The sequence below is a fragment of the Chelon labrosus genome (genome assembly GCF_963514085.1).
Source record: "Chelon labrosus genome assembly, chromosome: 22".
NCBI lineage: Eukaryota > Metazoa > Chordata > Actinopteri > Mugiliformes > Mugilidae > Chelon > Chelon labrosus.
In genome coordinates, this window is record NC_140355.1 from 23,040,225 (window position 1) to 23,101,172 (window position 60,948).

The 60,948-nt window shown below is 43.7% G+C and overlaps 4 protein-coding genes across 6 annotated transcripts; 1 reads left to right on the top strand and 3 right to left on the bottom strand.

Moving 5' to 3' along the window:
* Positions 1 to 3,456: 3,456 nt before the first annotated feature.
* Positions 3,457 to 8,926, bottom strand: kctd9b (potassium channel tetramerization domain containing 9b). The gene is made up of 12 exons (XM_084571720.1): positions 8,762 to 8,926; positions 8,468 to 8,589; positions 8,028 to 8,071; positions 7,795 to 7,888; positions 6,650 to 6,708; positions 6,427 to 6,555; positions 6,271 to 6,338; positions 6,088 to 6,183; positions 5,864 to 6,013; positions 5,220 to 5,325; positions 4,981 to 5,114; positions 3,457 to 4,301 (listed from the first exon to the last, which is right to left on the bottom strand). Exons 1-12 carry the CDS (start codon positions 8,807 to 8,809, stop codon positions 4,185 to 4,187), a joined length of 1,167 nt encoding a protein of 388 aa, XP_084427846.1. The 5' UTR covers positions 8,810 to 8,926; the 3' UTR covers positions 3,457 to 4,184.
* Positions 8,927 to 9,589: 663 nt separating this feature from the next.
* Positions 9,590 to 14,918, bottom strand: marchf5l (membrane-associated ring finger (C3HC4) 5, like). 3 transcript variants are annotated; one of them, XR_014699746.1, is made up of 6 exons: positions 13,886 to 14,898; positions 13,505 to 13,707; positions 12,904 to 13,206; positions 12,449 to 12,615; positions 9,844 to 11,314; positions 9,590 to 9,749 (listed from the first exon to the last, which is right to left on the bottom strand). XR_014699746.1 is itself a non-coding variant. In XM_084572635.1 (6 exons), exons 2-6 carry the CDS (start codon positions 13,912 to 13,914, stop codon positions 11,150 to 11,152), a joined length of 867 nt encoding a protein of 288 aa, XP_084428761.1. In that variant the 5' UTR covers positions 13,915 to 13,974; positions 14,802 to 14,918; the 3' UTR covers positions 9,590 to 11,149. The 3 variants fall into 3 exon arrangements, 2 of the variants coding, with proteins under 2 accessions (XP_084428761.1, XP_084428762.1); XM_084572635.1 differs by having other exon boundaries at positions 9,590 to 11,314; positions 13,886 to 13,974; positions 14,802 to 14,918; XM_084572636.1 differs by having other exon boundaries at positions 9,590 to 11,314; positions 13,886 to 13,974; positions 14,444 to 14,458.
* A 730-nt stretch (positions 14,919 to 15,648) lies between these two features.
* actr1b (actin related protein 1B) lies at positions 15,649 to 21,802 on the top strand. The gene is made up of 11 exons (XM_084572851.1): positions 15,649 to 15,846; positions 17,155 to 17,219; positions 17,577 to 17,652; positions 17,783 to 17,908; positions 17,997 to 18,121; positions 18,396 to 18,612; positions 19,290 to 19,382; positions 19,499 to 19,673; positions 19,758 to 19,819; positions 19,907 to 19,947; positions 20,397 to 21,802. The coding sequence occupies exons 1-11, from the start codon at positions 15,799 to 15,801 to the stop codon at positions 20,497 to 20,499; spliced, it is 1,131 nt and encodes a 376-aa protein (XP_084428977.1). The 5' UTR covers positions 15,649 to 15,798; the 3' UTR covers positions 20,500 to 21,802.
* A 10,693-nt stretch (positions 21,803 to 32,495) lies between these two features.
* On the bottom strand, positions 32,496 to 42,406 carry npy8ar (neuropeptide Y receptor Y8a; the record flags this gene model as incomplete). Its single annotated transcript, XM_084571987.1, has 4 exons — positions 32,496 to 35,280; positions 35,450 to 35,596; positions 41,088 to 41,329; positions 42,098 to 42,406. 4 exons carry the CDS (start codon positions 42,404 to 42,406, stop codon positions 34,830 to 34,832), a joined length of 1,149 nt encoding a protein of 382 aa, XP_084428113.1. The 3' UTR covers positions 32,496 to 34,829.
* Positions 42,407 to 60,948: the final 18,542 nt, after the last annotated feature.

Sequence of the window (60,948 nt, forward strand, 5' to 3'; positions counted from 1 at the left end):
GTCTCAGGGTCTTAGAGTCTTAGAGTCTCAGAGTCTTAGAGTCTCAGAGTCTTAGAGTCTTAGAGTCTCAGGGTCTTAGAGTCTTAGAGTCTCAGAGTCTTAGAGTCTTAGGAGCTACATTCATGTTCTCTGTGTCAGAGCTGAAACATCCTGGAGATGAGAGAAGACACAGAGCTGCTGTAGATCTAACAACTGAGCTCCCTCTCCTCCTCCTCCTTCTCCTCCTTATCCTCTTTCACCTCTTCCTCCTTCTTCTCCTCTTCTCATTCTTCCCTTCTTTTCATCCTCCTCCTCCTTCCTCCACAAAGGAGAGAAAGGCGTCTGAGACAGACTAACCACAAAGTCCGAAAGTTTGTGGTGAGTGGAGTTTTCACAGCCAACTTTATTTGGCCTGAAGAAAATGTTTCCTCAGAGTTCAGAAAACCACACACTACAAGTGAAAGAGGAGGAGAAGGGGAGGAGGAGGGGAGGAGGAGAAAAGACCCTCTGCTCCTCGTCCTCCACCTCCTCCTCCTCCACTTCCACATAAACACTTCATTCATCAACGTGGAGCAGCTCAGTTCCTCCCCAATGAAAACACACCCACCACTTTCCAGGAACCAGCCGACATCGTTCATGTCAGTAATTATGAGTCAGGCTGCAGAACAACATGACTTCACCTTCACCACGACCAGCGTTCACTCCTGAAACCCATCACACCGACTGACATGAAGATTTCAGCTTCTTCTTTCTTAAACAACTTCTGTTCAGATAAATGATAAATTAAGAAAATAATCTGCAGATTAAAGTCAAACATCAAATAATTCCAATTCACGTTTAATACATGAAATTAAATAAATAAACATAAATAACTTCTGAAAGAATTAGAGATGAGACTAGATGAGAAATGATAAGATGTGACAAGATGAGACGAGATGAGATAAGACTAGATCACTGTTAGACAGGATGAGATGAGATAAGATGAGACGAGATAATTATTAGAAGGGACAAGATAAGATAAGATGAGAAAAGATGAGACATCATCAGACGATGAGACAAAATGAGACAAGACAATTATTAGAGAGGAGACCAGGTAAAATGAGATTAGATGAGACGAGGCAAGATGAGATGTGATAAAGAAAATGAAGCAAGACAAGATGACACAAGATGAGAAAAAATGAGACAAGTTGAGACAAAATGAGACAAGACAATTAACAGAGAGGAGATGAGATGAGATGAGACAAGATTTGACAAGAGGAGATAATCATTAGATGAGGTATAAAATGACATCAAGCAAGATATTTATGAGACGAAGCAAGATACAGTCTGGTGAGATGAGATGAGACAAGAACAGATCATTATTAGATGAGATATGAGATTAGAAATGAGATCAGATGAAATGAGACTAGATAATTATTAGAGAACTAGATGAGATGAGATGAGACGGTAAAATCTTCTCAGTTAACCTTTAAAACAGACCATCCTCATCATCCTCATCCTCATCATCCTCATCATCATCATCATCATCACGGTGCTACTCATCAACACCAGCAGTAACTGGATCTTTAAATGTTTGTTCTGCTGCCCCCTAGTGGCCATAAATGATTTACTGCAGCTTTAAGGAGCTGACCAGTGTTATGAAAATGTGTCTGTGGTTTACAGATGTAAACTGAACTCTGATTGGACGCGCTGCTGTCCTCTCTAAAAACCACAAACCACCAATCAAGCGGCTCCGCCCCCAGCCTCATTTCCTGGTGTAAACACATGGAGTCGCTGTGGTTGAATAAAGACAATAGACAGAGGTCAGAGGACAGGTCCGTGGCTCCATCATGTCCCCCTTCATGGACACGTCTGGGTCTTTTAGGCGTCCACCTGTTTACACTCAGGTAATGATTCCATGAAAAACCGCACATGCAAACAAACTACAATTATAATAATTACAGGATGTGGCTGTTGCTGCTCGTTGTGAACACACAGGACTCTATGATGGTTCATGAACTTTAAGACCAGACGAGATAGAAGACTACAGACAAGATAAAATGAGATAATACACAACATGAGATAAGAGATGATGAGATAAAATGAGACAAGATAATCATTAGATGAGACGAGACAAGATATGATATAAAGACGAGATAAGACAAGACAAATGAATAGACAAGATAAAATAAGATGAGGCGTGATGAGATCATGAGACGATACAAGAGGAGAGAGAAGACGAGATAAGACAAGACGAAATATAATAGACAAGATGAGACAAGATTTGATGAGATGACTTGAGACAAATTATTAGATGAGAAGAAATATAGGAATACAGGTATGATGACATAACAGAGAAGAAGAGATAAGATATGATGAGATGAGGCATGAAGACATAGAATGAGATGAGACAAGATGAGATATAACAATATCAGACGAAATAATTATTAGATGAGATAAAATGAGACAAAGACGTGACAAGGTGAGATGAGATTAATTAGATGAGACAAGATAAAATAAAACGAGATGAGATGAGATCACAAGACAATACAAGAGGAGACAGAAAACAAGATAAGACAAGACGAAATAATAGATGAGATAAGGTATGAGATAAAATGAGACAGGATAAAATAAAACGAGATGAGCCGAGAAGAGATGAGACAAGATAGGACAAGAAAGACATTATCTGAGACGAGATGTGATGAGATATGACAAGAGGAGACAAAACGAGGAAGGATGAGATAAAATGAGATTAACCAATTAAAAAGTAGTTGATTTCAGAAAGACAGAAACATTTAGTAACGTCAGCTCATAAAGATTTTTTTACTTTCCGCTTTTTATGAAACTGAATTCAGTGTTTTTAATTTACCAACATAAATAAACTGTCTCTAAAAGCTAAAGTTCAGGTTCTTCAAGAGGAAACATCTCTTTAAATCTCTCTTTTACTCATGAGGAGTGAACTCCTCACAGACACCACGACAACACTGCCCTCTGCTGGAATAAAGAACAGACTGCGCATAAAACACAATAATAATATAAATTTAAACTAATTTAATTGTCCTCTGATTTGTTCATAAACATCTGATCTCACCTCTTGATACAATATTAAAATAATATATTTCTATAAAAACATTCCCATCGTTTGTTTAATGAACTTAAGGAAATAATCCTTTGACCTTCACAATAAAAGCTTGGGACCTCTTTCCTTTAAATAAATCAATATTTTGGTCTCACAGGTTTTAGTCAGATTGATTTCCTGTCGTCTGTGATGTAACATAGTTTTATTTAGTCTTGTTCTTATTCATCTCCACTGACTTTATTTTTTTATTTTCTGAAATCAACCGTTTATTTCTTGTAACTGATGTTTGGCATCAGTTTCATGTCGTTGCTTTACGTTCAAACAGAAAACACTTGACCTCTAAAGTGACTCAGATACTAAATGAATGTCCACGTATTCGTATGGATTTTCTAACGTGCACAAGAAGAAGAAGAAAGACGTTAAGAAAAACATTTATTAAACACAAACACAGGGTTTTAGCACCTCCAGTTTACAAGTAACATTCAGAGATTTAAAGACAAACTGTGTAAACATTAATCGATCTGTTTTCAGCAGGATGAGACTAAAACAAACACGTATGTAACACGTAGAAATGCAGCAGCTAAAAGCGTTACAGACGTTTAGAAAAAGATTAGTTCTCATGGAAATAACGTTAATTTATTTCCATCCTTTAACTTTCTTGTAACACTGGATATATTTTATAGGATGGTTTCAAAATAATAAAATAAAAAACACATGAATACAAAGATGTCCTGATTGATCTGATCATCCTGTGAAAGAACTAAACCTTTAGTTTAATGTTTACACATGGACGTCTAGTTTCCTCCTTTACACTTTTAAAATGATTTTTCTGGCTCATTTTGTTTTTAACATCTTTTCCATTCAGTGTTTCAGACGTTAGACTTTCTGATGATAGACAGTAGTTCATGTTTTCTTAGATTACATTTGATCAAAAAGGTTTCTGAATATCACAAACCTGCATTAAACACATTTTAAACACTACATTCAAGAGTCCAGAGACATTCTGGTGGAATGTCACCGCTGACGGACGCGTTTTAAAACGAAGCATGCTGTAATCTCTGAGCTCAGAGTCAAATAAAAGGAAGGACTAAAATCGTTTGGCTTGGTCTGCTGTGGTTTAAAGCTTTACGAGGAGGTCGGTGTGGTTTCAGCGAACGCTCTGGGACATGTGCAGAGGAGTCAGCATCTCCTCAAAGATGGCCCCCTTCACGTTGGAGCCTCTGAGGTTCGCCTCCTGAAGGTCGCATCCAGACAAGTCACAGTTCTGGAAAGATTAGACCCACTTGAATTAATTGGAAAGGAAACGCACCGTTATCAGCCACACCAAGATTAAAACCAAATTAAAAACCTGTTCAGGCTCCACATGTGTCCCAGACCACCTCCACATGTGGACACTAGAGACCAGATCAGTGTTCACACCTGGACCTGTTTAACCTGGACTCTAGAGACCAGATCAGTGTTCACACCTGGACCTGTTTAACCTGGACACTAGAGACCAGATCAGTGTTCACACCTGGACCTGTTTAACCTGGACTCCAGAGACCAGATCGGTGTTCACACCTGGACCGGTTTAACCTGGACTCTAGAGACCAGATCAGTGTTCACACCTGGACCTGTTTAACCTGGACTCTAGAGACCAGATCAGTGTTCACACCTGGACCTGTTTAACCTGGACTCTAGAGACCAGATCAGTGTTCACACCTGGACCTGTTTAACCTGGACTCTAGAGACCAGATCAGTGTTCACACCTGGACCTGTTTAACCTGGACTCCAGAGACCAGATCTGTGTTCACACCTGGCCCGGTTTAACCTGGACTCTAGAGACCAGATCAGTGTTCACACCTGGACCTGTTTAACCTGGACACTAGAGACCAGATCAGTGTTCACACCTGGACCTGTTTAACACCTGGTCTTATCTGAGATGGTTGGGTTCATGTTCTCACCTCCAGGTCGGTCCCGGCCAGCGTGGCTCCTCTCAGGTTACAGTTCTTCAGCTTGGCGTTCTTCAGGGTGGCGACTCTCAGGTTGATCCCCGTCATCTGACTTCCCTCCATGTCCACGCCCTTCAGGTTGGCTCCTGACAACACAAACAAACAAACAAACAAACAAACATGAATATGAGTTGAGGATAAAACAGGAGTCCATGCAGGTTCATCTGGAGACGTCTGATCAGCTGCTTCACCTTCCAGGTTGGCCTTGATTCCTGCAGGATCCTCAAAGTTGCAGCTTCTCAGCGACGCTCCCTCAGCGTTGGTGCACAACATCTTCACACCTTGAAGATTGGCCGCCTGCAGGACATGGACACAGTTACCATCACTTCTTTACTTGTCCTTCTTTCCTTAATTTCCTCCTTCTTTCCTTTTCTTCCCTCCTCTCCTTCCATTTCTTTAGTCCTTATTCCTTCCTTCTTTTACTCCTTCCTCCCTTCTTCTTTCTTTCCTTCCCTTCATTTTTCCCTTCCTCTCCTCACTCCTTCCCTTCCTCTTTATTCCTTCCCTCCTTCCTTCATTCCTTCCTTCCTTCCTTCCTTCCTCAGACAGATCTGAAGTGCTGTGGACAAATGTGGAGACACATTTTAATACCAGGTGTGAACACAGGCACTTAGAGGTGGACAGGTGAGGTCAGATTGTCCATGTTGGATGTTACTGGTCTTAAAGTGACCTGATATTAGAGTGATCAGATCGCGGGCAGACTTGACTGGGACGTCCCAAGTTAGTAGCTTGAGACTTGTCTGTCTAACCAGAACGATCAGAGGTTGTTAAAATCTAAAGAAAGCTTTTTGTCGCTAGCTAAATGTAAATCAACTTGTCTCCGACCACAACTCACGTCGAGACACGCCATGGACAGGTCGGCCCTCTCCAGGTTGGCCCCGCTCAGGTTGGCGTGGGTCAGGTTGGCTCCTCTCAGGTTGGCCATCTTAAAGTTGATGTAGCGCAGGTCCAGACGGGACAGGTCGGCGCCGGTGAAGTTCAGACCCTGAAGGACCAGGGACCGGTTTGTTTTATGGACGTTTACTTTCTTTAAAGCACAGATCTGCGGCTGTTGTTTACCTGACAGCGGAGCTCTGACTTCGTGGTCGTGGCCAACAGGAATCTGATGAACTCCTTGCGGGTCAGAGGTGAGTGGTCGTCTGGCGGCTGAGTCGACTGAGCAACAGAAACAAACCTTTAACCCAACAACTCATTCTGGTACATGTGTGTTATGTGAGGTAGGGCTGGTAGATTATCTGACACCTTTATGAGCGTCTCCAGCTGCTCAGCGAGCTCCTCGATACCAAAGAATCGAGCTTCTTCCAGCACACCTGCAGAGGAAAGGATTAACTGCTCAGGTTAAACTGCTAATATCAGATGAAATGGTTTTATTTCCATGTTTCTACGAGTGTCTTATACCCAGAGGGTTGATGCCTTCGTTGATGATGAGCTGTCCATGTCTCAGGTAATTCAGGATGGGCTCAAAGTAGTCCGGACTGCGGTCGATCAGGTACGCCCCCTGGGAGTCCTGCTTGTTCCCCCAAACATCTGGAATAAAACACGACGACGGTGGAAGTGATTCAACACAACGAAGCACAACAGAGACGAGAATGACTCGTGTTCAACAGTTAAAGCTGTTCACCTTTCTCTCTGAACATGTGGGCCAGCATGCTCTCAGGCTCTTTACTGACCAGAGTGCTCCTGAGCAAACACACAAACAACGTTTTATTAGGAGCCACACAGAAAGTTAGAAAGATTATTTCACTTGATGCCACAGCTGGAAACGTTTAACTGACTTCATATCTGTCAGAATCATTTATTTTATGTTTCTACTTTCAAATTCCTGGTCTGGTTCAGCACGATCTCGTTGCTGGATCCCAGCTAACAGCTTCCTAGCCTCCCAGCTAACATTAGCTCCTCTTAGCTTCCTAGCCTCCTAGCTAACAGTAGCTCCTCTTAGCTTCCTAGCCTCCTAGCTAACAGTAGCTCTTCTTAGCTTCCTAGCCTCCTAGCTAACAGTAGCTCTTCTTAGCTTCCTAGCCTCCCAGCTAACATTAGCTCCTCTTAGCTTCCTAGCCTCCCAGCTAACAGTAGCGCTTCTTAGCTTCCTAGCCTCCTAGCTAACAGTAGCTCTTCTTAGCTTCCTAGCCTCCTAGCTAACATTAGCTCCTCTTAGCTTCCTAGCCTCCCAGCTAACAGTAGCTCTTCCCTAGCCTCCCAGCTAATAGTAGCTCTTCCCTAGCCTCCCAGCTAACAGTAGCTCTTCCTAGCCTCCCAGCTAATAGTAGCTCTTCCTAGCCTCCTAGCTAACAGTAGCTCTTCCCTAGCCTCCCAGCTAATAGTAGCTTCCTAGCCTCCCAGCTAATAGTAGCTCTTCCTAGCCTCCCAGCTAATAGTAGCTCTTCCTAGCCTCCTAGCTAACAGTAGCTCTTCCCTAGCCTCCCAGCTAATAGTAGCTTCCTAGCCTCCCAGCTAATAGTAGCTCTTCCTAGCCTCCCAGCTAATAGTAGCTTCCTAGCCTCCTAGCTAACAGTAGCTCTTCCTAGCCTCCCAGCTAATAGTAGCTCTTCCTAGCCTCCTAGCTAACAGTAGCTCTTCCCTAGCCTCCCAGCTAATAGTAGCTTCCTAGCCTCCCAGCTAATAGTAGCTCTTCCTAGCCTCCCAGCTAATAGTAGCTTCCTAGCCTCCCAGCTAACAGTAGCTCTTCCTAGCCTCCCAGTAGACTGTTTGGAGAACCTCTACACCAACAATTAACATCATAGACTGAAATGGAGGCGTCATATTCACCTGGTGGTGGTGAAGCAGCGTCCACCGACGTTGAGCGTCAACCAGTCGGTGTGAGTCTGACCTGCTTCAGGACCACTGAAGTCTCCCTGAGGATCTACAAACAAAGATGAATAAAGACTCTTTTTGTTAAAGGTCATTTCATTTGGTTTTTGAGACGTCTCAGGACCTGCAGACCTCCTCCTCCTCCTCCTCCTCCTCCTCCTTCTAGCTGTCTAACAGGTCATCAAACCCACCTTCAAATGAGTCTCCGTCTGAGATGTAGAGCACATCATCATCTCTGCAGACACAGATACACACAGTCTTTACCAAACACTCTATAACTGATTTTATAATGTCTCTAAAATGTGTTAATTTAAAGTTTTCTCTTGTTTTAACATGATGTTTGTTTTAGAACATAAATACCAGACATGTTTGATTTTTAACTGCAGATGTTATTCTAGTTTAACTTTGACCTGTGACCGGAAGTGAAGACACGTCGGCCATTTTTTTTCTCTCTACAGTCTATGACCACAAGATGGCGCTGTTTACACTGAGTTTAATATAATTCAGTCCTTCTAGGTCCTCCATAGGAACATACATGACTACTGTCCCTTCTCCAGACTGCAGACACATTTAATATATTTTTAAAGGTATGTGTTCTGACCTTTTAGAGCCAGTTTCGGTTCGGACTCACCTGATGAGCGCTATGTCGTCTATGAGGCCGCCGTTCCCGTTATAAACACTAGAGGCTCTGATTCCCAGCTTGACACCGGCCACGCTCAGTAAATCCTCCAGGGAACCGTACACGGCCACCACCTGCACGACAGCCCCGGTAACACAACACCCGGTAACCGTTACAGAGCCCCGCGTCAAACACAGCGTCCCACATTAGCTCCTGACGTTAGCTAGCATGTAGCATGACTCTATGGACGCCAACCAACCGACACACCTATTTCCCTTTTTATTTATATATATATATATCTGTTACCTTTCCATTCGTGGACGTCCCGTTGACAAACAGCGTGACTCTTCTCATGGTCAGAAACAGGATCAAACCGAGCGTCGCGTGCTCGGATTATCTCCCATTAAAGTTGTTTTTCTTTTATTCTTCAGGAAACAAAACAATCTCTTTTCCGGGTTCCAGTCCGGAGTCAAACAACTCGAGCGGCGGAATAAGCCAATCAGCGTTTAGATCAAAACGCGACAGCCAATCGGAGAAGAGAGTGGGCGGAGCCTTACGGTGCACAGAGGATGGTTGGAAACGTGTTTAATTCTTGTTTTGTAGGTTTTATGATTATTATTTGTATCTTTCATACAGTAGTAATGAGTTTTTATTCATTAATGACATCACTGTTTATTGTAGATTATTAATGCAACCATATGACGTAATTAAAACTAAAACTAATTACATTATTCAGAAAAATTAAAACATTTTATTTTTATATTATGCTATGCTGCATGGTCTCTCTTAGCTAATGTTAGGTAAATATCATTATTATTAATTATTTAATATTATTATTTTACATTATTTTCTTGCAGACACATATTAACATAACATCAGTCCTAAAACAAACCATAGTACAGATTAAAACTGAACAACACTCTTAATTTGGCAGATAATTATTACAACTAGCTAAAACTAATACACTTTTAAATATTCACATAATCCCAGATAATTCACTTTATTAGATTTTGTAGCATTAAACCTAAAGATGAGATTGGAACCTGACTATAAAGATTTATAGCAGCAACACAAACCTGCGTTAGCGTTCACCTTTAACTTGTGCGTATGAGAGGTAATAAAACACAACGCATGTGATTTACAAAGAGGTTTATTAAATAAATCCTTCACCCAGATATGAATCACATCAACACGTCATGTTCGTTTAACAGAAGTAAGAACTGATCTACAGAGCAGCGTTTCCTCCACCCTCACTTTAATCTTTATTTGTTCATTTTCAACATCATCTCCAGCACTGAATAAAAAAAAAAAAAAAAAGATTTACATAAATCAGTTTGTTGATGTCACATGACCACAAGAGGAAGTGCAAACTGGCATGTTAACCTCACCCTGGTTCACCCTGTGCAATGAAATGATGAAACGCTGCCACTGGTTTGTTGTTCTGTTACCGTGGCTCTAAAACAACAACAACACAACGTTCAGTCTGCAAACAAACAGGAATTTACAGGAAGAAAGAAAACGACACAAAGGGATTCACCTGAGTTTTCTGAGCTGATATGAACAGGAAAAACATTTAGAGGCCAATTAAAAGGTTTTTAGGAAACAATCAGGAGACGATGGTCAGTAGAGTATTGAAGCAGCTGATGGATCAGAACCATCAACAGCTGGTTAAGTTCTTATTCACATCAAAATAAATCTCTGGACTCTTTAGAGGCGACGGTCGACTGGAGGAGTGAAGCCAAAATATCTTTATCGCCCCCCGGTGGTCAGCTGTGGTAAATATTATAAGCCCCGCCCACTTAATGCTGGCAAACAGGAAATACATTTAAAACAAATCTGTTTTCTGACATTTTTTCTGACACACTAATGTTTGTTAATGATTTTTCAGGAGGATTGCTGCTTCCTTTATTTCTAACGTCTGAATGAGCTGTGAGGTTTATCTACAGAGACACCGAGGTGACAGTTTGGGACTAATTTCTACAAACCAACCACTCAAGAACATCAGATTAAAGAAAGAACCAGGAGCCACGTCCATTAACAAACAGACAAACAGAACAGAAGCAGCATGACGTCTCGTTTCCAGTTCCTGCACCAACAATAAAAGATGTAGGAGCTGAAAGACGATCCAGGTTAGCAGCTGTCTCAAAGGTTATGTTTAAGTGCATGCAAACACAATGAACCTCTCATTTAACCCACATTCTTATTACTCCACATTATTATGATTGTCTGAATAATTAGATTTATTGCACAATAAATACGATGGAGAGAGTTTGACAGATCCTCCGTCCACTCAGCGTTTACTTCCTTTAACAGCTGATTAATAACGTCACTAATTAAGAGAAAAATGGCCGCCGTTATTAATCTTACCCAAAGGTGTCTGATCAGAGTTTACCACCACAGAAACATGTTCTCACTGAACAGCTGCCACCAGAGTTTTATTTGGCGTTTAGCTGTAAAATGATTTAGATGAATAATTAATCACGTCAGCTGGAGAACGACGCTTGTTTCTGGCGGCGTCTGAGGAGACGATTAAACTCTGCTGACGTTATTTAGGCCGTGGATCATAAGGCAACAAAATCCAGTTTAATAAATATCTTCAAGTATCAGTGAATTTAAGGCAAAGAGGAGCCCGTCCTAATTAAAGCAGGTGTTAAACGAACCCTTCTTCGTTCTGCGTCGTGTTCGAGGTCAAAGTCACTCGTTGCCGCTGTCCTCGGTGTCGTCCCCTCCGCCCTCGGCCTGTCCGTCCCCGTTCCTCTCTGGGTAGTTCAGGATCTGTCTGTTGGCCTGAATGATGTACTGCTGCCGTTTGAAATACACCTTCAATATGCCTTTAATCACCACAAACGCAATGCCGCCCTGCAAGAGAACAGGAGACGGGAACGTCAGGGACAAATACGACGAGCTACGTTTGAATTCTAAATGTGGAGAAACAAGATTTCAAGAAATGTTGTAAAGATGCAGCAATGGTTGTTTGTAACGTGATAAACCTCAGAGACGGTGGAAGCACGAGTCATTAGTGTCTAGGAAGGAAAGAAAGAAGGACATAAGGCAAACTCCTCTTCCTCAGATCAGCCCTGGTGAGTAGGTGGTCTTTAATGTGACCCAGGACTCATTGTGTGTTCACACTACCAAAGGAAGGAGGTCACATGTGTCCCAGACCACCTCCACATGTGGACTGACACCAGATCAGTGTTCACACCTGGACCTGTTTAACCTGGACACTAGAGACCAGATCAGTGTTCACACCTGGACCTGTTTAACCTGGACTCTAGAGACCAGATCAGTGTTCACACCTGGACCTGTTTAACCTGGACTCTAGAGACCAGGTCAGTGTTCACACCTGGACCTGTTTAACCTGGACTCTAGAGACCAGATCAGTGTTCACACCTGGACACTAGAGACCAGATCAGTGTTCACACCTGGACCTGTTTAACCTGGACACTAGAGACCAGATCAGTGTTCACACCTGGACCTGTTTAACCTGGACTCTAGAGACCAGATCAGTGTTCACACCTGGACCTGTTTAACCTGGACTCTAGAGACCAGATCAGTGTTCACACCTGGACCTGTTTAACCTGGACTCTAGAGACCAGGTCAGTGTTCACACCTGGACCTGTTTAACCTGGACTCTAGAGACCAGATCAGTGTTCACACCTGGACACTAGAGACCAGATCAGTGTTCACACCTGGACTTGTTTAACCTGGACTCTAGAGACCAGATCAGTGTTCACACCTGGACACTAGAGACCAGATCAGTGTTCATACCTGGACCTGTTTAACCTGGACTCTAGAGACCAGATCAGCGTTCATACCTGGACCTGTTTAACCTGGACACTAGAGACCAGATCAGTGTTCACACCTGGACACTAGAGACCAGATCAGTGTTCATACCTGGACCTGTTTAACCTGGACTCTAGAGACCAGATCAGGATGATACCCCTGTTCTCTCTAATTCAGTTATACATTGTTCTACATTTGTCTGGTTCTCACCAGGACGGTTCGCTGCAGATTGGAGGCGACCCGACTGAACAGCAGCCGTCCCACCAGACTGGCGATGGAGGGAAAGATGAGAGCTCCACACAGAGTCCTGGACACTGAGAGGTGATCTCCAGCGTTGGGCCCGTCCACTGGGACACGAGGGATGTATCGACCGGTGCCTGAAGGGACAGAGACAGGGAGAGAGACAGAGAGAGAGACAGAGAGAGAGACAGAGAGACAGAGAGAGAGACAGAGAGACAGAGAGAGAGAGAGAGACAGAGAGAGACTGTTATTTATTGACAGTTAAACCAAAACCAGACTTTTATCTGAGACTCTCTGTGAGGACATGAAATTCTTTTTTATGTCTTTTTTTTTAACGGCCATTTTCCCATCAGCACTTGAACATAACATGTCAGTGTGTGTGTGTGTGTGTGTGTGTGTGTGTGTGTGTGTGTGTGTTCACATACCGGGCTGGAGTGTGCGTTTGCAGGAGTATCTCTGCCACAGCCTGACGAGGTAATCCTCCCAGCGGATCATCTTCCCCAGGACCAGCACCACGGGGATGGTGGGCAGGCCCATGAGCAGGAACAGGGGGTCGGCCCGCTCCATCACGTACAGGCCCTTCTTATGTCCGACCACCTGCATGACCGTCACCGCTCCATACGTGACCGCCGACCAGTACGCCGTCCCGACCACGACGCCCACCGCAGCGAAGGGACTGGCCCGGGACAGAGCTCTGTCCACCTGCTGCAGGAAGTACACCAACGGGCCTGAGGAACCACAGACCACAAGAGTCTGATGAGGATCGACCACAAACCTACAGACGCTGCTATTACGACTCTAAAAGGTCTTAAGCGTCTCTGTGAAGGTTCTCAGTCATCCAGGTCAAAGTATAATGAAAAAAGACATCTGGACTTGTTGTGTTCCTAGAAGACATGTCCTCCAAGCCTTCAGCTCTAAATAAGCTCTGATAAAAACCGTAACTCCCCACCAGTCATTCAGAGAGGAAGACCTGGAGGTAACGTCTTCTACAAACACAGAGTCCAGAGACTGGTCGCCGTGGCTCACCCATCTTGGGGAAGGTGATGTGGTATTCTGTCCCGCACTGAGGACAGTTGACGGCTCCGCCACTGTTTCCTTTCTGCTTCTCGTCCAGCCAGCGCTGCAGACACGACTGGTGGATCCATTTGGTGCAGCCTTTACACCTGCAGGGACTCACCCACTCAGCGCTGCGGTCGTCCCTCTCCGTGGCAAAACACACCCAGCAGTGTCTGGACAGGACAGACACACTCACCTTAACAATCAAAGGTCTAAGCCTAACTAATGTTAATGACCTGCAGCTGCAATTAAATGACACTACTATGTACTAATAAAGGGTCCATAAATGATAAATATCTGTGTGGTGTGATTGAAGTGGGACATGAGACGCTCTCAGAGACGTGGTCTTACTTCTCAGGCTGCTCGTCAGCGAGGGCCATGACGCTACTGACCGGACTCTGATCTCTGAGATGTTGAACCCATCAGACTCCAGGAACCAACTAGGGAACGAGCAAAAACACACCGACACACACCGAGACACACACCAAAAACACACCGACACACACACAGCAGCTGAAAACGTGAACTATAAACCTGCAGTAACTGAGTCTGAGCTAAAGCTGCTTCCTGTGAGTACATCTATGTGTCTACGTAGTAGTAGAGTAGTAGTATTTAGATTTAGATTTATACTATTTACTCAGCTCAACCTGTAATAAAGCTTAATTTGTTTAATAAAACTGTAAAGCGGTTATAAAATATAATAAAAGTTAAATTATTAAACTCCTGACATGTAGCTCTGCAGAATAATTCAGTCTTTTAATATGTTTAGTGTTTACATACAGTATCTTTGTGTAGTGAAACCATTCAGCCTAAATTTATCCACAAACACGTTCCCAGACAAAACTCAGCTGTTATACAAAATATTAACACGACAGCTTCACATTTAGTTTATTAACAGGACATGTTCACCTCAGACTCCGTCACCTGCTCTGTCCTCCTCTGATGCTAATGCTAAAGCTAAAGGCAGGTTTGATAACAATAGTTAAACTCTGCTTTTGTCAAACAGTTAAACTAATGTATTCTCGTCTAAATGATCAGACGAGTATATGAGGACTCAATACGCGTATTTACGCAACGTTTTATCAAGAATTATTCATTTAGTTTAACAAAACAAACAAAACAATAATTAGCTCCAGAGCTAGCATAACTTCAGCTAGTAGCTTGTAGCTAGTCCACTTGAACTATGCTAGGTTATTTCATACTACAGCTGACAAAACAAAATGTCTCTTTACACAACATTAGTATAAAGAAACCCGTCAACACCTACCTGAAAAGTATATTAACGTATGTTTCTCTAAAAGCCGGTTTAATAATGTCTTTTAATCCGTTCCTCCGGTGTTTTGTTGACTTTCTGAGCTACTGGAGAAAACCCGCCCCGTTTGCCTTTTAGCTGCATTCTGATTGGCCGGACGCACTGACAGTTCGTGCTACATTCACGGGGTGTAAGAAACGTCGGAAGGTTAAGTTAAGAAAACAATAGCGTTTACCTTCAATCACGTGTTGTGATTTATTCCTCATATCATATGGTATTAGATACTTCTTATTTTATGTACATTTAACTCATTACTTATATTATTGACAATTATAACTGCATACTTGGTCATTAAAATGATTTTCTGTTGAATGTTAATACCTGAAGATTTTATCAGTGAGCCTCTTTATAAACGAATAGTTGATATTTTTTAATTTTTGACTGCTTCTTATTAGTTATAATAATTTGACTTACCACTGTAACACAGAACCCATTGATGTTCCACATACTGTATATTGATAAATATATGAATTTTACACATGTGTTAACTGTAAGAAGAATTTTTATATTTGCATATAACAGATACCTGTATTTTAAAAAAAAAAATAAAAATAGTGTTGTAGTTGTACGCTACTGTTTTTAATTCAAAGTTCACCGTTCTGTTGTTTTTTTGACCGTTATTTGCCGAATCCACCCAGAAACTCTGCCGTCGCCCGTTGACAGCAAACGCAACGCACGGCCGACCAGTTAGACGCCGTGATTGGTTAGACACGTCCGTCCGTCCGGGTATCCCTCAACGCGATTGGCTGATTGGCCCGTCAGTCAAAGCGGACACGGTTGTTGTGATGCGGAGGCGGGCCCGACTCTCAGCGGCAGCAGCACAGAGGAGCGGCGGCGTCGACTCGGCGTAGAGCAAAGTGACAGGGCGTTATCTTTTACATGGTTAAAACACTAGACAGGGAGGAAGACACCCGCGGATCGTCAGAAACATATCTGAAATACTCAGTCCGTTATGGAGTCCTATGACATTTTAGCTAACCAGCCCGTTGTGATCGATAATGTAAGTATGATGATGTCATTCATCCACACCCAAACCGAGGCCGCTAAGCTAACGGCTAGCTAGTCAACTATTGTGTTGTGGCAAAACAAACACCCGGTCGACCTCGACCAGCCGCTGTGAATGTGCAGCTTTTAGCATCGTCGCTTCACAGAACAACACCAGAGTCAGTGTCAGTGTCGAGGTCCGGGTTTCTTTCTGTTTTTTTTTGCAGACACTGAGCGGACGCTAGCTAAAGCTGCAGCTAGCTCACTGCAACAACCGGCTAGCTTCGGTTTTACCGGATCCTGAACGTTAGCTGCCGTGGTGCTGTAGCTTCAGCAATGCTACCTAGCTAGCATGGTCATCCGTTAGCCGTTAGCTCAACAGGATCCAGGGAAAATGAATCACAGCTTGATCCAGACGGGTTTTAGAAAAGGATCGACCCGGATCCTGTCAGGAGGATCAGTCACAGCCACAGATATTAAACAGAGAGGAGCCTCCGTTAGAGCTGCAGCTAGCTGACTGATCAGAGCTACTAATGAACGAGGCAGCTCAGGTAGTTATTCTGGAAAAAATGCAAATGTTTTATTTTTGTATTTTGGACAGCTGATCACAGGAAACTGCAAAACAACTACAAACAGCTATAAACAGCTCTATACCTCTATGTGTCAAGCTCCAGTGACTGGCCAGTTCATTAGGTACACAAATAATGTTGATTTGGTTTAGAGGCGGAGTCAGAAAGGTGGTGATTCACCTGGATGGAGGCTGTGGTTCTGTTAGACTGGGTGGATCTGAGGAGATGTAGTTCAATGAAAACACAGTTTTCACCTTTTTATAAAGAGACGGTTCAGAGCAGGATTGTTGTATTAAAATGCGTTCTAGTGTTCCTAATGAAGTGGCGAGGGAGTGTATGTTCTGGCAGCAGCTCTGCAGCTAAAAGCCTCAGTGTTTAGTTTAACTCCAGGTGTCTGTCAGAGTCCAGCTCCTCTTCCTGTCGTCTCCAGACACAGTTTCATCCTCCATAAACTCCTTTCTGTCCTGGACTCAGCTCCCTGTGGATTAGTTTGGGCTTGGTTCACGTTTGGGTGGATCCTTGGAGCGTCAGCGGGAACGAGTCGTGACGGCGGACGAGGACAGACCGTCTCTTGAAGCCTGAAAGGATGTGGGACACAGTGTTTCTGGCGGCTGACAGTGTGACTGCCGGACGCCTCGGGCTGCGTCTCATGACCTCCGTCCTGCTCAGGCTCAGAGGTTTCTGCTCAGCGCTCTTTAACCGGTAGCTCAGTTACATCTCTGAAAAGTTTGTGTGTGTGTGTTTTGTCTCTGCAGGGTTCGGGGGTTATCAAGGCTGGGTTTGCAGGCGACCAGATCCCCAAATACTGCTTCCCGAACTAGTAAGCCCTCGTCTTCCTACACCGCTCTTTGTTTTAATCACAACCAGCTGTTAAAGAACAGAGAGAAGGGACCGGAGTCAGAATCTGGTTCAGACTCTGGGACATGTTTGTCTCAGACGTTACTGACTCTTCAGAACGATCCCACTCTGGAGCTTTAACAAGGAGGAGGAAGAGGAGATCTGAGGCCTTCCTCCTCTTCCTCCTGTAGTGATGATGATAATGATCCATGTCTGGACCACAGAGACCTGGACCAGTGTCCCACATGTAGACTACTTCCTGCTTCATTCAGGGACAAAACCACGAGTTTAAACCGTATTATTTGTGTATAATTGTGCGACTGTCTTTTTTCCTGTGAAGTGTGGGACGTCCCAAACATGTGCGCGTGATGGCGGGGGCCCTGGAGGGAGACCTCTTCATTGGACCCAAGGCCGAGGTACGTCCCAGGGCTACAGCTGTGTCATTATTGTGTACAGTTACCGTGGTAACGTGGATCTTCTTCTGCTCTACTGTGATGATGATGATGATGATGATAATGATGGTGATGTCCCGTGTGTCTGGACCAGGAGCACAGGGGCCTGCTGTCGGTGCGGTACCCGATGGAGCACGGCATCGTCACCGACTGGAACGACATGGAGAGGATCTGGCAGTACGTTTACTCCAAGGAGCAGCTGCAGACGTTCTCTGAGGAGGTGAGCTCCTCTCCGGGTCCCGCAGGTTCTACCAGAGGTCCTGGGACGAGGAGTTTTAATCTCATTTCATTGTGCGTTCGTCCTCCAGCATCCTGTGCTGCTCACCGAGGCGCCTCTCAACCCCAGCGTGAACAGGGAGAAGGCTGCAGAGGTTTTCTTTGAGACCTTCAACGTTCCGGCGCTCTTCATCTCCATGCAGGCCGTGCTCAGCTTGTAAGAACCGCTCGTGTCGACTGTCGGACGCTTTCTGCTGACTAACAGACTCTGAGGCTGCTTGTGGTGAAACTGTGTCTGAGCTGTCAGTCACACGTTCCCATGTTCTGTTGATGTCTGTCAGAAAAACATGTTAAAGTCACAGAGAAGAGAGAAGCTGGGAATCCTTTTAAACACAAACACACTGACCCTTCCCTCGTGTAGCAGGAGGAGCAGCTTCTGCTCCAGCTGATGAACAGGACCGTTGACCTTTGACCCCCTCTGTCTCCTGCAGGTACGCCACGGGTCGTACCACCGGCGTTGTGCTGGACTCGGGCGACGGCGTGACCCACGTGGTGCCCATCTACGAGGGCTTCGCCATCCCACACTCCATCATGCGGGTGGACATCGCCGGGCGGGACGTGTCCCGATACCTCCGCCTGCTGCTGCGCAAGGAAGGCTACAACTTCAACACGTCGGCAGAGTTCGAGGTCGTCCGCACCGTCAAAGAGGTGAGGAGGAGCACGGGGCAGCTTCTGTGACTCCTTCATGTTCAGACGGGGTCTAACCCACGGTGTCTGACCCACGGAGTCTGACCCACGGAGTCTGACCCACGGAGTCTGACCCACGGTGTCTAACCCACGGTGTCTGACCCACGGGGTCTGACCCACGGTATCTGACCCACGGTGTCTGACCCACGGGGTCTGACCCACGGTATCTGACCCACGGAGTCTGACCCACGGGGTCTGACCCACGGGGTCTGACCCACGGGGTCTGACCCACGGTGTCTGACCCACGGTGTCTAACCCACGGGGTCTGACCCACGGGGTCTGACCCACGGTGTCTGACCCACGGGGTCTGACCCACGGTATCTAACCCACGGAGTCTGACCCACGGGGTCTGACCCACGGTGTCTGACCCACGGGGTCTGACCCACGGAGTCTGACCCACGGAGTCTGACCCACGGTGTCTGACCCACGGTGTCTGACCCACGGGGTCTGACCCACGGGGTCTGACCCACGGTGTCTGACCCACGGGGTCTGACCCACGGTGTCTGACCCACGGGGTCTGACCCACCGTGACCCACGGTGTCAGACACCGTGGGTCAGACCCCGTGGGTCAGACCCGACGTGTTGACCCACGGTGTCTAACCCACGGTATCTAACCCACGGTGTCCCGCTGCTTTCAGAGAGCCTGCTACCTGTCCCTCAACCCTCAGAAGGACGAGACTCTAGAAACAGAGAAGGCTCAGTACGTCCTCCCTGATGGAAGCACTTTAAATGTGAGTCTACTGAGGACGTACGTTTTATTGAGGAGAGACGTGAATGTTTCCGTCCCAGACATTAACCCCTGTCCTCCCCGTCCCCCCCGTCCCCCCCGTCCCCCCGTTGTGTCCAGATCGGTCCAGCCAGGTTCAGAGCTCCAGAGCTGCTCTTCAGACCCGACCTGATCGGAGATGAGAGCTCGGGGATCCACGAGGTCCTGGCCTACGCCATCCAGAAGTCTGACATGGACCTGAGACGCACACTCTTCTCCACCATCGTGTTGTGTGGCGGGTCGACGCTGATCAAAGGTCAGTGAAGGGGGAGGAGCCAACCACCTGAGATCAGCTGTGACGGGTTCAGGTGGATTTAATCTCGTGTTTGTTTCCTCTCAGGTTTTGGGGAGAGACTATTAACTGAAGTCAAGAAGCTGGCGCCCAAAGACGTGAAGATCAAGGTCTGTGTCTGTGGAGACGTTCAGATGTTTGTTCAGACTCAGATGATCTGATTTAGTTTCTTCATGGATGTTTGTCTCTGTTTGTAGATTTCTGCTCCTCAGGAGAGACTCTACTCCACGTGGATCGGGTGAGTCGTCTTTTTATTAGTGGCTCATTAAACACGACGAGAACCTTTAATGATCAGCTGCTCCGTGACGGGAACAACAGCCTCCTCCTCTTCCTCTTGTTCTCTTCCTTTTTATTCCTAAAGTTCTTCTTTTCCTCTTCCTCTTCTTTTACTCCTTCCTCCTCCTCTTCCTTAAAAGTCTTGTTCTTCTTCTTCTGTTCTATTTCCAGTAAATGATGAAGATGTTTTGACACATGTATCTGATCACATCATCATCATCATCATTTTGTTTGGTCACCGTGGAAACAGTTAATCTCTGATCACAGTCATTGATCATATTATAATCAGCTCTCCTCCTCCTCCTCCTCCTCCTCCTCCTCCTCCTCCTCCTCCTCCTCCTCCTCCTCTTCCTCCTCCTCCTCCTCCTCCTCCTCTTCCTCCTCCTCCTCCTCCTCCTCTTCCTCCTCCAGTGGCTCCATCTTGGCGTCGTTGGACACCTTTAAGAAGATGTGGGTGTCGAAGCGAGAATATGAAGAAGACAGAGCACGTGCCATCCACAGGAAGACCTTCTAGTCCGTCAAACGCCCCCCCTCCCCTCCCCTCCCAGCTCCGTCAGAACCTCCTCCCCCCCTCCTCCCCAGACATCCATCAACCTTCTGATGGCCTCTTCCTCCCTCTTCCTCCTCCTCCTCCAGCGTCTCCTCCTCCTCTCAGAGGGCAGATGACGGTTATCACTGTGGACTCGTACTACAGACCACGCTCCACTCTTTAAGTCCACGTTGAAGTATTTGCTGTTGCTCTGTGGCTCTGGCGCCGTGTACGGTGGAAGGAAGGTGTAGAATATCATGAATAAACATGAATGTTTGTTTTTTTTTTTTTTTTTTGCTACTGTTAAAATGATTTCCATTCCAGACCGAAGATTTATTCTTTTATTTTATTTGGGTCTTTAGGTTTCTGCCATAAATAAATAGTTAAACATCATCACCTCTGTACTCTGTCTGACAGACGACTGGCCTCCTTAAACACACGGGATTAAAACAGTCTGAGAAAGAAACGCCTTCAATATTATTATGATTGTTTAATTATTATTTTATTATTTTCTCAGCAGTCGATGGTTAAAGGAGAGATGATGGTTTTGTTCTCGGTTCTGACTCGACATATGTCTGCAGAGAAAAACAGGAACTAACATTTAATTCTTCCTCCTCATCCTCCTCCTCCTCCTCCTCCTCCTCCTCCTCCTCCTCCTCCTCCTCCTCCTCCTCTTTAACTCCTCTCTAAGTCTGTCCACATTGTCCCAGCAGAATATTCTTCCTCTTATTTGTCATAAAACTGAACTGGTCTCAGAGTCAGAACCGAGTGAATCTGATCAGCGCTAGTGTCTCTGCTTCATCATAAACATCCTCCTCCTCCTCCTCTTCCTCCTCCTCCTCCTCCTCCTCCTCCTCTTCCTCCTCTGTGTTAATACCAGTAGACGCCCCAGTCTTCAGATTTCCCAGCATCTCTCCCAGCAGTGAAGGGGTCGTCATCGTGTCCACATTTGTCCGCCTTAACTCCTCCTCTTCTTCCTCTTCCTCCTCCTCCTCCTCTTCCTCCTCCTCCTCCTCCTCCTCCTCCTCCTCCTCCTCGTCTGCTTTGGGTGTTTTTAAAAAATAAAAAATTTTAAAAAACAGAAAAAAGACCAAACTACAAAAAATCCAAACGAGACGAAGGCTGTAGATCGTCCTCGTCCTCGTTGGACGGAGGAATGCTTTTCAGTCAGAACCAACAGGATAACAGACTAAACATATGTACAGTACTGTTGATTCAAACTGTTGACTCAAGTGTTTGCTTTTACTTTTCGTAAAATTCAGTATAATAAATAAGTTGATGGCTGCTGCTCACGTGTCTGTCCTCCATCTGTCTATAGGGCCGAAGAGAAATTAAATCAAGGTTGGAGATTTAATCAGTAAACATCTGATCCTCTGAAACTGTGTCTAGAAATAAATAAACATTACAAATATATATATGTGTGTATATATTAAATGTGTTGGTAAAACATCAGTGTATCAGATAATAATTAGTCAAATAAATAGAAATAAAAAGTCTGGAACTACTGTATATTATTTATAAGACGACAGTTTAATACATTTATTATTTCAATACTTATTTAATAATTTAATTCTTAATAAAATAACATTTTACTAATAAAATATTACAAATAAAAGAATTAATAATTTTGAAAAATATTGACCTTAAATTTCGAACAGAAATTTAAATAAAATACATTTGTTAAAAATAATATAGAAAATATAAATAAAATATTTAATTAACATATCACACAATTATTTAAAATCATAAAAATAAATTACATTATTTATTAATGACATGTATTAATGTAACACATATATTATTATTATTATTAATAATAATAATAATAATATTTATGCTGTTGAATCAACTGTTGTGTCCTGATGCAGTCTCTCTGGTGACCAGCAGGTGTCAGTCTAAGATCTAATAAACATAAATACACTGAGCTTCATCATCATCATCATCACTCTGATCTGTCTCCACTGAGCTCCTCACTCCTGTTCTCTGTCTGACACTAACCCAGGATCAGTCTGACAGGAAGAAGAAGAAGAAGAAGATGGTGATGATGATGATGATGATGAAGAAGAAGAAAAAAGATGGTGATGATGATGATGAAGAAGAAGAAGAAGTTTTGACAAATATGTTAAAAAACCTTTATAATAAAATGTCCAGAAAATTAGTTTTTAATTTAAAATTCAGTTGAATAATAATAATAATAATAATAATAATAATAGTATAGAAAATATTAAATATTTGTTTACTGTTTTTTAATAAAAAAGATTTAATAATAAAAGTGTATATAATATATAATACAATTATATAAATAACCACAAATATTAATAAACCAAATGTAAAACATGAGAAAAATATTCAAAGAAATTCTGTGTAAAAAAACATAAAGATAATTAATATTTGAATTAGTGATTAGAAGACTGATCCAGACACCAGAGGAGTCCATCACCATCCAGGACCTGGAGGTGGAAGTAGTGGACACTGTAAGGACCTGGAAGTCCAACATGGACAAGAGACTGGACTGGAGGGACACCAGTGATGCTGTGAGTTACTGGAGACGTCCTACCAGACTGAACGTTGCTGTGGTTTGATGGAGGAGCAGCAGGAAGGACATCAGACAAAAGGATGGACATGTGATCAGCAGTGAGTTGGAGACGTTTGTCTCAGTGAGGGACAGGAGGACACTGGACAAACGTGTCTCCATCATGGACAGTCCATCTGATCCACTCCACCAGACTATAGAGGGACAGTGGAGCTCATTCTCCAACCGACTGATCCAGATCCACTCAGGACGTCCTTCCTCCTCTAACAACAGAACATGTTATTACTGTTAATGGACATTAGTATCACTACTGTGGATATAATATAGATTCTTCTGTCTCTGTTTCTTGTTCATATGCTAATTCTGCACATTTATGCTGATACTATTTATATTTTATTTTATTTTATTTTATCTTTCATGTCCTCCTTAAGACTGTTTTTTTTTTCTGTGACCAAGCAACTTCCCTTGTGGATCAATAAAGTCTAAGTCCACTGATCATTAGATTTCCCTTTTTAATGAAAAGTTAAAGATCTGAACATGATGAAGAAACTATTTACCATAACAGGTTTATCTGGTGTAGACTCAGAGCCCCGTGAATAATAGAGCAGATAAATATCTACGTCTGTGACTGATGAAGCTCAGCAGGAGGTGGAGGAAGCAGCTTCATCAGCTGCTCTGTGTGAGGAAGAGGAACAAATAAAAGATGTTCAATTACAAACTCTGAGAGGATGATCCTCAACACCCACCAACAGTCTGGACCAGAACCAGAACCAGAACCAGAACCAACTGAGATCAGGGTCAAATCATTCTGGAAAGAAGCTTTAGTTTCTAACAACTGTTGAGATGTTGACTCAACTTTTTACTGTGCAGACGATTTAGAACAAGATGTAGAGTCTCTTTCACTGGACAAAGAAATATCTCTGTTACTGAGGAAATACCATTTAAATTTACACTCACTGGCCAGTTTATTAGGTACACTAGTGAAACCAGTTCATGAAACACAGATCACTGGGAGGTAAAGACCCAAACGTAAGACAAGAATGTAAGAAAAACAGACGGAGGTTAATCCAAACGCATAGATCCAAAAGAAAAACAGTAAAGATTAAAAAAAATCAAGATGAGAACACGCGGAACTGAACAGAGAACCAACCAGAGGAACATCATAGAGAACCTGACAGAGGACAAAGAGAAAGACAGGACTATATATAGACACACCTGGGTAGAGGATCTAACGAGACACAGGTGAGACTAATGAGGGGGCGGAGCCACAAGGAGAAACCAATCAACCAATCAGAGTCTCTCTAATGTAAAGCCTTCTTCTTCTCCTCCTAACGTCCACAGTCCTTCCTGTCGTCTTCTTCACGTTAAAGCCTGTCGTACCACCTCAGGTCTTTACCTTCAGCGCTGATGACGTGGTGGAAACTCAGAGGTGAAACCAGGACAGGTGAGATTTATCTGCTCCACCTGGATCCTGGAGCAGCTTCCTTTCTCTCGTCTGTTTACGAGCTGAGAGGAAAATACGTTTGAAGAAGTTTGAGTCAAAGTTTGACCTGAGGTGACTCGATAAGAGACGAACCCCGTCCCAGAGCGACCCGCCACCTCATCCTCACGTCTCGTTTTAAGCTGCAGTCTGTCGGTTAGAGACGCTGCAGAAATCCCTCAGATTTAACGGGACAAATAAGATTTATTTATTTTATTTATCTTATTTATTTTACCCCCCTTCCACTTTCAGCTTCGCCTGGAAAACACTGCAGCCCCTGAACTGTGCAGGGATCTGCGGGGCTGACTCACTTTGCATACATTAGCATTAGCTGGGTTTATTTTAAAATAAATGAGTCAAACAGGGAGAAGCTGCTGCTGCTGCTGCTGCTGCTGCTGCTGCTGCTGAGAGGAGACGCACATATTTTCCTCCTCTTTCTGGCCCGAGCGGTAAAATTGGAAACTCTGCCGTCTCCCCACGTCCCCGGTTTCCTTGGTTACCTGTGATGGCACACACATAGTTTCATAGTGTGAAACTAACACACACTCACACACACACCGAGTGAAGCAGCCTGGCAGAAAATGTGTTGGACGAAATGTTGTGAGATGTAGGAGTTAGATTAGCGCTCACTTTACAGGACGACACATTTACCACAGATCTAAACTAAACTAACCAGAGCAATCTGGTCTCTAGAGTCCAGGTTAAACAGGTCCAGGTGTGAACACTGATCTGGTCTCTAGATTCCAGGTTAAACAGGTCCAGGTGTGAACACTGATCTGGTCTCTAGTGTCCAGGTTAAACAGGTCCAGGTGTAAACACTGATCTGGTCTCTAGATTCCAGGTTAAACAGGTCCAGGTGTGAACACTGATCTGGTCTCTAGATTCCAGGTTAAACAGGTCCAGGTGTAAACACTGATCTGGTCTCTAGAGTCCAGGTTAAACAGGTCCAGGTGTGAACACTGATCTGGTCTCTAGAGTCCAGGTCAAACAGGTCCAGGTGTGAACACTGATCTGGTCTCTAGTGTCCAGGTTAAACAGATCCAGGTGTGAGCGCTGATCTGGTCTCTAGAGTCCAGGTTAAACAGGTCCAGGTGTGAACACTGGTTTCACTGTGGTTGATGTATTACATAAGTAGTTTTAACAACAAACACAGATGTTTGCCACCAGGAACGGCCATTTTAGCATTGTAGAGCTCCATCTGAGGATACTGATCTGCATATTAATCTACTCACATTGCACAATAGACACCAACCTTTGAAAACAAGACAGAATTTTAATTTAGTTCTGTTTACATGAACTGTTGACAATTAAATAGATGCTTTTAAAATCAGGCAGAATTAGGCCTAAAACATCTAGTTTGAATGTTAATAACCCCACACTGTCAGTGGAAACAATGAATGGCATTTTTATACGTGGAAATGAAAATAACTCAAATGAAAGTGTATTGAATAAAATAAATCAAAATAATGTATTAAGTAAACACTAATTACAGTTAAATAGCTGTCTGGCCCTATTTGTGGGCAAGGGATGTGAGGTGTGGGCGGAGCCTATGCCGCATGGGCGTGGCCTGTGCCATGGGGCGTGGTCTATGGCGTATGGGCGGGTCATGAGATCTGTGGGCGGGGCCTGTGAGCCATCATTCCAACTTCAAAGGAAACTTCAAAGCCAACAGAACCTTTGATGTCAGACCTGTGACCTCAAACCTTTATATAGAGTAAGAGTTATCACCACTTACTCAAATCTACTTGACACTTGCACTATTAGTCGCTCGTATCTAGATATTCGTATTGATTCTACACAGTTATCGACAGTGAAGGAAGACCTACAAATCCACATTCTACACAGACAACTACAAACACCAGTTCAAGACATCAACATATATTTACTGCTACATTTCCATCAGTTTGTGTCTTTGCTAGTCCAATGGCCCATACCAACAACAGAGCACCCAGGGCATTCGTACCCAATGGTCATGCACCTCAAGGGGCATTCGTGGCCAATGGTCATGGTCCCCGAAGGGCATTCGTGCCCAATGTTCATGGACCCAGAGGGGCATTCGTGCCCAATGTTCATGGACCCAGAGGGGCATTAATCCCCAATGTTCATGGACCCAGAGGGGCATTAATCCCCAATGTTCATGGACCTAGAGGGGCATTAATCCCCAGTGTTCATGGACCCAGAGGGGCATTAATCCCCAATGTTCATGGACCCAGAGGGGCATTAATCCCCAATGTTCATGGACCCAGAGGGAATAACCCTCACTCGGATGTCATGAATGATGTTGGTCGGCTGCAAAGAGCCTTGGATGCATGTAAGATTGACAATCAGCAATTAAGCAATCGTGCACAAATGCAGCAAGAGCACTTTGGGCAGCTGCTGAAACAAAAGTCAATTGCTGAAAACCAGCTGCATTTAGCTAAAAGAAAAATCGACATGCAAGAGAAACTTCTGGAGGAGTACAAGCAGGAGCTTGAAAACCTGAAAAAAACCCTCCCAGAAGACTCAGACAACAAGCTGAAGCGTGAAGTCGGTTCACAGACAGAGAGTAACTCCAATGAACACCAGGAGGAGTTAAACCAGCTACTGTGCCACAAAGATCATGAAATCCTTGAACTCCACAAGGTGAAGAAGGCACTGGAGGAGGAGAAAGCGACATCTGAGAAGGTGAAAAAGGAAATGGAAGACAAGAATAGGAAACTTGAGGAGATCAAAGAAAAAATGGAGCAGAAGAGTGGCAAACTGGAGGAGGAGATAAAAGTTCTGAAAGAAGCTAAGAAAGAACTGGAAGAAGAGAAGAAGGTGCTGTTGGAGGAAAAGACAGAACTGGAGGAGGACAGAAAAGAATTTGAGGAGGACAAGAAAGTTCTGTTAGACGCCATGAGACAACTTGAGGAGGAGAGGACAGCTCTGACAGAAGCCAAGAAACAGCTGGCAGATGAGAAAAAAGACCTCTTGAATGCAAAGGAAGAACTGGAGGAGGAGAAGATAGAAATGGAGAAGAATAAAACGTTGGAGGCTGAACAGGCAGAGCTGGAGAGAGACACCAAAGAAGGAAAGAAAGAGAAGAAAAAGAAAGCAAAAGAGGAGAAAAAGGAGCTGAAAAAGAAAGCCAAAGAAGAGCAAGACGAGCTGGAAAAGAACGCAAAAGAGGAGAAGAAGGAGGAAGAAAAGCAGAAGGGCGATAAGAAGGGATGTATGTGGACATTTTGGCGCAAGAAGTAGTGTCACGATGACAGGGCGATGTTTGGCGTAAAAACTCAACTGGACTTGTAGAGGTTTTTGAGAGGACGTTTCACCACTCATCCGAGTAGCTTCTTCGGTTCTCGGGGACTGGTGGGAAGTTTGAGATTTAAATAGGAACTCCTCCTGAAAACTTGCTTGTTGTGTTAACAACCAGAAACCGGTGCAACTAATTTCCATTAACGGTTGGGTACTTACCTGTCGTTGAGGGGGGGAGGGGGGACTGTTTCTGTCCCTGTCCTCTTCCCTATGAATGGTGCTCTAACGACCTTGTCCGTCCGAGGCTCTAATGTCAAGGTGTGAATGAGGTTGAAACTTCTTGGGGACAGAAGTTAAAACTGTATTGTAAATAGATGGCAGATTAATCTCAGTCCACCTTCTCTGTTCAGAGGTTTTTCCAGTCTGACATAGATGGCTTCCTTTATTCCTCTTTCGAATCATCGGTCTTCTCTGGCTAAGGTTTGGACGTTGTTATCTTTCATCTTTCATTGGAGAAACCAAACGACCCATCCATAAACGCATGTACCAGCACAGGAGAACCATCTCATCAGACTTGATTCAGCGGTCCACCTACACCTGAAGGACAAAGGACACTCCTTGAAGATGACAACGTCCGAATCTTTGCCAGAGAAGAGCGATGGTTTGAAAGAGGAGTAAAGGAAGCCATCTATGTCAGATTGGAAAAACCTCTGAACCGAAGAGGTGGACTGAGATTTAATCTGCCATTTGTTTACAATGCAGTTTTTAACTTCTGTCCCCAAGAAGTTTCAATTTCGTTCACACTTTGACACTAGAGCCTCTGACTGACAAGTGTCGTTAGACCACCATTCATAGGGAAAGACGACAGGGACAGAAACAGCCCCCCTCTCCCCCTCAACGACAGGTAAGTACCCAACCGTTAATGGAAATTAGCTGCACCGGTTTCTGGTTGTTAACACAACAAGCAAGTTTCAGTTAAAAAAAACTCAAAAACTCTACAAGTCCAGTTGCCTTTTTTGAGCCTTTCTGGATGGCGTAGGCTGGACAACAGAAGCTCCATCTTCCTCCTGTCTCCATCTTCTCTCCACCCTTTCTCCGCCTTCTTCAAACTCAGCTTTCTACATCCTCTCAATGACCCCCCAGCCTTTCCTCTATGCCTCTCCACCACCTCCCTCCTCTACATTTTTCCTCAGATCCTCCTCCTCCATCTTCACATCTCCATCTTCCCCCACCTCCTCATCTACATCCCCCTTCTCCCCACTTCTGCCTTTCCCTGTCTCTTCCTTTCACGGGAGCTCCGTGGCTCAGTGATTAGCACTGCAGCCTCACAGAAACACCTCCACCACCACCTCCTCCACCTGTGTTTCTGTACGGAGCTCCGTGTTTTTGGTGCTTGTGGGTTTTCTCCGGGATGCTCCGGTTCTCCCGCAACACCAATACACAAACTATAGGCTAATTGGAAACTCTAAATTGTCCCAAAACAACAATAAACAACAAAATAACATTATTTCTGTATGTGTCTGTGTCTCTGATTTATTATTCTTTTTTTTTGTATAGATTAATATTATGTATATTACATTATGTGATGACTGTACTGAAGGGGAGACATCTTGGTGGGTAGCGTAATTTATATGAAGCTACTCGAAGCCACAAGCTTAATATAATATACTTAAAAACTAAAACATTTATGCACATTTATGTGACATAATGCACGTAACATTTTTCATACTTACTTTTGGTACTCATGGTTTTGCTTTAGATTTCCACCTACCGTCTCTCAATAACCCAAAGCAACAATGTGAAATCTTCTTTCAATGGAATAAAATCACCTCAGAAAATGTTATAAAACCTTACAATGGATCTGGTATATATATATTTTTTTTAACAAACTGGATTGCATCAACTAGACATAAGTTCAGTAACGTCTGGGACACATGTGACCTCCTTCCTTTGGTAGTGTGAACACACATGAGTCCTGGGTCACATTAAAGACCACCTACTCAACAGGGCTGATCATTTCAACCACTAGTAGAAATGTGTGAGAGTCTTTCCATCTTGTTCCAACATCTGGATCATGTCTCCAAGTCAACAAGCAGCTGTTGATGGTTCTGATCCAGCGGTAGGTAGAGATCCATTAGAGACAGCAGCTGCTACAATATTCTACTGACCACATGATGGCGCTGCTGATTTACAGACACACAAACTGAGATCAGATCTCATGTGCTGGCTGGGGACGCATGTGGAGACACATTTAGATTAAGACCAGAGTTCAGATACCAACCTCTAAACACGTCTTCATGAATAAAACTCATTAATGTCTAAAACTTGTCAGAATCACTCAGACTGATGAGATGAAACCATATTAGCATTAAGCGTTAATTAGCATCAGTACGGCTCATCTCTACTCAGTGATCATTATATGGATTAATGGATCATTTGTTTTTCACCCACTCCTCTGAAAACACACACACACTAATGCTTCTGTCTTTGTGAGGACTTTCCATTCACATGAAGCATCCCCCAGACTCACACCATAACCCAGCTACCCTTAAACCAGGATTCTGCAAATGTTAATAAATATAACAAGACAACACGCAAACTAATCTGGACTTGTTGTTTTTGTAGAAGACGTTTCCTCCAAGTGTTCAGCAAATGTCTGGTGGAGAGTTTAGGTTTCTATCAGGAACATCTGTGGGTGGAGTCCACCTGAAGGTCAAATGACTAGATCTAGTAATGACCTGATACTCACCTGGACCTGGAGGAAGTTCACATTGTTTCAGAAAGACAGTTGGACTAGTTGGGTTTTGACCCATTAGTGTCCAGAGACTCATGTTGTCGGATCCAAACAGATTCCTCCAGTTCCAGCTGAGTTACAGATCATTATGTAGCCTCCTAGCCTCCCAGCTAACCGTAGCTCCTCCTAGCCTCCCAGCTCTCCGTAGCTCCTCCTAGCCTCTCAGCTAATAACAGCCCTTCACAGTTTCAGATTAGTGTTGGTTTGTTGTGTTTAGGTCTTAAATGGTCTCTCAGATCTGTCTTCACAAATATTTCTGACCAACCAAATGTAACACGATCATAGTCTCTCATTTAGTGCCAAGAAAAACAAAAAGTTGACGGTCAGCCATTGACCGTTGACGCTAATCGGATCCTTGTTCGTTGCTTTTAGGCCCATTGAGGATGTTGAGTGATGAATACAGAGACTCCAATTTTACATAGATGTCTCAAACCATCTGTCTTCTCTGGCTAAGATATGGACGTTGTTGTCCTCAAAGAGTGTCTCCTGTCCTTCAGGTGTATTTGAACCACTGAGTCTAGACCTGTAGAGCTGCTTCATGTGTGAATGTGTTGATGTTCAAGTCTGAAGTGAACTGCATAAACGACATTTTTCAGTTTTTTTTTTCTCCACTCCATTAATTATCAATGAAGCTCCATGAAGTGAAGCTGGTGGAGAGCTCTCCACGTGAAGTCTCTTACTTCTCTCATCTCTCTTAGAAAACTGTTTGGAGACGGATGAGTTCTCCCTCCAGTCATCCTCGCCGAGCGGCTCGGCGGGCGGCCGCTCTCATTTCCACCGTCTGAACAGTTTCATCAGAACAAACTGACGAGTCAGACGGAGCTGAGCGCCGCTGTGGTTCACTCCTGCAGGAAAATATGGACTTTAAATGATATCTGCATCGTGTCTGAACTCAAACCCTCTGAGGCGTCAACAAAAGAAAAATAACACATTTAACAGGAAACTTGAATGTTTGTCACTTTAAAGACAAACGAGTTCACACGATGCTACTGAATAAATAATGTACACACAAGTTTTAAATCAGTTTTCTCCCCTCTGTGGTTTTACATCAACTGTGTCTGGTTCCTATGCAACCCCTTGACTAGAACTGGACCAAGAGTTTAGAGAAATACCACAAAGGTTCTAGTAACAATAGAACCAGGCCCACTCTCCATCTGGACATCTGGAGAACCAAAGAACCCAAAGTGTTCCACATTGGGTTTTTACCTCTTGAAAGTAAATCTGGCTACAAAATCCTACTGATTCCACTACAGGAGGCAACGTACACACAATTCAACCTTTGGACATTTTATTTAGCCTTTGTATAATCATTGTGCACATTATAGAATCCATAAGAATATTGCTGTTGTGCACGCATGTAAGTCACCACATAGGTTAGGGGTGATTATCCTGGTTTTTAGTAAGTTTCCTGAATCCAACTTTTGTTTCTACTCTTAGCAGAAGATAGTATTCTGTCTTGCACAGCCCTACCACACTCCTTCTGTTCAACCTGTCAACCATCTGCTGTGGTTGACCTGTGTCATCATCTCACAGCTGGACATATGACTTCTTCCACATGCTCCTGGCAGCTGGCCTCCCCCAGGAGCTCAAAAGATCAGAGTCTGGATCGGTGGCGTCGTGCTGGGAGGAAGCAGCAGCAGCAGCAGCCATGCAGAGGTTCAATGATGTGTGGATCGCTGATGTTTGTTCATGACGAACCACAGCAGTGAGGTGTAAACTCACAGATATGTGTACACCGACTCCAGACCTGCAGAATCACATGCTGTCAATACATACCTCCGCATCGAGTGGATCGTCCTCCAACCAGTCAGAGACATTTAGTTTCTCAGATGCTTTGCCGACTTTAAGCCCGTTAGGAACTCTTGACTCCATCCAGATGTGGAGGACTCATTTAGTTTAGTGCTAATTACACCTGGTTGTCTATAGTTGGAGTGTCCTGAATGCCTGGATATGAGGAAATTGTAGAGTTTTCATGTGGATGGAGAACTTTCTAGGGCTCTAACGTTGAGTTCAGACTACAGAATTAAACAGTGCCTGCTTAGATCCAATCAGAGAATCTTATAAATACTTGGTGTGATTTGTCCAACAGATGTGATGGACCTCACTCTCTGACTCCGACTGAAAACGACTATGGGAAGCTCTTCATGCAGCCTGTGGTGTTTATTTTCATTTCACGGTCTGAGTTACTCATAAAGCCACACACACGCTACATGTTCACACTTTAATGAGACGGTCACAAAGAACTCAGCAGAGAAAACGCTCAAAGCTCGTTGCCTGCAGCTACATCAGTTACAGATGGGCTCCCTGATATTAGCGCCCGTCCCTCACAGCTTTACAGAGGTTAGAAGATAAATTAGAAAATAGAATTATTCCACTCCACTATGAAACAATCAGGCACTGAAAAATGTGAAAGAAAGTCAAATGAAAAGGCTACGGAAGCAGAACAAACGGAATGACACAGACTTGTTATTTATTCTAAAAGGTAGGAACAGGTATTAGAATAAGAAACCCAGGGGGTAATACTTTATGTTGAATGTTTAATAGCCTGGTGATGGAGCAGTATCCCAAACATTCCTACAACGTTTCATGTCATTCAGGAAACAGTAAGGCTAAATGGCATCATGAACACCTACCATCACTGTATTGTATCTAAATGTTCCTTCAGCACAAACATCAGTTGTTCAGTGGATTATAATAAATACGTCTTATTACAGAACACATTCAGCCTCATTCTCTTCTGTCGTATTCGAGTCAAATACTCACTAAGGCGTGCACTACAGTAACGATACCACTTATACTCTGTAAGTTACATATGAGACGGCTTCATATCAGAGAGGTGGTTCCACATCAGCGTGATCTGACTTCTCCTCTTCTTCCCTGTCTGTCAGTCAGTCGGCTACGTTTAGAATCTGCTTTGCCCTCTTTTCATTCGTTGCTATTTTGGAACGTCACAGTTCTCTAGAACATAATCAAAATGTTCTTGTTCTGGAATGTCACTGGACTGTTGACGGTTGCAATTCTAGAATGTGACGTTCCAGGACGACACGAGAACACCGCGAGAACGGAGAATGTCAGAACGCTCCGGGACGTTGCGACGTTGCAGTGCAGCCCTAGCACAAAGTTAAAATGCTGGTCTGGAACGTCACTGGAACGCTGCTATTCTAGAACGTCATAGAATACGATTAGAATGTCGTCGTACGAGAACGGCGCAGCATACGGTGCGCTCGCTCTGGGATGTCGTAACACGGTTGTTGTCGCTGCTCCAGGATGTTACGACGTTCTAGAATGTTGCGACATTTTTTATTTTTATTTTGTTTGAGAACATCAAATGAGCAATTCTAGAACAACATGAGATGAGAACGCGGCCGTTCCAGAAAGTAAAATGAAGCTGTTCATGAATATCACTAGAAGGACACAATGTTGCAATGTCCTGGATGTCACCGGATTGTGGCCGTTCTAGAATATTCCAACATTCTAGAACGCTGTTGTTCTAAGACGTCACACCGTAGAGGGTGTCGATGGTAATTTTAGGGCCTCGCTGGAACGCTGCCATTCCAGAATATCGTAAACGCAGAACACTCTGGTTCTGGAAGGCTGCTGCTGTTCCAGGACGTTATGACGTTCTAGAGTGTTGCGACACCGCAACGTTTTTATTAACAAAGCGTGACTGTCGCTGCCGTTCGAGAATGTCAGAGCAATTCTAGAATGTGGCGCTCCAGGCGCTCGCAGCAACTTTGGAGCAGTGCGACATTGTTATCCCTGTTATTCCAGAACATTCCACTGTTCTCTAGGATATAATTAAAATTTAGCTGGTCTGGTACGTCACTAGAAGGTTGCCGTTCTAGAACGTCCTGACGTTGTGGGACATAATCAATGTCCTGGATGTCACTGGAATGTGGCCCCTGTGGAACGTTCCAGCATTCCAGAATGTCACGGCGTTCTGGAATTCTGTTCCTCCAAACGTCACAGCGTCGAGGGTGTCGTTGGTTGTTTTAGGATCTCAGTGGAACGTTGTCGTTCTGGGATGTGATTAGAGTTCACGGGCGTTTTCCAAGCGTCTCCTTCTCCTCATGTTCTGGACTCGATGCTCCAACCTCTTCATCGTCCACTGTCTCTGAACACTCAGCTGTACTCCGGCAGGAAAGTTATGAAATGACGTTGAAGTTGTTCGGAGGTTTGCAGACGGTAGTTTGTGATGTGTCCGTTACTTCCTGTTTCCAGCTCTCAGCCACTGATGAGCTGTTTACCTGCTGCTCTCCAGTCAGGAGACAGTGTGGTAGAACTCGTTCTTAGGTGTTAACAGGTAACGTTTTGGCCGGTAATGCCGAGCTGATCTCGGGTTTGGGCGAGGGAACGCACACCGACCCCATCCTGTTGAGGGACGTGGCCTTGGTCATGCCCTCGCTGCCCACGGTGGACAGAGGGAAGCTCTCGTAGCTCTCGGCCGCCCGGTTGCCGCACTGGCAGCGCTGCAGCGTCATCTTCAGCTCCCTCTGGAAGTTGCTGTTGAGGAATCCGTACACCACCGGGTTGATGCAGGTGGAGGCCATCGCCGTGAGGTGGCAGGCGGAGAAGACGGCGTCGTGCTGGCAGTCGGGCAGGGCCTGATGGTGCCAGTCAAACAGAGTGTTGAAGACGTTCAGCGGCAGCCAGCACAGAGCGAAGGCGATGACAATAGCTAGCAGCATGACGTTAATCCTCTGGGCTCCTCGAGTCCTCCTGCTGCGCTCCAGCATGTCCCTGCACAACACAGCACCACGGCTATTGTCAGAAATCCACACCCGACCTGAGGCAGACTTATGTAACGACAGTGTTTTATAAATAGAGCGTGCAAAGGACTGAATCTAGATACAACAACACAAACACGCCGTCACAGCAACGGCCGAGGAGTAAAGCAGAGCGGAGAGACCTGCGTCGTCTGAGGCGGAGGAAGATCCGGAGGTAGCAGAGCAGCACCAGCAGCAGAGGAAGGCAGTACTGGAAGATGAGCAGCGAGGTGGTGTAGGCCAGGCGGTGTTTGTCCGACGGCCACAGCTCCATGCAGATCAGATGGTCCCTGAGACAGGACAGACACACAGACACATCTAAAGGACAAATAGAAGACAGAGCGCGTCCCCTCGCTTTGGCATTTGTCCTGGACAGCAGTGACGGGACCTCTGCTCCGCCGGCTGCTATGACTCAAATATCACATTACTTAGTATTATTTGATGTTCCTGCTAAAAAAAGGCTGATATTAATCTAATGCACTGATCTGTTTTAAAACCTGAACCTCTCCATCTCTTGCACACAGAGCTCAGTTCAGTGGATCCAATAAAAGAAAAGCGAACAAAGAAAGAAAAATGGCTTTACTTTCAGAGGAGATTGGTTCAAGGTCATAAAACCAGACTGTGAACAACAAAAAGAAATAAAAAACCCACAACCAGATCACTGCCAAGGTCCCAGAAACAATCAGAGAACAAAGAACGCTGGAGAGCAACGACGTGAGCACAAAGACAATCTGAGGAAGCTGAGGTGGTGCGTTCATGGTTCAAATACTACAGCAGAGGATGATGAGGAAAGAAGAGTCTTGGAACGACTGAAGAAGAGAAGCTTGGTGCACGATCTCAGGACATTTTTAGATGTCATTAGAGTGTTGGTGTCATTAAAATGTGTCAAGTGTCTGGTTGGGGAGGAGCCAAATGCAGGACACGAAGATAAAATGACTTTAATAAAAACTCAAAGTCCAGGTTTCTAAAAACGCAACGACAAAACCAAGACGAGAACATGAGGAGGACCAGGGAATACGTGGAAGGACAGACAGAGGGAACAACAAACCATAAGGCAGGACTATATATACACACCTGGGCAGAGCAGTTAATGAGACACAGGTGAGACCAATGAGGGAGGAGCATACAAGGAGAAACCAATCAACCAATAAAAGGAGGGGAAAACACAGGAAGTAACACAAGACAAGAAACACGGAGGAAGAACTTTACAAAATAAAAGCAGGAAACACATCCAAGATTCAGAACCAGGACTAAATGTTCTAGGACATCACAACGAGATCAGATCTCAAGTCCTGGCTGGGGACTCATGTAGAGACACCAGGTGTGAACTCAGGGACTTAGAGATGGGACAGGTGGTCAGATTGATTAGACCGGACTTAAATGTGAGGTCTGAACGAGGCCTTAAACAGTGACCGCTAGCAGCTAACATCCTTCCTTTGTTAATTTGTTCGTTCCTTCCTTCCTTCCTTCTTTCCTTCCCTCTGTCCTTTCCTTCCTCCCTTCCTCCCTTTCTTCTGTCCTTGCTTCCTTCCTTTCTTTCCTTCCTTCTTTAATTCCTTCCTTCCTTCCTTCCTTCCTCCCTTCCTTCCTTCCTTGCTTCCTTCCTTACATTCTTCCTTCCTTTATTACTTCCTTCCTTCCTCTCCTTCATTCTTTCCTTCCTTTCTCTCTTTCTTTCCTCATTTAAATCCAGACGTTACCAGACTCTAACCTTTTTCCTGATTCTTGTCTCTCTCTCTCCGTGTCAGTGTTCAATGTCATTGTCACAGATTCTCTATTAAGTGACTGATGACTTTATATTAGTGGAGTTTAAATGATGATCAATCAAAGCCTGTTAAAGTCAGCGGTGCAGCCAGTGAGCTCCGTCCTGTTAATAGATCATCATCATCAGAAATTTTATTTAATAGGATAAACCCCTTGAGAGGAATCCTCTCGTTTTCGAGGGGGTCCTAAAATACATTACAACCAAAAAATAAAGAGACAAAACACAATCAACAATCTACAGACATATAACGACAAAGACAACGGACATCAACACAAACATAAAAAAATAAGTAAAAGAATAAGAATAAGCACAACCTCTCGATGGCCACAAATGGCCATAGCAATAGCCTAGTAAAATAAAAAGTATAATAATAACATAATGTTGCGAATTAAAGTTACAGTGTGTTACAAATAATATTGATATAACATCATCGGAAACATGTGCAATTTAACTCAAAATAAGAAGACAAGGAAAATTTGAACCTATGAAAAGAAGTCAATGAGCGTATGTTTAACGGAAGATTATTCCAGTCTGATGGCGCTTTAAACATAAATGCTCTTTTACCAATTGTTTTGTTCACTGTAGGAATAAGGAAAAAGTACTGGGATGAGTGCCGTAATTGATATGTTGTGGAATATGGAATCAAAAATTGTTTTAAATAAGCAGGATAATTGCAATGTATACATTTAAAAATAAAGTGTAACCAGTGATTATGTCTTCTTATACTGAGTGAGGGCCATTTGAGTGTATTATACATGGTACAGTGATGAGTGTAAAAAGAACAACCAAGAGCAAATCTACAAAGACTGTTATATGCTGTGTTGAGGGGTAGAAGATTGGTTTTGGATGCATTTAGATATATTACGTCAGCATAATCAAAAAAAGGTAAAATAAGTTGTGAGGCAAGTTTCTTTCGAACATTAAGCGTAAAACAGTTCTTGGATCGAAATAAAACACTGATACCAAAGTTGATTTTACGAAGAATATAGTCTATATGAGGTTTGAAAGTAAGTTCTGAGTCAAGCCATAATCCTAGATATTTGAATTGTTCAACTCTATGCAGATTCATACCATCATTACATGTTATGATTAAGTTATTAGGTTTCATTTTTAGGTTATGTTTTGTACCAAAGACCATGGAGTAAGTTTTAGTTTTATTAAGCAGCAATCTGTTAGATGACAGCCAGTTTTGCACAGCATCAAAGTCTGATTGAAGGGCATTCTGTATCTGTAAAATATTAGATTTAGAGATATAGATGACAGTATCATCTGCATATAGCTGAGCTGAAGTATTAGAACAAATTAAAGGAAGATCATTGATGAAAACAGAGAAAAGAAGAGGACCAAGTGTCGAACCTTGGGGTACACCTCTCTTTTGAACAAATAAATCAGACTTAGATCCTTGAAGAACAACACATTGCTTTCTATTATGCAAATAGGAATTAAACCAAAGAAGTACACTTTGTGAAAAACCAATTGCATGAAGCTTGTCTAAGAGTAAATAATGGTCAACCAAATCGAAGGCCTTCTTCAAGTCAATAAAAATAGCTCCTGTGAGATTACCAAAGTCAGATGCTGAAAATATATCATTAGTCAATTTTACCAGTGCAGTGGTTGTTGAGTGGTTAGGTCTGAACCCAGACTGAAAAGGTGACAGGATATTATTTGTTTTGAGATAGTGGGATATTTGATTAAAAATTAATTTTTCAAATACTTTTGCGACAGTACAAATTATTGATATTGGTCTATAATTGTTTGGATCAAGGATATCACCACCTTTATGTATTGGCGTGATTCGTGAATGTTTCCACATAGTTGGTATCTCACAGGTAGCAAAAGACAGATTGAACAAATCGGCAAGAGGAAACATAAGGATATGGGAAGCCAATTTAATATACCTTGATTCCATCCCATCAAGGCCAGCACCACTACTCAGACTAAGTTGTTTAATAGCATTCTGAACTTCTTGAGGTGTGATTTTAGTAAATGAGAAGGTGCTATGACAGACAGAGATATTATTAGAACAATAATTGTAAGAAAAATCAGATATTAAGTCAGAACAGACTGTGGAAAAATGCTGACTGAACACTTTAGCAATTAAAAAGGGATCATGAATTATCGTATTACCATCACGTATTTTATTAATGGGGCTTTTATCAGAAGTATTTATTATGGTTTTTATACTGTTCCAAAATTGCTTGGGATTTTTAAAATTATTGGAAAGACATTCCTTATAATAATCAGATTTTGCGTTGCGGGTCATTGTCTTGGAGATATTTCTTAGTTTCCTGTATGTTTCCCAGTCAGCATTTTCCCTTGTCCGCCGGAATTTAGCCCAAGCCTTGTCCCTCTGTCTGAAAAGGCTTAAAAGATCAGCATTTATCCAGGGAAGATGTCGTCCCTTGACCTTAGAGGTTTTCCATGGTGCATGTTTGTCTACTACTTGTGTGAACTCAGAGTATAGAAAGTCCCAAGCATCCTGAGCAGTTGGTATTAGCTGATACCTGTCCCAATTAATTGCGATTAAATCATTAATAAATAAGTCAATATTAATTTTCTTATGTTGTCTAATTTTGATTAATTTTGGTGGTGTTTTTGGAATTTTAATTTTCCATACACAATAGATAAATGAGTGATCACTAAAACAGTCTGACAAAATACCAGCTTCAATAAATCTTTCAGGATGAGTGACAAGTATCCAATCAAGCAGGGACTGGGAGTGAGGAGTAATTCGAGTGGGTTCCTTAATGAGTTGTGTTAAATTAAGATTTTCAAAGTTATTTTTGTCTTTAACAGAAGACTTGTCTAGCCAGTTTTTGTTAAAATCACCTAGAATAATCATTTCATTTTTAGAAGAGATAGAATCAAAGGTAGACTAGATGCATTGATTCCCTCAGAGAATCAGACACATGAAACCTAAACAGCATCAAACAGTGAGAACCAACTCTGAATAATAGAACCTCAGCTTCTAAGAGGTCACGTTTCAAATCAGCCGTAAAATAACCTGAAGAGTTAATTAGTGAACTCAGCTCTGCTCCTATCAACCAGGGATCTCTCTTCATTAACGGTTACCGTGGCGTTAATTGTTCTCTATTAGTGTTTTTATTATGACCTGATCTCAGTCTGCCTCCAAACATCTTCACAGCTAAACGCTTTAAATGCAAAGTTTGGATTTAAACTGATAAAGTATTAAAAATGAAAAAACATATAATACTTCTTTTTTATTTATTTCATTCCTTTTTTCCATTTTCCTTCCTTCCTTTCTTTTTCCCTTCCATTTTTCTTCCTTTCTTCCTTGCTTGCTTCCTTCCTTCCCTCCATCGTTTCCTTCCCTCCTTCCTTCCTTCCTTCCCTCCGTCATTTCCTTCCTTCCTTCCTTCCCTCCTTCCTTCTTAAGGTCTTTATTTAACTGAACCTCCATCATACCGTCCTGCAGCTCCAACCAGACTCAGTGCTGAGGTCACTCTAGGTGAGCATCCCTTCAGGCTTTCATTTCTGAGAGATGAATTTATTCACGTCACTGGTCCGTTTCAGATTGAATCCCACATTGTGTATCCGTGGTGTCACCTCTGGGCATCGCTGTCAAACTAAAGTGGAGGTAACTGCCCCGTTTGAAATAAGAGCAGGAGGGAAACACAATTTCATGCCAACGTGAGCCTCACAACGTGGTCTCTGATCAGAATAAACGCCGCCTCGGCCGGACGGTTCCTCTGTCCTCGAGGAAAACACGTTTAAAAGGAACCAGGAAAGTATTCAACTCAGATAGTTTGACTTCTATTAAAGGAAAACTCTGGAAACCTGCACTGAACACCAGCCTGGGGTCAAAGAGATTAAGAAAATAGTGCTGCTACGATTAACAGCCGTCCTGATCTGGTCTCTGGAGTCCAGGTTAAACAGGTCCAGGTGTGAACACTGATCTGGTCTCTGGTGTCCAGGTGTGAACACTGATCTGGTCTCTAGGGGACGCATCTGGAGACACATTTTAATTAAGACCAGGTGTGAACACTGCATCTCACCTGAAGGGGTTGGCGGGCAGGCTGATGTTCTGGAAGGGGTCATTGGTGAGGATGTTGAAGGAGAGGAAGGGCAGCGAGATGAAGCAGGCGACCAGCCAGGTCAGGCCCACGGCCAGGTAGGAGTGGGCGGCAGCGGGGGACCAGCCGGTGGGATGGAGGATCAGCTGGTGGCGCTCCAGAGCGATCAGCACCAGAGAGAAGATGGAAACCGTCACTGACATGCACTGGACAAAGGGAGTCACCTGGACAGGTACAGAACACAGAGACAACATCTGTAAGGACTCATGAGCTGATGAAGTAACTAAAGTAACTAAAGTAACTAAAGTAACTAAAGTAACTGGAGCTGATCAGTTTCAGGTCAGGATTCAGCCCAGACTGATGTTTAGGTCACAACGACTTCCTGGAAACTTCTTCTTCTGGTTTAATGGTGGTTGGCGTCAAAGCTGCCAGAAGTCTTCCTTCCATCCCTCCTTCCCTCCATCACTGCCTGCCTTCCTCCCTCCTCTTCTTCCTTCCATCCTTCCTCCCTCCTTCCTTCCATCCTTCCCTCCTTCCCTGCCTCAACTTCCTTCCTTCCATCCCTCCTTCTGATTTTCCCTCATCCCATTCCTCCCTTCCATCCCTCTGTCCTTCCCTACCTCCTTTCCTTTCTTCCTTCCTTCCTGCTTCCTTCCTTCCCTCCTTCTCGTCTTCCCTCGTCCCATTCCTCCCTTCCTTCCTTCCTTCCTTCCATCCATCCATCCCTCCCTCCTTCTCTCCTCCCTTCCTTCCTTCCCTCCCTCCTTTCCTTCCTTCCTTCCTTCCTCCCTACTTCCTTCCTTCCCTCCCTCCTTCCCTACCTCCCTACCTTCCTCCCTACTTCCTCCCTCCCTTCCTTCCTTCCTTCCTTCCTTCCTTCCTCCTTCTCTCCTCCCATACCTACCTCCATCCTCCCTCCCTCCTTCCCTCCTTCCCTACCTCCCTACCTTCCCTCCCTTCCTCCCCCCCATTCCTCCCTCCCCCCCACTGACCTTACACAGAGCCTCCCCCAGCACCCATCGGTCCATCAGGGTGTAGATGACGGTGACCGGCAGACAGACGACACACATGAGGATGTCGGAGCAGGACAGGTTGGCGATCAGGATGTTGGTGACGTTGCGCAACTCCTGTTGCCGGGCGATGATGAATACCAGGCCTGCGTTGCCGAGCAACCCGATCGCTATGACAGCGCTGTACGCCACGATCAGGAAAGTTGCCCCACCGACGGAGGGCGGGCACTGAGACGTGTCTGCCCAATCAGAGGCCTCCCAGACGCCGAGGAGGCTGCTGTCGTTGGACATGGCAGGGGGAGGAGGGGGAGGAGGGGGGAGAGGAGGGGAGGAGGGGAGGGAAGAGGGTGAGGTGTGTCAGGAGTCGAGGGTTCAACAGGAGCAGAGGCCTGAGGCTTCCACTGAACTTCTGTTCTCCACAACAAAAAGAGATCAGAGCTGTGACGACAGAACGAGGGAGGAGACAGAGAAGTGGAGCACAGGTGATGAAGAGGAGTTTGGTGAGGAAGCTGCAGGAGGAGGACGAGGAGGAGGAGGAGGAGGAGGAGGAGGAGGACGAGGAGAGGAGGAAGGGGGAGGAGTGATTCAAATATAGACCCTGTCCTCTTTTTCCCTCGACATCCTGGCGGATCTGCTCAGCGTCAGAGTTTCTCTGCAAAGACAGAAAACACAACAACGCTGAAGATAATGAGGGAGAGACCCAGCAGGAAAGTGAGGGGAGGGAGGGAGGGAGGGAGGGAGGAAGGGAGGGGAGTGATGAAGAGAGGAAGGGAGGGAGGTGGAGAGGTGGAGAGAGGGGAAGAGAGGGGAAGAGAGGGGAAGCTTTGGAGGGGAACCAGTAAATATCAATCCTCCGCCTGCTGCTGATATTCAGACGGTTTTCTATGCAGATACAAAAACATTAATGTCCACTGGTGTTGGTTTAATGGGACAGGAGGAAGGAAGGAAGGAAGGAAGAAAGGAAGCAAAGAGAAAGAAAGGAAGGAAGGAATGAAGGAAAGAAGGAAGGATGGAAGATGAAGGAAGGAACAAGGAAAGGAAGGGAGGAAGGAAGGAAGGTTCCAATGTCCACCTTCTCTTTAGACAGTTACAGTGATCAACCAATCATGATCCAGAGCTAGCTCCATGCTAACTACCATGCTAACTGGATGTTTTGTCTCATGTAGAGTTGGTCCTCGTCTCTTAGTCTAGTGACTCAGAGCTCTGCTGCTGCTGATGCTTTTCTTTCTGTTCTAAAGTCTTTGTAGTTTAGTTTCAGGCGACGTGACTGATGCGTAGACAGTCTATGAACTGATCCTGGTTCTCTGAGGAACATGTTGAGATGTTCTGTTAACAGACATGTCACAATAAAGAGTCTGTCTCTGATCAACTAGAGAAGAATAAACCAACAGATGAACAACTGGAGCTTTGAGATTCGCTGCTTCACCTCTCCTCACCTCGAACCTTCCTTCCTTCCTTCCTTCCTCCTCTCCTCTCTCGTTCTCTCCGTCTGTCCCAGTCTTTATAACAGTCAGCGTTCTCTCTCTTTTCATCTGTGACACATTTTGTCCCTGAGGCAAAGTGACTTTAGTTTCTGAATGAACTGTTTAATTAAGACCAGCTTATTAACAGTCGGCCTCTCTAACACATCTGACTTCTTCTTCTTCTTCTGTTGACACACGGTACGTCGTCTGGTAGCAGCGTTAATCAGAGCCTGACTCTCACTAACATTTACATCCACACGCATAGAATCAGCTTCTTTATGATGCTCCAGGAATCAAACCAACTCCTTCCTTCCTTCCTTCCTTCCTTCCTTCCTTTCCTCTCCAGTAGGCTACATCACACATCCACATTAACATCCATGTACATTGATAGAATCTCTTTCTTTATGTTCCTCCAGGGTTATTGCTCATCGACTCACTCTGAACCATCTCCACTCGTCTGTGATGACACTCATCAGAAAACCTCGCTGTCTGCTGCTCTGTCGCTTCTGCAAACACATTCATGCCTTTTTCTTTTTTTCCAAGTGGCCTGTTTGTTTACCTGAATGAGAGGACGACAGGCTCACGGGCCTTTTCACAAAGCACAGATGAAAACTCAATGGGACAGAGTGCAATAAAACCATGAACGCCTCTTACATAACGCCAACGCAGATGTCACACTTTCACTGGGGTTTGATCGTTTTCATCATCTTGTTTCATCTCATTCTTCTGCAGTGGGAGCATATTCTGCCTCCTGCATGTTAATGAATGTGAAATGAAAAGTTTTTCAGGGGCTCAGACTTGTTGGATCAAAGGAAGCTGTGGACTAGTGGTTAGAGAAGCAGCTTTGGAACGGAAAGGTCAGTGGTTTGAATCCCCTTTCATGGCTGAAGAAGATTTCTATTAGATTAAGGTAAGGACTTTGACTTCCCAAACATTCATTTTGATTGTCTTTAACCATTCACAGAACGACTTGTGAGCCAATATTACATATCAGAGAGGAGCTCCTCTAGGACTCAATCAGAGTCCATGTGTTCAGAAGTGTTTCCATCAATGTAATGAGACTCAGGTGTGGTTCAGTTCCTGGTTTAGTTTCAATAAATCAGGGATTTGTCTCAGTCTGATCTTCACAACACATGTTTGTGGACAAAGGAGCTTTCTGAGGAGCTCAGAGAAAGAGTTGTTGTTGCTCATCAGGCTGGAAAAGGTTCCAGAACCATCTCTAAAGAGTTTGGAAGCCACAAATAATCCACAGTCAGACAGATTGAAGACGACTGTTCCCCTCCACAGGAGTGGTCCACCAACAAAGATCACTCCATAATAGTCTGAGAGGTCCCAGAGGAACCCAGGGGAACTTCTAAGCAGCTAAAGGCCTCTCTCTCATTGGCTGATGTTAATGTTGATGAATCCACTGAACAACCATGGTGTGATGGACAAAGACACTGCTCTCCAAGAAGAACATTTCTAAACATCATGTGGACAAGACAGAAGACTATTGGGACAATGTTTAGTGGACAGATGAGACCAAAGTAGAATAGTTTGGTTTAAATGAGAGGCGTCATGTTTGGTCCACAGAGACCAGGGTCCACAGAGACCAGGGTCATGGAGACCAGGGTCAGAGAGACCAGGGAGATAGTCTTGGTTTATTTTGGTCTTTGCAGGTGAACTTTACCTCTCTGGAGGATTTAAGAGATAAATTCAAGGCTTCACTCAGTGACGTAAAATACTGGAATGTATTTATTTCCTGTACTTCAGGGTTATTTAGTGAAATGCAATGATACAGAACACGACATGACTCTGTATACTGATGTGGAGGAAGGCGGTGGAGGGAGTGGTGGTGGTGGTGGCGGTGGAGGTGGTGGGGGTGGGGGTGGGGGTGGAGGGGTGCCCGTGGCTCTGCTACTTTACCCCTTGATGACGACGGCGCCCTTTGATATTTCACTTTGTCATTTTTTGACAACACAGCTCCACAAAACCTCAACCGACCTTCACTGAATTCATCAGCTGCTCTTCTAAAGCATTTAGTGCCGTTTTTTTTAAAATATGTAAATTTAAATCAGAATAAATCACAGTCGAGCTCTGTCAGGTTGTTTTTAAACGTTCCTAAAAGAAAAAAATAGCAGCTAAAATAAATAAATAGATAAATAAATAGAACTTCTACTAGTTGATTATCTGTCAGTCATTAGAAATTCATCGCTCATAGCTGAGAGAATTAAATCATAAAGCTGGTCTCGGGGCAGATGGAGCCGATCGCCGCCTCAGTACCAGCACACATTAGTCAACTCCTCTTCAGCCTGAATCTTTAATTCACTTCTGATTTATTCAGTTTTTCCTCTTTTTTTTTTTTTTTTGAGTTGAGATACAACTCCTACGATTTTCTCTTCAGCTTTCAGTCATGATCTGTAAATCAGAGCTGTCTGACTTCATGATGGGTTGATTAAGGCGACGAGGGAGGGTGAAAAATATATCGCTGCCACAGCTGTCCATCTTCCTCTACCTCAACGTGTGCCGCGAATATTAAACAACAACTGATAAAACCAGGCAACAACACAGAAAGTAGATTCTCTCTCTCTATATAGTTTTTTTAGCCAGTGACTAAAGTTGACCATGACATCCTTTTAAAGCGCTTAGAGGTCGCTAAAGTGGTTTACATCCTGTCTCTGTAAAAATAGGCTGCAGCCCTTCACCCCCTTCTCCCATCAAATGTGGTGTCCCTCAAGGCTCAATTTTAGGGCCTCTTCTTTTTTCCTTATATATGCTTTGCCTTAGCTCTATCTTTAACAAATACAACATCCAATATTACTGCTACACAGACGACACACAATTTAACTCACAGTTTACACCAGACTACACCAGCTCACTTCAAAATCTCTTTGATTGTCTTAATGACATCAAATAAACATCTCACTGGGGCCCCTGTCTGCGAACCTGCACTCAGAAGTTAAACATCTTGGTGTTTTATCTGTGAAGGACCTGGAAACAGTTAACCATGCTCTTATAACCTCCCGGCTCGACTACTGCGGCTCCTTATATACAGGACTGACCCATCCCACCCTTTCTCGGCTGCAACCAGTGCAGAATGCAGCTGTTAACTGGCACAAAGACACATAACCATATCATTCCTGTTCTGGTCCGAGTGCAAAAATCCTACTATTTGTTTTTAAAGTCCTACATGGTTTAAGCTCCACAATACATCTCTGACATGCTAATTCTGCCCCCAGGTCACAAAGGTCCTCCTCACATCCTCTCGGTCCCTAACTCTCATCTTAAATCTAGAGGTGACCAGACTTTTTCAGTTGCCGTTCCAATAGTCTTCCGTCGTGCTCCACTGTCGACTGTTTTAAATCTCATTTAAAGTGCTACCTCTTTTCTCTTGCCCTATGGCTAACTCTGTCTGGTCCATTTTAAACAGGTTTTTATTGTTCTCTCTTATTGTATTTTACCCACTCTCTGTACTTTTATTTTATTATTCTGCTGCTTCATTGTTATTGTATTACACGGTGCATTACTGTTCCTCTGTATTATTGGCTTTTACTGGAGGCAGATGTTTTTATCTGCCCTGACTGGAAGCACTTTGAGTCATCTTCTGTTATTCTTAAATGTTCTATATAAATAAAGTGACTTGACTTGAAGCTGAGCTCAGGCTGCACAACAATCCACCTGATTCCAAAATCCTCATATTCTTCTCTGAAATCTCAAACCTGTTCACACTACAGGATTATTATTCAGAGGAGCCCTGAATGCAGCACTCCAGTCCAGTAGGTGGCGCTGATGCACCTGCTGGATAGTCATCGCCAATCAGGAGGAGCAGGAGGAGAAGGAGGTGTAGAAGAGGAAGAAGGAGAAAGTGAAGGAGGAGGAGAAGGAGAAGAGGCAGAGGTGGATGAATAGAAGAAGAAAGATGAAGAAGAAGAAGAAGAAGAAGAAGGAGGAGGAGGCAGGATGAAGAGGAGAAGAGGAAGGAAGAGGAAGTAGAGGAAGAAGAACAAGAACAAGAAGGAGAAGGAGGAGGTGGTGGGCAGACCAGTTAAAGTTGATATAAATAACCGTAGTATTTCTCTGAGGGAGGATCTGGGACAGACTCAGAGTCGTGTTATTTAATCCCTGCTGGATTATCACGGTTTACTTTACGAAGAGGAGGAGAAGGAGGAGGAGAAGGAGGAGGAGGAGAAGAGCATCAGCTCGTTCACATGGTTTCAGATCTGTTAGGATTTAAACTCTCAGCTCCAGAGACAGAAACTTCACACAATGAAAGAGGAGGAGGAGGAGGAGGAGGAGGAGGAGGAGAATGTCTCCATCAGATGACTGACTTAACTCCTGTCACCTCCTGTCACCTGATCCTGGAGAACAAAGGTTTATCTGAACTCTGTCAAGATATGAATCAAATATTATTTCAGTCCTGGTAGAACCATGGGAGGACACAGGAGGAGGAGGAGGAGGAGGAGGACAGGTAGAATGGACAAGTAGAAGATGGAGAAGAGAAAGGAGAGAAGGAAGGTGGAGGAGAAGAAGTAGAATGGTGATGAAAGGGAAGACGAGATGAAGGAGAAGGACGATGAGGAGCAGCAGAAGAGGAGAATGGTGATACAGTTAATTGAGGAGGAGCAGAAGATGATGAAGAGGAAGAAAGAGGAGAAAGGAGGAAGGAGAAAGGAGGAGAAGGAAAATAATAGGAAGAAAGATGAGGAGTAGAATATGCAGCTGAAGAGGGAGGAGGAAGAGGAGTGAGAGAAGAAAAAGAGGACAAGAAGGGGAGGAGAAAGATGGAAGATGAGGAGAAGGAGGAGGAGGAGAAGTATAAGATGAAGAATTAGAAGAACGATGAGGAGAAGATGGAATAATAGAGAAGATGATGGAGAAGTAGTACAATTATCTCCTCCTCCATGTCCTCCTCCATGTCCTCCTCCTCCATGTCCTCCTCCATGTCCTCCTCCTCCATCTCCTCCTCCATGTCCTCCTCCTCCATCTCCTCCTCCATGTCCTCCTCCAGTCCTGAATGTGTAGAGTCTTAGAAGACGGCCAAGATGTCTCCACGTCTCCATCGTCTCTGTCCACATTGATTCCATCTTGGTTCATCTTGTTTTTCTACCTCCATGTTTCTGTCCCTCACCTGACGATGATTAGTAGAGATTACCATGGTTACCACCACCACCTCCTCTACTCCTCGTCAGTGGAGGAGCATGGTTCGTCTCTTCTAGTCGTCTCTGTTTCTTGAACCTCTGTCTCTAACAGTCGTCTGGTGACAGCAGCATCACTGAGCCTCAACAAACACATCTCATCTCCTTGTTTTATGTACCACCCAGATCAAACCAGATACTCCTCCTCCTCCTCCTCCTCCTCCTCCTCCTCCTCCTCCTCTCTCGTTCCTCCTCTGATGCTACTTCAGAGTCTCTGAATCTGAACCTGATCTGGTTTTATAATGAGGCTGTGGTGTTAATCCCTCAGTCAACAGTAATCCAGCTGCTCTCATTCTGTGATTATAGATTAACAGGTCTGATAATTAGACCAAGAAACAAATAGAAGAAGAGGAACTCCTTCATGTAATCACTCCTTTGTTTTAGACTATGAAGCTAATGGTTTCATCGCCAGAGGCAGTGAAGGCGAGGTGCTAATCTGCTTTCAGTTCCACAAACAGCTGAGAGATAAACATAATTAGCCTCCAAACAGACGTGGGAGTCTTTAATTGTTTTTATTTTAATTATTTGTTTCCCTTCCCTCTGATAAAACACACCTTGTGTTTCTTTCAGCATGAATCAGATCAGACAAGCTGCTTTTTGACAGTAGCATGCTAGCTAACGTTAGCCCGATAGGTTCAGATTTTAAATCCTAAACGTGATGGATGTTAATGAGGAATCTGCAAACAGTTCAGGAGATTTTAAAAGTCGTGACACAACAAACTCACAATCGGCCTAAGTTATGCATGTTGGGCCGGTTTGTAGCTCTTCCTAGCCTCCTTTTTCTAGCTTCCTAGCTAACAGTAGCTCTATTCTTTCTGCTAGGTGACTAAATAATTTCAACTCGAGGTCTGATTGGCAGCCACTTGTCGACTGTTACTGTCCAGCCGTTGTTCTTTTATTTAGCTCCAGGCTGATTTTAACGGCTTCTTAAAGGCTTTATTTCAGGTGGATCTAGAGATTCAAACTCCCTACAGCTTCAGAACAAACTTGATTTTAAATGTTTGTTTTTAGTCCAACTGACAGGAAACACAGAAATTAGCCAGAGATAAAATAATCATCTTCAAAGATCTACAAATATTGAGATAAGACACGGATTCCCTTTAAAACTAAAACATTAAATATGACGTTAACGTGTGTAATTTGCTAATTTAAATCAGATTTCAGCTTTGTATCAGCAGCAAATATTCATTAAATCTGAGTTTTTCTTTCCAGCTTGAGCCAAATAATGAATAAAATATGTCTAAAAATCAAGGACGGATTGTTTGTCCCGGCTTTTCATTGTGTGCTGTTTGCCACGACGGCGTGATGGACGAGGGCCGGCGTCCTCCTGGTGACTCAGAGAGGGTCGGCGGGATGATTAATGGCGCACCCGTGGATGTGACGCCTTGATCTTCACCTCCGTCCAGAAGGTTTGTCTCAGACCGAAGACAGGTGGCCTTGGGTCGGTCCTGGTAGGGGTCAGTGGGCGTCAACGGGCCCTTTGCTCTAATCCAATCCTGACATGATGATGGTTGTTAGATATAAAGGCTTCCTAGCCTCCCAGCTAATGGTAGCTACTCCTAGCTTCCTCCCAGCCAGATGGTGGTTGTTGAAATAAAATAAACTAATCCTCTGTGAGATCTTGTCTGCTGCCCTCGTCTCCTCAGTTAATTTACCAGGTATTGAGTCACAGTTGTAGGTAAACAGCGTCTGAATCAGTGTCACAGATGAGAAGTACGAACACACGCTCTCAGATCTGATACAACTCTCCTTCCATATTCATAACTCCGATGTTTATTGATGAGCGATCTGCCTAATAGGCCGAGTGGAGCCGAGAGAGGCTGAATTTATTCCCTCTATTGTGTTAGGACTCTCTCGACTGTGCCATCCACTCTGGCAGACTTTCTTCCAGCTCCTTATAAATAGAGTGGAGACGAGCAGATGATGAAGAAGAACAATCCTCCCACACGCTGCTCATTATTACAAAGGAGCTTTTCACAAGACGGCATCTCTGTCAGCGATCGGTCCGCAAACAAACGAAATGAAGGCGACGAGTTTCATCCAGTTTGGTGTGAAAAATGTGCAAATCTAGGCTGGGGAACGTGACACTAAATATGATTCGTTGTCAGACTTATGTGAAGAGACGCTTAAAAGTTTTGGCATCCTTAAGAATTTTTTACATTTTTGCATAAAAATGAATCAAAACATTTAATAGTCCTCTGTTTGTGCATTTGTTTGCTCAGGAAAACGAATCATTTGTAAGTGAACCCACGTTTTCAGTATCTGGTTTATCGGTAACTGTTGATCAGTCGTCTACGGTTAAAGAAGAACAAGATGAATGTTTAGGAACGGCCAAGTCAAAGTCCTGACCTTAATCCAATAGAAATGTTGCGGAAGGACCTGAAGCAAGCAGTTGATGTGAGGAAACCCACCAACATCTCAGAACTGAAGTGGTTCTGTTCTGAGGAATGGGCTAAAATTCCTCCAAGCTGCTGTAGACCACTGATCAGCAGTTACCAGAAACATTTAGTTACAAGGAGGTCACAGCAGATACTGGACACAAGGAGGACATGATAAGAAAACCTCCCAGATATGAACACATGATTAATTTGTGTGCGAAAAGAGGAGGAGAAGGAAGATGAAGGAGAAAAAGTAGAATGTGGATGAAATGAAGGAGTAGGAGAAAAAGAAGAGGAAGAAAGAATGATGGGGAGATGAAGACGAAGGAGAAGAACCAGGAGAAGGAGGAACACGAGGATGAGAAGAAGACTGAGGAGAAAGCTGATGAGATAGGGAAGATGAAGACGAAGGAGAAGAAGAAGAACAATCAGGATGAAATAAAGGAAGAGGAGAAGAAGAAGGAGAAGGAAGAGAATGTGAAAGAGAAGAAGAATTGTTTCTTCTTTAAGTGTAGACGACTGATCAGCAGTTACCGGAAACCAGATACTAAAAACAAGGGTTCAGTTAGTTTTGCACCTCACTGATAAGTAATATTGGTTCCTTTGCTTGAATAAACAAATACACCTGTTTAATATTTCTGTTTCATGTGTTTGATTGAGTTCTCTTTGTCTACTTTCAGGATGTTTTGAGTTATTTTTAAACAGAAACGTAGAAAGCAGACGGAGGAGAACCAACCTGATCGTGTTTAGCACTGAAGCAGGTCGTGGCTACATCACAAATTACAGGCTTGTCGTCTTTTCGTGTCCCTGATGAAACCGACCTGTCCTTTTCCAATCTGAAAAGCATTGGCAGAGTCAGGACGAGCAGAAATTAATGTTAGCTGACAGACTGGATTTATTTGCTGAGAGCGCTGCTCGCTGCTCCTCGAGGCGCTCAGATAAATCTTTCTGGGACAAACTCCTGCCTGCTGCGTAAATGTAGACAAAGACTAAAACAGAGTCTTTACATCTGAGCGTTTCTACCTGCAGGTCTGCGGTACTCCGGCCTTTCAGAGCTTTCCTGAACAAATGGGTGTCCTTCCCTTTAGGCTTCATTAAATCTATAACCTCCCACTTGTCAGTCTCCATCACAACAGCCTCGACAACAGCTGTGATGTTATTCTGGATGTTGATGTCAGACTCAAACTATCAGCGTTTAAGGTTTAAATGAGGACGAATTCATAAAACTTTTAGTCTGTAAAATGTCAGGAGATAAAGATGAACTGAGATCAAAGATTCTTCACTTCCTCAGTTTCCTCCTAAAATGTAAATCAGACAAACCTGCAGACGATGCTCAGGGCTGAGTTACAGGAACCAAGGCTACGTTCACATGGACTCTAGTCAATCCTATAATAACCAGGAGTAGAGGTGGTGGTGGTGGTAACCATGGTAACCTTTCATAATCATCTCCTAATAAATCAGTCTCCTTCGTCTTCTTCTTCTTCTCCTCTTCCTTCATTTCATCACAGATCATCTCCTCCTCCATATCTTCCTTCTCCTTCATCTCCTCTTTCTCCTTCTCCTCATCTTCTTTTTCTCTTTCTCCTTCATTCCATCTCCATCCTACTTCTTCTCCTCCACATCTTCTCCTTTGTCTTCTCCCTGTCCTCCTCCTCCTCCTCCTTATCCTCCATCTTCTCCTCCTGGTTCTTATCCTTGTCTCCATCTCCCTTCTCCTTCATCATCTTCCTCCTTCTTTTCCTCTTCTTTTCTCTTCTTCCTTGATTTCATCCCAGTTCTTTTTCTTCTTATCTTCCTCCTCCTCCTCATCCTCCCCTCCTTCTTCCTATTTGTTTTCTTCTCCTCATCATCTTCTCTTCCTCCTTCATTCATCCCCATTGTACTTCCTCTCCTCCACCTTCCTTCTCTCCTTTGTCTTCTCCATCGTCTCCCTGTCATTCTACCTGTCCTCCTTCATCTTGTCCTCCTGGTTCTTCTCCTTGTCCCCATCCTCCTCCTCCTCCTCTTCTTTCTTCTGTGGCAGCATCCAATCAGAATATAATCCTTCATCTCATTGAGGCGTTATCTTCTGATCTATAAATCCTTCTTGTTGATCCCAGTCTGGAGGTTTTTACGTTGTGAAGATCTCGTTGTGATTATTGTTGGAGCTGTTCTCAGCGTGGTGAAGGATCCTGAGGCGTTCCCGGGTCATGATGATATATTTAATCCCTCCAGAGGGTTCAGGTTCTGCCCTGAGATCTCCTCCTGGCTGGTTGTTCACATTAAACACCCAGGAGGCCTGAACCACTTTTAGGAACCACATAGAAGATACCAACACTAACTCCTCTCTGGAGACGGAACAACGTTAGTGAACCATTAATTATTAAAAAGTCATTTCATGACTCACGTTTAGGTGATAGGTTTCTGTGTTTCCTGATGTTTTATGGACCAAACAATTAGTCTGGGAAATGACAGGGACATATTTATATATTTTTTCTCACACATCCTTTAAATTGCATGACTTACTGATCCCAGCTCTGACAGCCGTGTTCACGTTGATCCCACAGAGCTCAAACATCACCTCTAACCGAGTCTGCATCTGTTTTCTGTCTGACATTGATTCTGTCTGCAGATGGAAAAGCTGCCGCTCCGTCTCATAAACGCTCGCTGGAGACAAAGGGCTCACCTCTAAATCCTGAAGCCGGAGCAGGAGCAGGCCACGCTAGGATCACACGGAAAAGTGGACTGGGAAGAAAGAAAGAAAGAAAGAAAGAAAGAACGAAAGAAAGAAAGATAGGAGGAGGGACAGAAAGTAGGAAGAAAGGAAGGAAGGAAGGAAGGAAGGATTAGTTTCTAGTTTAGTTTGGTTCTCAGCTCCAAGGCCAGAATCTTTTAAAAGGCTCTCATTACTAATGAACAGACATCACTGATTCATGTGATCATTTCTACTAGTGGTTGAATGAATGAGTTAAACTCCTCTTCCTCAGATCAGCCCTGTTGAGTAGGTGGTCTTTAATGTGACCCAGGACTCATTGTGTGTTCACACTACCAAAGGAAGGAGGTCACATGTGTCCCAGACCACCTCCACATGTGGACTGACACCAGATCAGAGTTCACACCTGGACCTGTTTAACCTGGACTAGAGACCAGATCAGTGTTCACACCTGGACCTGTTTAACCTGGACTCTAGAGACCAGATCAGTGTTCACACCTGGACCTGTTTAACCTGGACTCTAGGGACCAGATCAGTGTTCACACCTGGACCTGTTTAACCTGGACTCTAGAGACCAGATCAGTGTTCACACCTGGACCTGTTTAACCTGGACTCTAGAGACCAGATCAGTGTTCACACCTGGACCTGTTCAACCTGGACACTAGAGACCAGATCGGGGTTTACACCTGGACCTGTTTAACCTGGACACTAGAGACCAGATCAGTGTTCACACCTGGACCTGTTTAACCTGGACTCTAGAGACCAGATCAGTGTTCAGGTCTCAGCCGTTTTCTTCAGACAGTAGAATAAAAGTTGAATAATTTCCAGGTTCCTGTCGAACATGTTTTCCTCTGAGGAGCAGAATGAATCACGATGTGCTGGAGGACCTGCTGTCTTTCCTCTAACAACCAACACGATCCTCAGACTAATTTTCGGATGTTTTTCTGTGTTTTTATATTTTCTCATTCTGGAGAAAACGCTTCAGGCTCCAGACAATGAAAAGTGTCAAATCCTCAAACCGAAAGGTGAAGAATCTGACATTTAAACCACTGGAGGAAAACGTTAAAAACCTCCTGAAAGTGTCTAAACTTCCACAAACGATAAAAACAAAGCGAGGGATGGATTTCACTGCGACATGTTGATTTGCGTGAAGAGACCATTCGGGCCAAATTACTGCGAGCTGAACGGCGTGGAGCGATTTAAAGTGCTCGACCGAAAGTGGCGATGGCGACGAGAGGAGATGAAAGCTGGCGTCATTTTGAAGTGACGATGCTCTGAAGCCCAGCAGGCGAATGACTCACGCTGCCACATTCTCCCTCTCACACTGAGCTGTTTGCATTAACATGAAATAAAATCAAATCAGCGTCCAGCTCGTGTGGGCTTTTTGTTTTCGTGCATCTTTAACAAACCGGCCTCCTGACGACGCATGAAATGGAAATGTGCATCTGTGTCTACATCCAGACTCTGGAAGGTTTGCATTTAAAGATTTTACGTCAGTAAATCTGCGCTCGTGTTTCTGCTTCATTATTCATTTGATCCAACTGACTAAATAAACTCCCACCTGATAGTTTCACTGATATTTCTACTGATTTTACTTTAAAAACTTTGAAAACACTCACATTTTATATGTTGACATTTAAAGCAACTACTTGTTTTACATATAAAACAGTTTAGTAATAAAGTTTTCATTCTTTTAGTAAAGCACTTGAGATCTGATCTCAGGAAGGAAAGAAGGAAGGATGGAAGGACAGATGGAAGGAACTACAGAATGAAGGAAGGAAGGATGTACAGCAGGAAGGAAGGAAGAAAGATGGAAGGACAGATGAAAGGAAGGAAGGAAAGATGAAAGGAAGGAAGGAAAGAAGGAAGGAGGGATAGAAGGAAGGAAAGAAGGAAGGAAGATTAGAGCTGAACCCTGGAGCTTTCGTCCTAAAATCCATAATTAAATCTGTGAACTGAACAAAAATGAATCATATTTGATAGATTCTAGGTTCTTTGTCCAGCAGCCTTTTACCGTTGTAATCCTTCCAGGAGCCTTTTTCATTTCAATCAATAAATCAGTAAATCCATATTTTTCTTCCTGATTAATCGCTAACGTTCCAGGTGGACTAAAGTGCCGGCAGCCTTATTGGCGGTACACGTTTTATCGAGGCACAAAGAGCCTTGATGAGTTAGAAATATGTTGAGTGTAGAGCTCTGAGCCGAGTGGAGAGGCTTTATGAAGCTAAAAACACCTTAGAGAGAGGAAACGCTGTGAGACGCTGCCCTCCTCTTCATCTAAACTCACCTACTGAGTGTTTTCTACCTGAGGTCAACAGAAACTCACGCACGTCATATTGTGTGTGTTGAATAATTAATAAATGCATTAGATTTCTAAATCCTCTCCACTCGGCTCAGAGCTCTTTGTGGCTCATGAATGGTCCAGAGAGAGAAAGTCAATATGGCTGCCGAGGATTTCACTCCCCAGGAACGACATCGATTAATCAGGAAGCAAAACGCTGATTTGCTGAGTTGGTTCGTTTCCAAACGTGTCTAAAAATAAACTGGACAGCTGGCAGAAAACCACAGCTGGAAACACCAGTGAGAAATATCGACGGATCTATTGAATGGGAGAGTTTTTAGCCAGTGCACAGATTTAATAATAGATCTGTTAAATGGAAAGCGCCCAAGCTGATGAGAGGTCAGAGGTCACACTGGATGGAGCTGACAGTACCTCAGATAACCTTAGAAAACAATGCCTGAATCCATGGAGACCACCTGCTGCTGCTGCTGCTGTCAGTAACAATGAGTCAAAGACGCCAAAAATCAATGAAGAAGAAGAAGAAGAAGAAAGTAACTAGTGTGGTGTGGATGTGTGGTGAGGTGGTAGTAGCTGATCATCTAAACAGAATCCATGGAGTCCACTCAGTCAAAGGCTGCACCCAAACAACAACAACAAACAACTAATAGAAGAAGAAGAAATAGAAGAGCAACTAGAAGGAAAGAGAGCAAGAAGAAGAACAAAAAGAAGAATTAGAAGTGGAACGAGAAGAACAATTAGAAGAAGAACTCGAAGATACGAGAACTAGAAGAGTTACGAAGAAGACGAAGAGGAAATAGAGAACTGGAGGATGAAGACGAACAGAAAAACTAGAAGAACTGGAAGAATAAGAAACTAGAATAGAAAGTAGAAGACAAAGAACTACAAGAAGAGGAAAACTAGAAGATGAATGATAAGAAGAAGAGGAGGAACTAGAAGAACTGGAGAATGAAGAAGATTTAGAAGAATTGGAAGAAGAACGAGAAGAAGAATTAGAAAAGGAATGATAAGAGGAACCAGAAGAGGAACGAGAACTAGAAGAAGAATGAGAAGAAGAACTAGAAAAGGAACAAGAACTAGAAGAGGAATGAGAAGAAGAAGAGGAGGAACTAGAAGAACTGGAGGACGAAGAAGAAGATTTAGAAGAATTGGAAGAAGAATGACAAGAAGAATTAGAAAAGGAATGATAAGAGGAACCAGAAGAGGAACAAGAACTAGAAGAGTACCGAAGAAGAAGAAGACGAAGAAGTAGAAGAAGACGAAGAAGAAGAGGAACTAGAAGAACTGGAGGACGAAGAAGAATAGAAAAACTAGATGAACTGGAAGAATAAGAACTAGAAGAGGAAGAATTAGAAGAGGAACTAGAAGAGGAGACCAACTCCAGGACATTTAGGATGTTAGTTAAATCTACAGGTTTGGGACTGGACCCCTGCACATCACCACAGTATAGGAGCCCTCTGGTTGGTTGTCAGCGGACCAATCAGGAGCTCCAACAAAGGGTCGATTGTTCCAAGTATGTGGACTAACTGTGTGCTTGGAGACAAACCAACAAGAGGACGATGATGAAGAGTCACCTTCTCCTGTAAACGTCCTCAGAGTATTAAATTAAATGAGCAGACTGGAGCTTCATCACAGCAAACAGTCACTGCTGCTACTGAGTCTAAATGAAATGCTGCCTCATTCCCTCCATCAGTGGAGATCATTTCTCTTTAACAGCCACTAAAAGACTCGTCTGTTATTCATGCTGAACGTTCTGTTAACTCACACCAGACGTTCCTTTATTCTACATTTGAACAGCGCTCTATAAAAACATGGATGTCCTGCAGCGTGAACACCTGATCGACTCTTTCTGCTGACTCCAGGTAGCGGCCTTCACACAGTCAAGTGTTTTAACATTCACCAGCATCATCACGGTGCAGCAGCTGATCATGAATGATTCACTAAGTTTGCTCTTAGTCACAGCTGGCTCATTTCAAACAGGCCAGTTACTAAACGATGTTTTAGATGGACTTTTAATGGAGGAGAGTTGGTGTGGAGTCTCTATGTTGGGAACTGATTCTGCTCCAGCAAAGATCTGCCGCACCAATCAGATCATTTGTGGGCGGGGCTTAATGTGGTACAGTACACAGTAGTCATAGGCACCTACAAACAAACAGTAGACGTCTACTTCAAAGAACTTTGACTCAGGAACATTTTATTCCTGTGGCAGATTGTTGACGGTATCTATGAGACATTAGCTGTACATCTTGGTCTCCTTAGCTAATTAGCCAATGCTAGCATGCAGCATTTTAACAGCACACAAACATCCCACCTCAATTTTTTTGCATTGTCTCACAGTTACAGTTAAAATCCACTCATCAAGAATAAAGACTCTGAGCTGTTTCCTCACAAATATCAAATAAATCCAATTAATATTTAAGTGAAATATGTCCAGAAACAAGCTCAAACAAGGTAATCTGGACTTGTAGAGTTTCTTGAAGACATTTCATTCACCCAAACTGGAATAAACCATCAGAACCGGACTAACTCACCGAAACTGGAATATGCCATGTGATCCAGACTAACTGGCCAGAACTGGAATATATGATCCAAACCAAATAAAGCTTTTCCAGGGCATTCTGACGACACAGAGAGAACCACACTGATATATTCCTTTGTAAACCCACTGTCCTTCTGCCTGAAATTCACTCTGCAAATAAAAATGTCTGGGTTAGTCTGTCGCTGAGAAACGCTCCTTATTTCGTCCTGTGTGTTTCACAGAGAGCAGCTGCTTCACGAAATCCAGAAACCGTTTTAAAAATATATTTGTGAGAAAGAAATGACACGAGTTCTACATTTAACGTCCTGTTTTTTAGTCTAAAGATAATAAATACATGAATATTCTTGTCTGTCATGTTAAAATGAATATTGCAGTGAAACATTTGATGCTGCAGCCAACAGCAGCCAGTCATCAGGTCACACCGGCTGAGCCTTAACACGATTTCTCCAGACGAGCCTGTGGATTTTAATAAACATCTTTATCCTCCTTTATTCTCCATAATCCTCGGCCACGTTTACACAAACCTCATTATACAAAGATCCACCGTCGCATACAAACACACAAACACACCTGTGGCCGACATGCAATCTCATTATCTGCAATAAGAAGAGCTCAAAGACTCAAAGCCAAGACAATCACATTCAACAGTAGCACTAATTAAAAGTCAACTTTAACTTTAATAATAAATAGTTTTTATTAAACAACTGGTCGCGGCCGCCCAGATCCATAAACTCATAGAAAGATGTTTGTTTACAGCTACGTCTCCCTGGCAACACACAGATGAAAATCAGTCTTTATACACCACACACTATGAGATTTTATCTGCAGACACAATCAGACTGGAATAAACCAGAAGAAACCAGAATAAACCAGATTTATCCAGATTAACTGAACCGTCTAGATTAAACCAGCTGAATTAGACTAAACCAGACTAACTGAACTAGACTGGAATAAACCATCTTGACTATACTAACTGGAATAAACCAGACTAAACCAGACTAACTGAACCAGACTGGAATAAACCATCTTGACTATACTAACTAGAATTAACCAGACTAAACCAGATTAACTGAACCAGACTGGAACAAACCATCTTGACTATACTAACTGGAATAAACCAGACTAAACCAGACTGGAATAAACCATAATAACTGACCCAAACTGGAACAAACCATCTTGACTATGATAACTGGAATAAACCAGACTAACTGAACCAGAATGGAATAAACCATCTTGACAACACTAACCGAGCCAGACAGGAACATATTCAAATCCAAATTGTGTACATGTGCCGCCTCATCCACAGCTGATTATGTTCATGATTATGTTGATTTTCATCACAGATGTTCAGCAGGTGTCTTGCGTTCGTGTGCTTGTGCTCTTTTATTTCTCATCAGTCAGATTCTTTTTTCGTGCTGATGCCTGTAGCCTCAGAGAGAGAGATAAATATTTTTTCTGGAACCAGATCCAAAATGTAATGTGAAGTTATTTTGCTCCATAACCTCTTTCCTTGTAAGGGTTGACAGCATCGACTGGTTTCTCCGGTAAACACACACACACCGTTGTGTTTCCATCACTTGAGAGGACGTTACATTGACTTCCATTCATCTCCTGGAGCCCTAACCTGATCCTGACCTTACACCAAGTCTTCAACTTAAATCTCCCTCGTACTGAATCATCCACCTGACTTGAGTTTTATCTCTAAAAGGAAGCCGACTCCTCGTAATGTGACTGTGTCAACAGATGCATGTCCTCACAACATGAGTAATAAAAGCACGCTCACACTCACAGGTGTTAGAAATCACACGCCAGCTGTCTGGTATTGATCTGTTCACAGAGCTGCCAGCACAACGTACACTACTATAAACTATTAGCGCTCAGTAAAAACACCGTTAAAACTCTACTTCTCTTATCTGATTTTCAGTGGACGGGTTTTTCTAAGTGTTTTTAACTGAGTTCTACTCATTTATAATTTATTCATCGAAGGCTTTTAGGCTTTTAGGTTTTGTCCGGTTATTAATTTATTCTGTTCGCTGCTGGACCTGGAACAAATTTAATTCCTTCATGTTTTTAATAAACAGGAACCTGAATAGAATTAATTTCAATTATTCACTGACCCAGACTGGAACAAACCAACTAAACCCGACTAACTGACACAACTGGAACAAATCTTCAGAACCAATCCAAGCCAGAATGGAACAAACCACCTGGACCAGACTAAACCAGACTGGATCAAACAATCAGAACCAGACAAACTGAACCAGACTGGAACAAACCAACTAAACCAG

Bases quoted from the DNA above. Each gene is read 5' to 3' on its own strand.
- marchf5l (XM_084572635.1), bottom strand. From the start codon at position 13,914: ATGGCCCTCGCTGACGAGCAGCCTGAGAA. The intron at 13,207-13,504 runs GTGAGCCACGGC...GTGGTTCCTCAG, and splicing joins CATCACCTTCCCCAAGATGG to GCCCGTTGGTGTACTTCCTG. The intron at 11,315-12,448 runs GTGAGAACCAGA...GTTCTCTTGCAG, and splicing joins ATCTGCAGCGAACCGTCCTG to GGCGGCATTGCGTTTGTGGT.
- kctd9b (XM_084571720.1), bottom strand. From the start codon at position 8,809: ATGAGAAGAGTCACGCTGTTTGTCAACGGGACGTCCACGAATGGAAAG. The intron at 5,326-5,863 runs GTGAGTTGTGGT...CATGTCCTGCAG, and splicing joins TGTCCATGGCGTGTCTCGAC to GCGGCCAATCTTCAAGGTGT. The intron at 4,302-4,980 runs GTGAGAACATGA...TAATCTTTCCAG, and splicing joins TGGCCGGGACCGACCTGGAG to AACTGTGACTTGTCTGGATG.
- actr1b (XM_084572851.1), top strand. From the start codon at position 15,799: ATGGAGTCCTATGACATTTTAGCTAACCAGCCCGTTGTGATCGATAAT. The intron at 17,220-17,576 runs GTAAGCCCTCGT...TTTCCTGTGAAG, and splicing joins AAATACTGCTTCCCGAACTA to TGTGGGACGTCCCAAACATG. The intron at 18,122-18,395 runs GTAAGAACCGCT...TGTCTCCTGCAG, and splicing joins ATGCAGGCCGTGCTCAGCTT to GTACGCCACGGGTCGTACCA.